The sequence below is a fragment of the Sciurus vulgaris genome, assembly GCF_902686455.1.
Source record: "Sciurus vulgaris genome assembly, chromosome: 2".
NCBI lineage: Eukaryota > Metazoa > Chordata > Mammalia > Rodentia > Sciuridae > Sciurus > Sciurus vulgaris.
Window position 1 is genome coordinate 176,774,667 of NC_136462.1, and position 72,089 is coordinate 176,846,755.

General features: G+C 44.6%; 2 protein-coding genes across 2 annotated transcripts in view; both read left to right on the plus strand.

Annotated features, from left to right (window-relative positions):
* Positions 1-7,630: 7,630 nt before the first annotated feature.
* LOC306654217 (signal-regulatory protein beta-1-like) lies at positions 7,631-21,535 on the plus strand (the record flags this gene model as incomplete). The annotated part of the gene is given in 6 exon segments (XM_079127544.1): positions 7,631-7,718; positions 15,662-16,015; positions 19,847-20,167; positions 20,668-20,771; positions 20,775-21,003; positions 21,423-21,535. Coding segments are annotated over 6 exon segments (1,197 nt in total). The 5' UTR covers positions 7,631-7,642.
* A 25,656-nt stretch (positions 21,536-47,191) lies between these two features.
* LOC306654220 (signal-regulatory protein beta-1-like) overlaps positions 47,192-72,089 on the plus strand; it is a 32,822-nt gene continuing 7,924 nt past the window's right edge. Inside the window, exons 1-5 of the mRNA XM_079127548.1 lie at positions 47,192-47,317; positions 52,803-53,153; positions 56,987-57,307; positions 57,809-58,144; positions 58,564-58,678. Coding sequence (XP_078983674.1) covers positions 47,245-47,317; positions 52,803-53,153; positions 56,987-57,307; positions 57,809-58,144; positions 58,564-58,676 — 1,194 coding nt within the window. The 5' untranslated portion in view covers positions 47,192-47,244 and the 3' untranslated portion in view covers positions 58,677-58,678. The remainder of the gene's footprint in view (positions 47,318-52,802; positions 53,154-56,986; positions 57,308-57,808; positions 58,145-58,563; positions 58,679-72,089) is intronic.

A 72,089-nucleotide genomic window follows, 5' to 3' on the forward strand; every position in this document is an offset into this window, starting at 1 on the left:
CCCCCACGTCTCTGAGATAATGTTCATTTTTCTTCATATTTTTGCTCTCTCTTTCATATTGCAGAATATCTATCAACTTATCTATGTCCAAGTTTTCTAAGAACTTTCAGATTTACAGTTGAAATCTGTTAAGCCTCTCTCATTTCAAGTTATTATACTTTTTGAGTGTGGAATTTCCATTTGATTCTTTTCCAGTATTTTCTACAGCTCTGTAGATGATTCTCTATTTGATGTGACATTTGATTTCCTTGGTTCTTTGAATACATATCTACAATGTCTGTTTTGAAACCTTTGTTAAATATGCCATCTTACTGCTCTCACAGACTATTAGTTGTTTGGTTTTTTCTAATGTAATGTTCATACTTTCCTAGTACTTCACATTGTCTTAGGTTTTGTTGTGTTTGTTTGAGATTAGACATTTTAGACAATGTGTTTTAGAATCTCTTGGTACTGCTGTCTCTGGTCTCTGAGGACTGGTGTCCTTTGCTTGTTTAGAGATTTATTGTCCGACTCAACTGTTTTAGTGAAGTCTATTCTCCCTACCCTAAGACACTTGCATTTTTGTCTTGTAATTTTTGGTAGAAAGCTAGAAAACTTTGTAGTGGAGTAGAGACTGATAAAAACCATAATAAAACCTGGAAACGGTTAGATATTTTTCTTTTGGTAGGCAGGTTAGATATTTTTCTTTTGTGTGAGGTTGAGGTAATGTAGTCACTAGATAAAATAAGTTTTGGTGTTGTTGATGCTATATTTACCCTCAAGGCACCAGGCTTTTAATTCCTCTAATCGCATGTTGAATAGGCTATTTGTAGGGGATTCTGCTCAGTGTCTGTTTTACCCTGTATTTCAGGTGTTTCCTTTGCACATGGGCCAAAGAGTGAGTCTCTGTCTGTGCTCTTGCAGCTCCCCCATTGTGGGCTGACGTTCACCTGGTGATGTGGGATAGGGGTTCTACCCTATCATCGTGGCTTAGGCTTAGGCAGGTACTCTGACCCTAGGTCCCAGAGGTGAAGTCTTCCCTATGATATTGACCTCCCCCTCGTTATCTCAGTAGGGGATCTCTAATGATCTAAGGCCATGACATTTTCTTACCCCTTCCCCAGTGATAGAAGATAACTTTTCTGGTCCATTACAAACGGACAGGTATATTTGCTCCTCTGGTGTTATGGTTTGGATGTGAGGTGTCCCCCAAAAGCTCACGAGTGAGACAAGATAAGAAGGTTCAGAAGAGAGATGATTGGATTTTGAGAGTCTTAACACAATCAGTGAATTAATCCCTGATGAGATTAACTGGGCAATAACTTGAGGCAGGTAGGGTGTGGCTGGAGGAGGTGGGAATTGGAGCATGGCTTTGGGGTACATATATTTGCATCTGGCGAGTGGAGTCTCTCTCTGCTTCCTGATGATGCGAGCTGCTTCCCTCTGCCACGCTCTTCCACCATGACATCCTGTCTTACCTGGAGCCCTGAGGAATGGAGCTGGCCTTCTATGGACTACGACATCTGAAACCATGAACCCTTAAATAAACCTTTCCTCTTCTATAATCGTGCTAGTCAGATCGTTTGGTCACAGCAGTGAAAAAACTGACTAAAACACCTTCCCAGCTGCTTAAGGTTTTGTTCCATATGGGAGATCAGTGTGGTGGATCAGGGTGTGGCTTTGTCCTTTCCCACAGTGGCTGTTACTCCCCTTCCCTAGGCCTGCACCAGGAGGAAAACTTTCTCTGAACTCAAGCATCCAGCAAGGTTTGTGAAGAAGAACCTGCAAGTGAGTGTGAATTCCTTCTGGGTCTGTGGCTCCCAGGGGTTCTATATTTTCATGTAAACTCACATTACACTTCAGGGATTTAGTAAAAGTCCTAGCTGAACTATTCTCACCAGCTTATATGGTTTACGGCATCCACCCCAGTGGGTCCATGCTCATGGCATCTGTTTTTCCTTTGATTTCAGAAAAATTGACTGACAGTAACTTCAGCTCCCTTAGGGATTCAGGAAAAGATTTCACTTTGAAGACTATAAAACTTTAAGGTTTTGTTGTGAGGACAGAAGTGATATTCTGTCAGGCTTCATTCCTCTCAGCAGAGACTAGATTTCCCTGGATATGTTTTGAAAATAGAGCCCATAGGATCTGTTGTTGGGTAGAGTGAAAGAGAGCCAGTGAGAAGTCATGAATGTCTCCAAGATTTCCAGCCTGAGTGATCAGAATAATAAATTGCCATCAGGTGAGTTTGAAAAAGCTGTACCTGGAGCACATTTGGATGGAGGAGATTGTGTTTTAGAACTGTCAAGTTTGAAGTGACTTTCCAACACCTCCCAGAGTGGAGACATTGAGTGGGAACTGAGATATACATCTGGAGGTTGGGGGAAACCTTAACTTGGAGCTGTAAATCTGGGAGGCACTGGCGAGCAGTGATTGCTAATGAAGGAAGTGAAGACCTACAGACAGAAGACGAAGGTCCGAGTCTAGCCTTCCTCAGTATCAATAGTGTAGTGTGTTATTTAGTTGTTGCATTGTAACAAATGACCACAAAATTCCAATGACACGCAATAATAAGCATTTAAGACTCAGTCATGGGTCTGCATCTTGGCTGGAATCCAACTGAATGGTGAATGGGGCAAGGATCGGTTGAGCTAGCCTCTAGGCTCCTGGTGAGTTCTGGTTGATTTCATGTGCCTCTAGTCCCTTAGGGCCATTCCTCTGTGTCATATTCCCCAGGTTCTGCTTAGGCACATCCATTAGCCTTCCTTTGACCACAGCTAGTCACATGGTTGAACCCTACAAAAATGAGGCAGGACACTTTGCCATGGAGTCAGAGAGAGGGAGTGAATATGTACTAAAGATGAAGCTACCTTGCTGTAGCCCATCCTCTGTCCAGAAACAATCACACATCATTCCCATAACAAACATAAGTATTCCACTTGAAAGTTTCAAGTACCAGTTCTGTTTTCCAGATGATCACAGGGGACAGTTTTACCAAATGTCTTGCCACTACAGTCCATCTCGCTGGTTTTCTATAATCGTTTATTTGCTATCTATAAACTAGTCCCAATGTCACTATGGTCCTTTTCAAATTTTTATTTTGACAGTAGCTCAATATGTGTGAACCACCGCATTTGTACATTAACTCTGCATAATGAACGATGAGAAATACCTCAGTGGCATACAATCAGAGGCATTTTCTTGTTACCCACATGTTTAGAGGTTGGTTAGAATTTGGTTGATTAATGTCAGGTCAATTAGCTATGATTTAAAGCTGGGGTTAGGTTTGCTCCGCATGTCTGTCCATGTGACCAGCACATATTCTTCTTATGATAAAAGGCAGAAGCACAGATGGTCAAGGTCAACTCTTGGGCTAAATTTCTAATCCCTCCTGGTGCTACATGTATTGACATTGCATTGGACAACAAAGGCCCAGGGCGAAGCCCAAATGAAGCTTGAGGAACGCTGTCACTGGCCAGGCATTTGTGCAAGTCTGCCTGGCCTTACTTTTATTCTTGCACAGGACCATCCTGTTCAACTAGAAGTGAGTGATTCACTAGAATCACTCCAACTTTTCCTGAGTGTGGATGCAGGCTTGTGCCTGTGCACAGCCTTCCAGGCCACCAGGGAAAACTGAAATCTCATCAAGGTCCACATTGGCCGCCTTATTTCCCTGATTCCTCCATTAAGTTTCTGACCAGTCTGCTGGTTCTTTTCCTCCCACAAAGAGTATTGAAACCTAAGGATATTTGCCACGTTCACCACCTCTCTTCAGTTGCCACTGAGATCACTACTGTTTCAAGATTTTACACTACACTATCCTTCTAAGTAGATAGTGTCAAGCATATTTTTTGATGGTCTTACCCATTCTATATTCAGCTGTATTCATGAAAACCTCCTGCTGGGCATTTGCAAATTGCAATTTGCTAAAATATCCTATAGCTGGATGTTTTGGTTAAATATTTTCAGGTGATATTTATGCAAAATGTGGAGGGCTCATCTTTTTTAACATCTACTGCCATTGTTAGACATTAAGATTAATATCTAGTAGTGTTTCAAAGGCTGAAACATTTCTAAAATTTGGTTGGTAATGGGAAGTAGCAAGAAAACATAGGGAGGGGGGTTTCTTCCTGAAAGATGGAGCAGACAGACTTTTTACTATTCTTCCAATTACAGACAGCTGAAAACCTTGGTCATTATACCAACAACAGACAGAAGACTCTGAGAAGGTGGAGAGAAAGGGCAGACAGTCTAGAACCTCAGAACACAAACAGTGACATGGTGGTGTCCCCATGTTTTCGTTTTGCCCCATGGATTCCACACTAGGTGATGAAGAAACTGACAGCTGGAAGCTGGAAGTTCTGAGGTCCAAGTCCACAAGTTTGACCTTTCCTCTTCTCAAACATGCACTGACCCCAGTTGCCCAGGTGTCCCCAAGCCTTTCCTATTTACCTGCAGCATCGGTCACCAGCAGGAGGGGGAAGATGGTGGCAGAAGAATTTTGAGTCTGGGGACCTTCAGGCTCCTGCTTCTCACACCTTCAGCCTGTCTATGCTGCACCAAGCCAGCCTCAACATGGAACCCTGTTCCTCACCTGGTTTCCACAAACTTTTCATTCAAATCAGCATCTGTGAGTTTAGGTCTTTATGGAAGGATTGGCGTTCGCAGGGAGGAACCTTCCAGACTCTGCTCCCTTCCTTCCTGTTTGATCGACTTGTAAGTCATATATCCCCAATTAAGTTTATTGGATGTCTAAATGTGCATGAGTCACACTTACTAGGTTAATTGTGCCTTTTGTAAAAGGAAATGTTTCTTCTCCACCTCTTTGTGCTTTCTAAAATAAATTTTCTCAGATTTGGTAATGCCAAACTGGTTTGGGGACGTGTTGGATGCTGTATGTTGGTTTTCCCTTACTTTATATCACCTTTTGGTGGGTCTGTGTTGTGCCCTGGGCAATTTCTCCCACATGGCCACTGCTGTCCTTTGAATACGGTTTGAGTATGCCCTCCAAGGTCCGTTTGTTGGGAATTTGATTCCCAAGGTGGCAGTGGGAAAGGTGGTGGCACCGTTAAGAGGAGGGGTCTTGGGGAAGGTCACATGACTGTCCCCTCCACCTCACTTGGTTTCCTGACTTTCCCTGTGATCTCTCCCTCTCGAACATGCTCCTGCAATGTGGTGTCATCCACCACAATGAGATGTTAGCAAGTGGACCAATTGCCAGAGCCAGAGTTATGCTCTTTGAACTTTAAAAAAAATTTACCATTCATCTGCCGAAGGGCATCTAGGTTGGTTCCATAGTTTAGTTATTGTGAATTGAGAAAATGTGATATATACCTATAGGATGGAATATTACTCAGCTTTAAAGAAGAATGAAATTCTGGCATTTGTTGGTAAATGGATGATGGAGTTAGAGAATATCATGGTAAGAGAAATAAGCCAACTCCCCCAAAAAACCAAAGGCCAAATATTTTTCTCTGATATGTGGATGCTAATTCACAATGAGGGGGGGGGGATATGGAAGAATAGAGTTACTTTATATAAGGAGAGGGGAGTGAAGGGAGGAGAAGGGGTGTGGAGGAAGGAAGGATAGTAGAGTGAAACAGACATCACTACCTCATGTGCATGTATGACTGCATGACCAATGTGATTCTGCAATATGTATAAACAGAAAAGTGAGAGATTACACTCCATTTATGTATGATCTATCAAAATGTACAAATGCATTCTACTGTCATGTACGACTCATTAGAACAAATGAAAAAATTTTTAAAAATTTTTACCATATGCCCATCTGCCAAACTGAAATGGGAACATGATAACTTTTACAGTTTCACTGGACAGTTACATGTGACCTATGGTGGGCGTGAACCTCAGCATGGAACAGAGTGTTCCAGTCATACCTGTGTTAGTCACAGATTCCAGAGGAACTATTTCTCCTCACGAGGGGGCATTTCTAAGGCAGGGACTATACTGGAGACATAACAGTGATCTCTGTACATCAAGAATCATTTTGACCAGATTTGTTGGCTCTAATGAATGTTGGGAAAGCTTGTTGTCTGGATTATTTTGTGTCATTGCTATCATAGCCCAACCAGGTTCACGTTGTAATCTCCATTCACATGTCATCAAACAGGCTCAAAAAAGTCAAGTGTCCTATGGAAAGTCATACAGCTGAGACTCGTAGGACGACTAGAACATAGATCTTTCTGATTCTTATTGGATCTAGGAATTAGGGATTCTCTGAAAGCAATTTCCCAGACAGAACTGAGTAGAGCCAGGCAGCAGAAAGATGGGGAATTTTTGAGATGAGTGGGCTCAGGCTTTGGACCCCACTGTGTTTCAGGTCTAGACAAGGGTGCTGCATCTTCTGCCTCTTGCACTCTGCCCCACCCCTGCCTGGATGTCGGCAGATGTGGGTATGTAGAAAAGTGTGCACACCCCAAGAGTCTGTACCTTAACGCTGGAGGGGACTCAAGTGATCCTTCCAAGTGTAAAGCAGGACACAGCAGAGGTGAAGCAGCTGCCACCTCCACAAACCACTAGGGAACCAGGTGGGTGGGCACGGATCTTAGCATGGTGGGGACAGTTCAGGGAGGACACATGAGGTGGAAGCCACTGGTGAGGACCTGGCGCTGTGAGGCAGGGCCCATTCAGAAGCAGTAACTTGAAGTCTCCTTTCTTCTGCTGAGCTAGGAGTATCCACAGTGACCTATTGGGTTTCGGGCATGTTATAGTCATTGTCTCCATTAATATCCCCTAAACACTGCAGAGAAGGATGACTCATCCCCAGCAGAGCAATGGCAAAACTGAACCTCAGGGGCTTGAGTGACTTGCCCAGCTCCGCAGCACACCCTCTTGGTGGGTTGATCATTCAACACTCCTCTGTCCCCAATGCCACTGGTAGAATGGTGCATGGAATAGGTGCTCTGTGCGGACAACAGAGAGCGTGGGGAGCCAGGGGACTGCCCCTCCTCCTGCCCCAGAACCCTGCCCACCACACTCTCTTCTATCATGACCCTATCCGACCCCAGGACCCATAATCCTACCTTGCCCAACAAAGAGGTATTTATTAACCTAAACCTACATGGTTTCCTAAAAGAAGTCTGGAAATGCTTCTTTTGCTGGGTGCAGGTGTGAAATCCTTAAGTGCACATTGCACTGGATTTGGGCGGCATTTGGGCAGGTATATGAAAAAAGGTTTGCCATGGTTGACCCTTGTGGCAAAAGGTCACCTCTTCCCCAACACTGAGCAGGCCTCAGGAGCCCTCTGCTGAGTAGCTCTTAGGCTGCTGGAGAATGAGACCAAAGCCAGCCACACGTGGGTCTCAGGGTCAGGAGTCTGGGGCACATCCTCTTTGTCCTTTGACTCCCAAATAGACAACCACTAAGGACCCAGGAAACCAGCAGGAGCCCAGTGGACCAGCAAAGACCCAGGGGGAAGGAGGCCCGTCCAGTTCCTCCTGAGGAGCAGTGTGAGCAACTCCTCACCTCCGCTGCCTGTGCTCCCTGGTTTCTACTTCATACTCTTGAAGGAAATTGCTCATCACTCCGTCACAGTCACTTCCTCTTGCAACAAGGGAGGCAGGTGTCAGTTCTCTCCACAGAGCAGAGTCTGGCATCTCCCCGGCACAGACACTGGGACAGAGCAGGTCCTTAGAGTTCCATGATGTCTGTTCCTGCCTCCCGGCCCCAGCATCCCTGTCCTGTCCTGCTGCTGACCCTCCTGCTGGGACTCCCAGGTGAGTGGGCACTGTCTGGGAGGACTCCTCTGTTCTGGCCCCCGGGTCAGCTCAATACTTGGATGCCCAGGGACTCAGGACACACACAGGCTCTGCCACCAATGGCAAGGACCAAGCATGATGTGGAGCCCAGACCAAGGGTCCTGAGCACTGTCTCTGGGATGCATCCTCTGCAGCTGGGGCCAGAGGCATCACATCAGCTGATGCTTCAAACAGCAGTGACAAAAAACACTTGCAGATTATAATATTTCAGCTCACACAGAAACATCAGTGTTTATATCCTGATAACTCCTGAGACTCTAAGAGGTGAGGTGACCTTCCCAAGGCAATGGAAGGAGCTCAGAGGCAGCTGTCCTCTGCCTGGTTCTCAGCCCAGTACTGTCTGCTCCCCACCCTGCGAAGTGAGGGTCAGAAGTTGATGTGGAGGCTGCAGAAGCTCAGCCACCATCCTTCATCAGAGGAGTGCCTCACTTGCCCTCTGTCCCCAGATCCTTCCTCCTCTGTGAGCTGAGTCTGCAGACATTTCTCTGCCACCTCTGTCTTTCTCTTTCTCCTTTTTCTTTTCTTTTCTTTTCTTTCTTTCTTTTTTTGTTTTTTTTTTGGTACTGGGACTTGAACCCACAGATACTCTCTACCATTGAGCTATATCCCCCAACTTTTTTACTTTTGTTTTAGTTTTTTCCCCCTTTAAAATTTTTTATTTACTCTTTTTAGTTATACATGACAGTAGAATGTATTTTGACATGTTATACGTACATGGAGTATAACTTCCCAATCTTGTGGTTGTACGTGATGTGGAGCTAATGCTGGTTTTGCATTCATATATGAACAGGGGAAAGTTCTGTCCAATTCATTCTACCGTCTTTCCCACTCTCACCCCCTCCCTTCCCTTCATTCCCATTTGTCTAATCCAGTGAACTTCTCTTCTTCCCTCCCCACCCACCCTTGTTGTGTGTTAGCATCCGCATATCAGAGAGAACATTTGGACTTTGGTTTTTTGGGACTGACTTATTTCACTGAGCATAATAGTTCCGGTTTCATCTATTTACTGGCAAATGCCATGATTTCATTCTTCTTTATGGCTGAGTAACATTCCATTGTGTATATGTACCACATTTTCATTATCTATTCATCTGCTGAAGGGCAGCTAGGCTGGTTCCCTAACTTAGCTATTATGAATTGAGCTACTATAAACATTGATGTGACTGCGTCACTTCAGTATGCTGATTGTAAGTCCTTTGGATATATATCCAGAAGTGGGATAACTGGGTCAAATGGTGGTTCCACTCCACGCTTTCTAAGGAATCTCCACACTGCTTTCCAGAGTGGCTGCTCCAATTTGTAGTCCCACCAGCAATGTATGAATGTAGCTTTTTCCCTTACATCTTCACCAACATTTATTGTTGCTTGTATTCTTGATAATTGCCATTCTGACTGGAGTGAGGTGAAATTTTAGAGTAGTTTTGATGTGCATTTCTCTAATTGTTAGAGATGTTGAATATTTTTCATATATTTGTTGACTGTATTTCTTCTTCTGTGAAATTTCTGTTCAGTTCCTTTGTCAATTTATTAATCGGGTTATTTGTTGTTGTGTTTTTTTTTGGTGTTAAGTGTTTTGAGTCCTTTATATATACTGGAGATTAATGCAGTATTAGGTGCAGGTGGTAAAGACCCTTTTTATTTAAATTTAAATTTTTAATTTTGAGACAGGGTCTTGCTAAGTTGCTGAGACTGACCTCAAACTTTTGATCTTCCTGCCTCAGTCTCCCAAGTTGCTTTACCATAGATGTTTGCGTCCTCTTCCTCTTTAAGAAATTTCACATTTTCTGCTTCATGAGACTTGTGTTCCTTTGCTAAGGCTGTCATAACGAAGTGCCACAGGCTGGGTGGCTAACGCAATCGGTATTTATTTCCTCACAGTTCAGAAGTCTGGAAGTGCAAGATCTAGGCCTTGGTGGTTTATTTACTGAGGCCTCTCAGTGGTGGTACCTGGCATCTCCTGTGTGTGAACTGAGGGTCTTTCCCTATGAGTCTCTGGGCATCTTCTCCTCTTGGAACAGCACCAGTCATGTTGGATGGCAGCCCATCCCAATGACCTCATTAACCTTAGTGACCTCTCAACAGAACCTGTCCCCAAACAGGAGCATCCTGAGGTAAAGTGGGTGCAGCTTCGACACATGGACACAATTCAGCCCTCAGATTTCCCTGGTGCTCTTCCTTCTCCTCGCCTTCTTTATCTTCTCTCTTTGTCCCCACCCACCTCCCTCTTTCAGCATTAGGGACAGAACTCAGGGATGCTCTGTCACTGAAATACTCTCCAACCCTTTTTATTCTTAATGGGAGAGAGCATCTCCCTAAGTTGCTGAGGCTGGCCTTGAACTCGCTGGGTGCGTCATTCTCCCCGCAGATGGGAAACAGGCAGAGACTGGGACTTGCCCACTGTTCCCTTCCCCAGGCAGTGCAGTAGCTGGGATGCAAATCCAGGCCAGCCAGTTCCAAGTGTCTTTGTTCTTTCTTTCTTGTTTTCTGAGATTGGATTGAACCCAGGGCCCTGTGCATGCTAAGCACATGATTTACCAGTGAGCTCTATCCTCTCGCCCCCAGACTGCTTTCTTTTAACAACATTTTTGTTTTTCTTTTAACAACATTGCACTACTGTGCTTCTCAGAGGAGGCTAATTGCAGAAAACAGATTGAAAACACAGTCACCAATAGAGAAAGTATTATCACCTGCTATACCACTCAGATAGCGGGAGTTAGATCTCTGGCTATACTCAGTGTTCACCAATGAAGTGCTGGATGTACTGCACCTGCCAGATATTATCCTGAGCTTCCACATGTATATAACTAAATTCGATCCTCAAAATGACATATGCCAGGTGTGGTGGCGCATGCCTGTAATCCCAGTGACTCAGGAGGCTGAGGCAGGAGGATCTCGAGCTCAAAACCAGTCTCAGCAACAGTGAGGCCCTTAGCAACTCAGTGAGACTCTGTCTCTAAATAAAATACAAACTAGGGATGGGAATGTGGCTCAGTGGTCAGTGCCCCTGAGTTCAATCCCTGGTACTCAAAAGATAAATAAATAAATAACCTTATGTACTATGATGGCAGTATGCTTCTATACATGTTTCAGTGTGCGTGTGTGTGTGTGTGTGTGTGTGTGTGTGTGTACATGCAGAGAAAGGATTTTTTTTAGCAGTTTTTACAAATTGGTGCTTTGTGGGTATACATAAAGCTGAGATTCACTGTGGTATCTTCACATGTGCACAGGACAGTTAGTTCAGATTCATTTTACTGCTCTTCCCTTATTAAGTCCCTCCTCCCTCACCCTCAAGCTCTACTGATCCTTCTATTTTGATGGAATTTTTCCAGAAGAATTCTTTTCTTCTCTTTTGTTTCGGACTAGTTTCCACATATCAGAGGAAACATTTATGACTTTCTGAATCTGGCTTATTTCATCTTGCTTGATGGTCTTCAGTTCCATCCATTTACTGGCAAATGCCATCATTTCATTCTTTTTTTGAGGTCCAGTATTACTCTGATGGATATATATATATATATATACACCATATTTTCTTTATCCGTTCATCTGTTCACGAGCACCTAGGTTGGCTCTATAACTTGGCTATTGTGAACTGTACTTCTATAGACACTGATAAGGCTGCATCCTTATAGAATGCTGATTTTAGATTTTTGAATATATCCAAGGAGTGGGATAGCTGGGTCATATGATGGTTCCATTCCTAGATTTTTTTTAAAAGAAAAATGATTTGTTCTTTTTTAGTTATACATGACGGTAGAAAGTATTTTGATACGTTATGTGTCCATGGAGTATAACCTCCCATTCCTGTGACTGTACATGTTGTGGAGTGACACAGGTAGTGTGTTCATATATGAACATAGGAAAGTTGTGTCCGATTCATTCCACTGTCTTTCCCATTCACACCCCTCCCTTCCCTTCATTCTCCCTTGTTTTGAGGACTCTCCACACTGCTCTCCACAGTGGTCATCCTCATTTGCAGTCCCACCAATAATGTATGAGTGGACCTTTTCCCCACATCTTCGCCAACACTTATTATGATTTGTATGTTTGGTGATTGGCACTCTGACTGAAGTGAGATGAAATCACAGTGTAGTCTCTTTCTAATTTTTAGTTGTAGATGAACACAATATTTTTCTTTTATTTCTTTTATTTATATGCAGTGCTGAGAATCAAACCCAGTGCCTCACATGTTCTAGGCAAGTGCTCCACCACTGAGCCACAGCAGTTTTGATTTGCATTTCCCTGATTGCCAGAGATGTTGAACCCTTTTTTCACATATTTATTGACCAATTTGTAGTTTTCTTTTGAAAGAAGTGTCTGTTGAGTTCTTCTGCTGTTTATTAATTGAGTTATTTGTGGGTTTTTTTTTTTTTTTGGTGTCAAGTGTTTTGAGTCCTTTACATATTCTGGATATTACCTCCCTATCTGAGGAGCAGGTAGCAAAGATCCCCTATTCTGTAGGCTTTTTCTCCATGCAATTGTTTCCTTTGCTGTGCAGAGGCCTTTTAATTTGCATCCCATTTATTGATTTTTGGTTTAATTTCTTGTGCTTTAGGAATCTCTTAAGGAAGTCAATTACTGGGCCAATATATTGGAGTGTTGGGCCTACATTTTCTTCTGGCAGTTTCCCAGCGTCTGGTCTTATTCCCAGGTCATTGATCCACTTTGAGTCAACTTTTGTGCAGGGTGAGAGAGGGACCCCATTCCATTCCTCCACACATGGACGTCCAGGTTTTCCAGCATCAGGTGTTAAGGAGGCCCTGTGCCCACTGTGTGTGGTTTTGGCACCTTCTTGTCCCTCTTTCTGTGGTGTTGTTGGGGATTCTCAGTGGCTCAGTCTCTTCCTGCTGAGGCCCAGCATTCTCCCACATCCTTCGCCTCCAACTATGGTGCCCACCTGTGGGTTGGTTCTACTCTGTGAGGAGTGAGCGCTGGGCCCCTCTGCTTGGCCATACGAACTGCTTTAACTGCAGCTTATAGGGTTTGTTCATCCAGCCGACTTTTATGTACCAAAAGTAATTTTTTGTTTTCATTTATCATTCTTAATGTTAGAGCACCTTGCCTACTATGGAATATTATAAGGCAATGGTGCTACAACTCTATTGGAAATGCAGGCAAAACTCCCAATAGAATGGGGCATGCCCATCTTTCCTGTTTTATATTCAGTTGCCTTCTGAGGACTATAGGGGATGCGGCATTTAAATTTAGTCAGATTTCCAACAATAACTATAACTTAATTCTTCTTACTGCTGAAGTAGACATAATTTCGAGAATTGGCACAGTTATGTGAGTTCTCACTATGTCATAGTCACACAAAACACAATCCACACCCTTTCCATCTTCTCATGTGGTTTGCGATATCAATGATTGCTATAAAAATGTAGTATATGCATTTAGGATTTTCAATCAAGCCAAATTATGAATGCTGGAGTTCACTTAGTTACAAAGTATGCATCCCTGTGTTTATTACATAAATACACTAAAATGTTACCTGTGCTCTTTATTCTGGTTTTTTTTTTCTCCTCTATATCTTATTTTTAACTTGAAAAGTAGCCTAAGGCAGCCATCAGGGTTGCTTGATCTGCCATGAGCCAAGAGCAGATCTAGCAAAGAGGAATAAAGTTCCTGTTTGCTCTTTTGACTTGGTAGGTATCTAAAGTGGCTGCTTTTCCCCTCCCTTTTTCCCCATGTTATGCTTTTAACTACCTGAGCAGCGGTGTTCAGTTCCTGCCGCTGTTTGCTAAGAAGAAAGAGTACTGTTTGGTGTCTCCAGGAAGGGCCTCTCCCTAGGGAGAGCCACCAAAGGATAATCGTTCCCTTCATCCATTATTATTCCTCTTAAGCAAAATCTTGCACATGCCTGGTGGTTAAATTTGCACCTTTCTCTTTGAATGTTTACCTGACAAGTTCCTGGTTGTCTGGAATGGCCGCGTTGTGGGCACGAGCTCCCTCTGTCAGGTGTACCAATCAAACTCGGAGGTGTTGCGGTTTGTATGTGAGGGGTTCCCTGAAAAGCTCGCGTGCTACACAATGCGGCATGGTCAGAGGGAAATGATTAAATTATGGAACCGCAACCTGATCCATACTAATCCATTCATTGGATTTTAATTTGAAGGGACTACTGGCTGGCATCCATAGGCAGGTGGGACTTGCTGGGGAAGTAGGTGACTGGGGACATGTCCTTAGGGATGATATGTTGTCCCTGGATGCTCATGTGTGCTCCTTCCTCCTGGTTCCCCCAGGACTGCTGTGAGCTGAGCAGCTGTCCACCACATGACCACTGGCCCTGCACTGGCTGCCTTGGTGCCAGTTTACAGTGCACTCACCTCTGAAACCGGGAGCCCAAATTAACTTTTCCTCCTCTAAGATGTTCTCATCAGGTGTTTTTGTTGCATCGACACAAAGTTGACTAATAGAGAGGCTGGAGTCATCATTCAGAGGAGCAGTAGTGGTCTCAACTGTGTATTTAAGTCTTTTTATTTTGTGACTATTTAATTGTAAGGGAAGGACTCTTAGCCTGTCAATGGTAACTACTCCAAAGACCAAGCACATTGCCCCGGGGAGATTCATAACCTGAAGTTACTTTTTTTTTTTTTGGTACCAGAGATTGAACTCAGGGTCATTCAACCCCTGAGCCACATTCCCAGACCGATTTTGCATTTTATTTAGAGACAGAGTTTCATTGAGTTGTTCAGTGTCTCATTGTTGCTGAGGCTGGCTTTGAACTCCCGATCCTCCTGCTTCAGCCTCCTGAGCTGCTGGGATTACAGGTGTGCACCACTGTGCCGGGCCTGGGCATCTTAAGGAGAGAGGGCTCACATTGCTCCTTCCCTGTTCTCCTTGCCCAAGGAGCCACCCATCACCAGGGATAGCAGCCATGGATGGGGATGGAGATGGACATCAACAGAAGCGAGGACACAGCAGAGAAGGGGCAGCAGGACATGCAGCATGGACACCTAGAGGGTGTCGTAGAGGAGTGTCTTTGCGGGGGGACCACGTGGTGTCAGGAGGGAATAGAACACATTACCTTCCTCACAAATGCCGCTGCACCACATGCTGGACCCTGTGGACCTTCTCGTCCAGCGAGAGAGTGAGAATTACTTCTCATGGGATGGGGAGGCAGGAGGGTGGAGTAAGAGGGGACGGGTAACAAGGGGAAGCAGCTCAGGAGCCCTGGATGTGCAGAGCCAGGCACAGAGCCTCCTCTTGCAGCAGCTCCCACGACCCCAGGAGGACGCCAGTGACAGCACATTGGGTTTGTGATGTTCACACTATTACGTGATGGATTTCTGATTGGGACTCTGGGTTTGCGGTCATTTGTCACAGCAGCATTAGAAACCAGACACAACATGATCACACAGTGGGGCTACACTAGGGGCTTCAGCATGTTTCATTTCTTAACTGAGCTGCACGCTCACTGTCGTGTGCACCATGACCTCTCCAGGCTGAGGGAGGGAACCCCTCATGAGCTGGGGTCTCGTGGAATAGGGAGGTTGAGCCAGAGACTCAGAGTCCAACATGTGTCCCACTAACTGCACTCACCACTCCCCACAGCTCAGGAGTCTCAGGAGCCAATGACCCTCCCAATGTCATGTTCAGGAAGAGCCAGAGACCCTGTGGTCAGAAAGGGAAGAGGAACAAATAGTTGGAGACACCTGAGAGTCAGGAGAGGCTCCGGCCCTCAGGTCCCTCCCTCCAGCTTGCTCAGGGCTCTGGGCTCAGGAGCAGGTGCTTCGCAGTGGGAGGAGCAGGCCAGGGTGCCGCTCAGTGTGAGGACACACGCCTGTGCTGAGCCCACGGCCACTCTGTGAGCAGTGTCAGTGACAGGCACTGCTGATAACATGTGATAAACCAAGAGGCTCCCACCAGGATGACAGTGACCACCCTGTGTCTCCCTCCAGGAGCAGCTGAACCAGAGCTGCAGGTGATTCAGCCTGAGACGTCAGTGTCTGTCGCTGCTGGAGAGTCGGCCACTCTGCACTGCACTGTGACCTCCCTGTACCCTGTGGGGCCCATCAAGTGGTTTAAGGGGTCAGGACCAGACCGGGAGACAATCAACAAGTTCAAAGAAGGCCACTTCCCCCGAGTCACAAATGTCTCAGATACCACGCTGAGGGACAACAGGGACTTTTCCATCCGCATCAGGAACGTCACCCCAGCAGATGCTGGCACCTACTACTGTGTGAAGTTCCGGAAATCCAGCAATGAAAACAAGGAGGTTCAGTCTGGACCAGGCACCGAGCTGTCTGTGCGAGGTGAGTATAGCTGACTCCTCATCCCTGGAGTGTGACAAGAGGTCAGGGTGACACCCTCCATTCTGGGAGTCACAATAAGAAGCAGCAGCTGCACTGGGTGCTCCTGTCATGATCTGCTGTCATCCTTTCTAGAGGTCAGGGAGGCAGAGACCTGTGGAGGCCATGCTCCTTCATCCAGGCTCCACGGCTGGTAAATGGGGGCCATCTGCACCCCTCACCTGCCTGGTCCGCACCTCTGACCTTTCCAGTCTGGCCCAGCCCTGTGGCTTCTCAGCTGAGGGCTCTGAGGGTTTGAGGGACTTGCCAATCACAGAGTCAGACCTAGTCTGCTGGCTTCAGAGAGCACATCCCCCTGTGGTGAGTGGTCTCTTTTTGCCACAGACCCCAGGGCCTCCTGTGTGCCAAACTGTGCTCTGAATTCTATGGAATCCGTAGGGTAAAGTTCTTCACCCACCCAGCTAATGTTGCTGTCCCTCCCTTGAATTCCAGGCCTCCAGAGCAGGAAGGCGGCAGTGCATGCTCTCCTTACTTCCCATTTTGAAACAGCACCCAATAGTCCTTGAGGCCCTGGTAGAGGAGTTGCCAAGAGGCAGGGCCTTTGCCCTGGGACTGTTTTGAAATCCCTGTGTCTCAGGGACTAGCCCTCACAAGCACTGCAGTTGTAAAAGAGGTGGGTCACTTCACCAGGGACTTTTCCCATGTATGTGACCCACAAATTCCCAGCTCAGGAAGCACAGGTGCTCATGGTGTTTCCTCACGAGGCCTGCATGCTCTACCTAAGGTATGAGTTGAGGTCCTCAGCACACTGTGCATCTTCACACTCCGCCCAGCCCTGTTGACCCTGGGGAGCTGGAGGACCAGACTGGCCTCTTGCACACAGCTCATTAATGCCAGCATGGGGAGTAGGGCCCAGATCCGAGTCCAGCTCAGGCTCCTTGCTGCCCTGGGAATAGACACCGTCTCCACAGAGGAGCCAGGGCACAGAGGGTGCTCAGTAAAGATCCTGGCCTGAACTGCTGAGCAGGAAGCCAGCGTTTCTGCTCCTCATCTCTCTGCCACAGGTTCAGGAAGCCATCACATTCATGCACTGAATCCCATAGTGACTGGAAAACCTTCCCAAATGTCCATGATCTTCTTCCATAGGGAGATAACACAGCAAGACACACAGAGCTGCTCCATTGTTTGAATGAGGGCAAAATCCTTCTTCCTGTAGAAATGTTATGGTTGTTCTTACTGCTGTGCTGGGCGGGTCAGGGACTCCCCACTGGCTGTGTGTAGGAATCACGCGGGAACCTGAAGACTTCAACCTAGAGATGCAGACTCCACCGACGTTTTGTTTAAAATGCAGATTTTAGGAACTTCAGAAGTTTCTAATGCACAGCCAGGGCTGATGACCCCTCAGTCGATGTCCTGAAGTGACAGGAGAAAAGTGGAAGGTTCTTCCTCTGACAAAGCTGGTCCCCGCGGAGGAGACATGCTCGCCCTTCAGGGTGTGGATGCTTCAGAACAGCCTGTGCTGGGCTCAGCTCCCTGAGAACCATGGAGGGCTCTCCCAACAGAGCCTCTCAGATCCAGAATCAACCCAGGACCCCATGTGATGTGTCCCTCTGAACAGGAGCAGGAGCCAGACAGTCCTGGTTCTTCAGCACACAGACTCCCTGCCTCGAAGACACAAAATGTCACTCAGGAATCTGTCCCTTGTCCCTTCACAGAGCCCCATTTTCTAGAATCTGCTTCTCTGGAGGAAACCCCTGGGATGCCTTCATGGTATGAGAAGCTCTTGCCCACCTTGCTTGCAGTGGGGATTATTAAGAAAACAGAGGGAATGTCGGGGTTCAGTTCAGTGACTGCTGCTTGCCCAGCTGCCTCAGGCCCTGGATGAGACTCTCAGTACCTGGTTGGGGAAGGAAAAGGGGCGGAGCCTCATCTGGGAGTTTCTGCTCCTCCTCTCACTGGGGATCTCCTGGCAGCTGCAGGAGCAGGACAGAGGCTGTTCCTGGGGTCCCTGCTGCATTCGTTGCTCCTTATGGCTACTAAAGAACGAATGTGTGGTTTCAGAAGGAGTGAGCATAGCAGGCACAGGAGTCATTTATTAGGCTCCTACTGCATGTCAGCCTGTTCCTTGCCCTCCCCTCATCCTGCAGGGTGGTGATCTCAATCACCTTACAGAAGGGGACACTGAGGCTGAGCAGAGAAGGAGCAGGAGTTAAATAATCCTCCTGTGAGGATGAGAGGACCTGCTCTCCTGCCCTCCCCCAGCCTGTGCCCTTGGCCGGCCATGCCCCTCTCTGAGCCTTATCCCACAAGGGGCGCTCACTAGGACCCCCTCATGGGGCAGGTGGGGACTCAAGAGCTGGAAGGCTCTGTGGCTCACACCCGTGTCAAGATGCTGAGCAGCTCTTGACATGTGGCCACTGATCAAAGACCCTAATCCCTGTAGGGATTTCCAGGCTGCTGGGGTCTGGGTGACTCCACTTCTTCAGTGACACCCTCCATCGTGTGGCCTCTGACTGCTGGACCTGGGTCAGACAGTGAGGTCAGTATTTGTTCACACAAACACTCATGGACTTTGCTGCCTGATGACTCATATGGTAGGTGCTAAGTCATGAGGAGCAATCTAGTGACTTCAAAGGAGCCCTCTCAGGACCTGTCCACAGGTTATCAGCCTCCTGAGCTGTTACCACTGTGCCCTCAGGGCCAGCCCAGGGACCTGGGTCTGCATCTCTTGGAATTAACCATCAGTTAGGAACAAACCTGTGACTTCCTCAGCACTCAGTGACCTGTGACTCCAATGCAAAAGTGATCAGGGAAGCCCAGATTCAGAAAAGTGCCCTTCATCCTGTCCCTTTTACAGTGGGGACATGGCCCAGGTCAGAACCATGGTATATTTTTGGAAAGAAGAAAAATGGAGATGAATTTATAACCACCTGTGGTCGACCATGCACAGAGTCCTCTGGGAGGATGAATCTGGCTTCCCAGGTTTGTTTTGATTAGTTTGTTTTGGGTACTAGGGATTGACCTAGGGCTCTTCACCACTGAGATACATTTCCAGACTTTTTGACTTTTTATTTTGTGGCAGGAGCTCAGGGTATTTTCCCAGGTTGACCTTGAACTTGTGACCCCTCTGCCTTAGCCTCCCCAGTCCCTGGGATGACACATGAAGACCGACATGCCCTACCATCTTGCTGGGTTTCCAGATGCAGCTCTGTAATCGAAAGCCTCCTGTGCTCAGTGTGGCCTGGTAAAGACGCGCCAGGCACCCTACCGCACAGATGTGGTGCTGGGCCGTGTCTCAGCAGGGTGAGCCTGGTTGCCATGTTCATGGTGGTGCCCAGTTGCCATTTGTCCCTGCATTTGCTTCAATAATTGTCTACCCTGGTGTCAAGGTTTCCAGGTTGGCCAGGAGGACACAGTTGATAACAAAGAGTGAGACACGGCCTGAGTTCCTCCATTAGCCCAGGTTGGTAGCAATGCCCTGGGGCAGAGAGGAAGGTGTGGCCTTCAGGCCTGGAGCAGCACCTGGGTTGCAGGTCCTACTGTCTGGCTGGACAGCTGGGCTCACCTAGAGACAGGAGGGTAGGGACACCACACAGGGATAAGCACAGCACACAGAGAGCTTTATTAGGAGGATTGGAGAAATAAAGTCTTGCCATGGATTTGGGTGTGGCCCAGTGACAGAGCAAGTGCTTGGCTTGTACCTGGAGTCGTTCCCCAGGACAACAAATAAAAACGACAACAAGAAGAACGACAACCGCTAGGACGGTTCCTCAGTGTCACTGGCTCATGGTCGGAGGTGGGCTCCATCACCTGATTGTCACTGCTCCTTCACAGCCAGACCTTCTCCTCCCGAGGTATCGGGTCCTGCGACCAGGGCCACACCTGGGCAGACAGTGAGCTTCACCTGCAAGTCCCACGGCTTCTCCCCCGGCATCATCACCCTGAACTGGTTCAAAAACGGGAACGAGCTCTCCCACATCCAGACCAGCATGGACCTCCTGGGAGAAAGTATGTCCTACAGGGTGTCCAGCACAGCCCAGGTGACCCTGGCCCCTGGGGACGTCCACTCTCAGGTCATCTGCGAGGTGGCCCACGTCACCCTGCAGGGGGGGCCTCCTCTTCGTGGGACTGCCAACTTGTCTGACACCATCCAAGGTACAGGACCCTGATCCCCGCCCCAACCCACACCTGACCACCCAGCCTGCTCCCCAGGGGGCTTTGCTCAGGACCTCACTGGCCTGGGCTGTACTTCCCAGCAGGGCTGCCCACCTGCCATGCACATGGGGACTCCTGCCCTGTGGCCCACCATGTGCTGGTGGCTTCACTTCATTGGCCAGCAGCAACTACCACTGCTGAGCTCCTACCAGAGCCGAGCATCAGCATGCCAGGTTAGGGGGGTGGGTCCAGGTACTTTGCTAAACGTTCTGCAGGCCAGGAGTTGGGTTGGTCAGTTCACTCACTTTTACCCCAAGGGGAGCCATTGGTCACTGGGCACCTATGGTGTGGCAGGCTTTGTGATTTTTTTATTCCATTCTTGTATAACCCTCAATGGCCTGCTGCATGCCTGGCCCTGTCCTGAGGGAGGCCCTTGCTGAGCTGGCAGGAGCTCAGCTGTCTGTGCCATAAGGTCACAGCTTCTGCCTGTGCTGTTTCAGTTCCGCCCACTGTGGAGGTCACCCCACTGCCCACAATGGCAGGGAGCCAGGTGATCGTCACCTGCCAGGTGAAGAAGTTCTACCCCCGGAGCCTACAGCTGACCTGAGTGGAGAATGGAAACGTGTCCCGGACAGAAACGGCCTCGACCCTCTCAGAGAACAAGGACGGGACCTACAACCTGACCAGCTGGCTGCTGGTGAACCCGTCTGTGCACAGGGAGGACGTGACCTTCACCTGCCGGGTGGAGCATGATGGGCAGCCGGCCACCACCAGAAACTGCACCCTGCAGGTCTCTGCAGGCTCCAAGGAGCATGGCCTGGACCACGCCCCCTCTGGTGAGGTCCCCATCCCGACTGACCAAGTGCTTTTGAACTTGATCCTGGTTTTGTCTCTGTTGTGATGTTAAGAGCAGTGACCCCTCCTTCTCGTGGGGCAGTCCAGAGGCCTGCAAAACAGCAGCATCCTGAAGTCAGCTGCTCCCAGGGAACCATCATGGTTGGGAGGGCAGTGTGCACGCAGCACACGTTTCACCTTCCCTCGGCGAGGACGTGTTGAGGCTGAGGCTGGGTGACTGAGAATAAGGGATCTCTTGACTCAGGAGTCAGTACTCGACCAGGGCAGCCAGGACAGAGTGTGTGGACTAAAGCTTCATAACTTGATGTGCCCAGGTAGACTCACATGGGGCAAGTGCAGCCTGCTGGAAGTGGACTCTTAGGAGTCCCTCTAATATCTCCTCCTGTCCCTTGATTCCCAGGAACAGTGAAATCTACACCTGCTTTGTATCTCATAGCCCTGTTCCCGGGGCCCAAGATCCTACTGGCAGTCAGTGTCACTGCCATCTACATCCACAGGAAGCAGAATTCCTGACTGTAAGTACTGAGTGGGGAGGGTGGGCAGCAGGCTGCTGCAGAGGGGCAGGGCCAGCAGGAGGCCGGCCCACCAGGGCATAGCAGCAGAGTCAGTGGTGTCTAGAGAACAGGTACATATTCCTCAGCACCCTCAGGATCTCATAAACTTCTGTGGGGTCCCCAGCTGCCATGATTTGTGTGGGGTGTGCAGATGAGCAGGTCAGGGTTGGTAATGGGTGTCCATGTATCCTACGGGCTCCAGAGATGATGGCCCAGGGAGTCATGAAGGACAGCAGATTGGGTGTGTCCCTTGGAGGCCACCTCTACATTAGTCCACTGCTAGGCCTCCATAATCCAGAAAATTCCATGGTGTCCTGCAGTGTTGAGAAGGGCTAGGAGGGCTGCTCTCAGGGCTGCTCCCCTTTGACCTTCAGTGTGGTCAAGCTGAAGGGAGACGGAAGGGGAGTCAGGACACAGGAGAGGCTGAGCTCAGAGTCCTGGCTTTGGGATGTTGGCCCACTCACAACGGGCACAGCACGATGGCCACACCAGTGTCTCATAGCTCTGAGAAGACGTGTTATGAATGCAGAGCAGATAATTGAATGAGGACGTGTTTCCCACAGATCCTTCATCTCTTCCCTGCTACCTGTGACCCTCAGTCTCTGCCACCTTCTTCCTGTTCCATGGTGCTCAGCCTGAGAGTAGAAGTTGTGGACAAGCCTCTATTAACTCTGCTCCAAATGCCTCCCTCCCTGGACACCCACAGCCCACAGGACCCTGTTGCTCCTCTGGCCAGTCCTTGATGCCCCAATACTGAGTCTGTACTCATTTCCTGGGCAGGGGCCCTGGGTCTTGCCTCTGGGCAGCAGCTCATGACCCTCCCTCAGAATGTGATGACCAGCCCCATTGAACACGTCAAGATGGCTCTCCTCCAATGCCTTGGGTGGCCGTCAAGCACCCCAAGTCCTCTCTCTCAAGGGTCATCCTGCCTTCTTTCTCCTGCATACGCCTTCTCCTTAGCTTTCCTCAGGTTCTCAATGAAAACTCACCTTGGTTTAATAAAAGTAATTATTCTTCTTCCTCTTTACCTAAGTGTCTGATGCCTCAAGCCCAGAAAAGAAAAAGAAAAAGAGTAAAAAACCCCCCCCACACACAAAACATTTCTCCTGAACCTAACTGATTTTGTTTCTTAGCACTACTAACATCAGTACTTTCCTGGATAAAGGCAGCCATCCATCTCCATGGAAGAGCAGGATTGAAAACTGAATCCCTGGGACGCCATCTACACAGTGATCGTGAAAAGTAACAAATGTTCCTCCACCTTTACAGTGTCTGTGGAAATATTAAAAATACCAAGAGTTAAATGTAGGTTTAAACATATAAGAAAATGTAAACAATAATAACAGGAGTGCTTAGTGCACAGTGATTTGAACCATTAGAGACACTGAGTATTAGTGTTTTATTGCTTTGGAAAAACTTACCCAGAGAAGTCTGAACCCTGCCGACCTTGTTTGTATTAACTGAAGATGTGGAGCAAGTGTCCTCTCTACCTTGGTGAAGCTCAGCCCCCTTTTACGCCATCACCCTTTGGGCACCAGCATGCCCCTCAGCTATGTGGGTAATGTCACCATCATGAGGTTCCTCTTTCTGCCAGAGGGCAGTCCCCATGTGGGATCCGTGTCCACACACCACATCAGCTTCTTCTCTTCTGACCCACTTGTGTCCAGTTTAATCTCACTTAGAGCATTGTCCCCTATCCTATCCTCACTGAGTTCTCATCTCTGTGACCTATTCTTGAAATACGGAATGGAGTAAGGAGGATTAGAGTAGAAATCAAGAAACTCTTCCAAGCAAATGAGAACACACATACAACATGTGTAAATCTCTGGGACACTGTGAAAGCAGTTCTAAGAGGAACATCCATAGCACTGGATGCCTACCTTTAAAAAATAAAGAGATCTCAAAGAAATAAGTAGTGTAAGAACCCTTGTTCATAGAAAATTAAGAACAAACTAATTCAAGAAATAGTAGAAGATCGGAAATAACTAGATCAGAGGTGAATTTAATGAAATTGAGAATAAAAATGACACAGAGGATCAATGCAAAGAAGGGTTCTTTTAAAAGGTAAATAAGATTGAAAAAACTCAGTCAAATAACCAAAAGAAAGAGAAGACCCATATCAATTAAACTAGTGATGAAAAAGAAATATCACTGCAGACACTTTTGAAATCCAGAGGAGAACTAGAATCTATATTGCAAATTTTGACTAAAAAAGACTGGAAAAGCTAGAAGACACTAGCAAATTCCTGGACAAACATGACCTGCCAGCACTGAATCCAAAATATAAAAACAAAACCTAAAAAGAGGCTACTGAAGACTGGGAGGTTTGAATACTATATGACAGTTATAGTGTAGATTTTCTTTTTTCTCCTTATTGAACATTTTAAACTTTTTATTTCTTTACTTTTCTTGCCCTTTTTTCCTTTTGTTTACCTGTTCCCTCAGAGTCTCTTTCTCCTTTTTGGCATGCTAACATCCAATTTCTTTTGATTATACCCTCGCCCTTGCTATTATCTAGAACTTCTGTATATTCTTTTCTTATCCCATTAACAGCTACATCCTATATATCCCTCTGCATCCTCTTTGTCCTCCATTAGAAACTGCAGACCTTATTGCAAATCTGTTTGTTATACTGAAGATAATATTTGAATTCATTCTGTTTACTATGACAATTTTGTTAATGTTCTCATAGGGGCTATTTGGTCTAGGATTGCATAGTGTCTGAATTGGGCACAGCTAATACTGATCTCCCCTTAAAGAAAGGGTTTTGGAAACCTATAAGTCCACTATAAGGCTATAGCAGGGAATCTGCAATACCCCAGATCTACACTGCTAGACGGGAAAATACATGAACAACATGAAAAAACAAGGGAAGAAAATGATCCAAACAAATCTAGATTCTATATTTATAGAATCCAGTGACAGTATGGTACAAGAAATGTCAGAAAAGGACTTCAGAGCATACATGATTAAGAGGATTCGTGAAGCAAAGGGTGAGATAAGAGAGCAAATGCAGGCAAGGCATGATAATACCAATAAGCTGAAAGCACCTGCAGGAAGCAAAAGAACATTTGAACAAAGAGATAGAGAGTCTCAAAAAAAAAAAATCCTTGAAATGAAGGAAACAATAAACCAAATAAAAAACTCAATGGAAAGCATCACCAAAAGACTAGACCACTTGGAAGACAGACCCTCAGACAATGAAGACAAAATATTGAATCTTGAAAATAAAGTTGCCCAAACAGAAGAAGATGGTAAGAAATCATGAACAGAATCTCCAAGAACTATGGGACATCATGAAAAGACCAAATTTAAGAATTATTGTGATTGAGAAGGCACAGAGAAACAAACCAAAGGAATGAACAACCTATTCAATGAAATAATATGAGAAAATTTCCCAAGCCTGAAGAATGAAACGGAAAACAAACACAAGAGGCTTACAGAAGACCAGATGCACAAAATCACAACAGATCCACACCAAGGCACATCATAATGAAAATGCCTAACATTCAAAATAAAGATAGGATTTTGAAGGCCGCAAGAGAAAAGCATCAGATTACATATAGGGGGAAACCAATACAGATAGCAACCGACTTCTCAACCCAGACTCTAAAAGCTAGAAGGGCCTGGACCAACATATTTCAAGCTCTGAAAGAACAAGGTTGCCAACAAAGAATCCTATTACCAGCAAAACTAACCTTCAGATTTGAAGATGAAATAAAATCTTTCCATGATAAACGAAAGTTAAAGAATTTACAAATAGAAAGCCTGCCCTTCAGAATGTTCTCAACAAAATACTCTATGAGGAGGAAATGAAAAACAACTATGTAGGTCAGCAAAGGGAGGAACTACCTTAGAGAAAAACCACTCAAAGAAGAAACCAAGCTAAGTTAAAAACCAAAAATAAGCCAAATGACTGGGAATACAAATCATTTCTCAATAATAACCCTGAATGTTAATGGCCTCAACTCAGCAACCAAAAGACATAGACTGGCAGAATGGATTAAAAAGAAAGACCCAACAATATGCTGCCTGCAAGAGACTCATCTCATAGAAAAAGTCATCCACAGACCAAAGGGGAAATGATGGGAAAAAACCTACAATGCACATAGACTCAGTAAAAAAGCGGGGGTTTCCATTCTTATATCAGACAAAGTGGACTTTGAGCCAAAGTTAGTCAGAAGTGATAAAGAAGGACATTTCATACTGCTTAAGGGAACCACAAATCAGGAAGAAATAACGATAGTAAATATTTATGCCCCAAACAATGGTGCTTCCCTGTACATCAAAGAAATCCTTCTCAATTTCAGGAATCCAATAGAACACAACACAATAATTCTGGGTGACTTTAACACACTGCTTTCACCACTGGATAGATATTCTAAACAAAAGCCAAGCAAAGAAACCATAGAACTCAAGAACACCATCAATATCATAGACTTAATAGACATATAAAGAATATTCCATCCATCAACAAGTGGATTCACTTTTTTCTCCACAGCACATGGAACCTTCTCGAAAATAGACCATATGTTATGCCACAAAGCAACCCTTAAGAAATGCAAGTAAATAGAGATACTGCCTTGTGTTCTATCAGATCATAATGGACTGAGAGTAGAAATCAATGACAAAATAAAAAACAGAAATTACTCCAACACCTGGAGACTAAATAACAGGCTATTGAATGAAACATGGATAACAGAAAACATCAGGGAGGAGATAAAAACATTCTTAGAGGTCAATGAGAACAATGATACTACAGATCAAAATCTCTGGGACACTATGAAAGTGGTACTAAGAGGAAAATTCACTGCATGGAGCACATTCCAGAAAAGAATGAAAAGTCAAGAACTAAATGACCTAACATTACTAGCTCAAAGCCCTAGAAAAAGAAGAACAGAATAACAGCAAAAGTAGTAGAAGACAGGAAATAATTAAAATCAAAACTGAAATCAATGAAATTGAAAGAAAAGAAACAATTAAAAAATTCACAAAGCAAAAAGTTGGTTCTTCGAAAAAGTAAACAAAATAGACAAACCCTTAGCCACACTAACGAAGAGACAGAGAGAGAAAACTCAAATTACTAAAATTCATGATGAAAAAGGAAATATCACGACAGGCACCACTGAGATAAATAACATAATGAGATGCTACTTTGAAAATCTGTATTCCAACAAAATAGAAACTACCAAAGACATTGACAAATTTCTAGAGACATTTGCTCTTCCCAAACTGAACCAGGAGGACATACACAATTTAAACAGATCAATATCAAGGAATGGAATAGAAGAAGTCATTAAAAACCTACCATCCAAGAAAAGCCCAGGGCCAGAAGGATTCTCAGCCCAGTTCTACAAGTCCTTCAAAGAAGAACTCATTCCAATACTTCTCAAAGTATTCGAGTTAATAGAGAAGGAGGGTACCCTACCAAACTCATTCTATGAAGCTAATATCACCCTCATACCCAAACCAGGCAAAGACGCATCATGGAAGGATTTTATTTCATCTTCAGATCTGAAGGTTAGTTTTGCTGGTAATAGGATTCTTTGTTGGCAACCTTGTTCTTTCAGAGCTTGAAATATGTTGGTCCAGGCCCTTCTAGCTTTTAGAGTCTGGGTTGAGAAGTCGGTTGCTATCTGTATTGGTTTCCCCCTATATGTAATCTGATGCTTTTCTCTTGCGGCCTTCAAAATTCTATCTTTATTTTGAATGTTAGGCATTTTCATTATGATGTGCCTTGGTGTGGATCTGTTGTGATTTTGTGCATCTGGTCTTCTGTAAGCCTCTTGTGTTTGTTTTCCATTTCATTCTTCAGGCTTGGGAAATTTTCTCATATTATTTCATTGAATAGGTTGTTCATTCCTTTGGTTTGTTTCTCTGTGCCTTCTCAATCACAATAATTCTTAAATTTGGTCTTTTCATGATGTCCCATAGTTCTTGGAGATTCTGTTCATGATTTCTTACCATCTTCTCTGTTTGGGCAACTTTATTTTCAAGATTCAATATTTTGTCTTCATTGTCTGAGGTTCTGTCTTCCAAGTGGTCTAGTCTTTTGGTGATGCTTTCCATTGAGTTTTTTATTTGGTTTATTGTTTCCTTCATTTCAAGGATTTTTTTTTTTTTGAGAATCTCTATCTCTTTGTTGATATGGTCTTTTGCTTCCTGCAGATTCTGTTTCAACTGCTTTTTGGTATTATCATTCATTGCCTGTATTTGCTCTCTTATCTCATCCTTTGCTTCACAAATCATCTTAATCATGTATAATCTGAAGTCCTCTTCCTACATTTCTTCTACCATACTGTCATTGGATTCTATAAATATAGAATCTAGATTTGTTTGGATCATCATCTTTCCTTGTTTTTTCATGTTGTTCATGTATCTTCCCCTTAGCAGTGTAGATCTGGGGTATTACAGATTTCCCCCTATAGCCTTATAGTGGCCCTATAGCATTTCAAAATCCTTTCTTTAAGGGGAGATCAATATTAGCAGTGCCCAAATCAGACACTATGCAATTCTAGACCAAATAGCCCCTATGGGGACAATATCAAAATTGTCATAGTAAACAGAATGAGTTCAAATATTATCTTCGGTAAAACAAACTTGTTTGCAATAAGGTCTGCTGTTTCAAATGGAGGACAAAGAGGATGCAGAGGGATGTAGAATGTAGCTGTTAATGGGATAAGAAAAGAATATACAGAAGTTCTAGAAAATAGAAAGGGTGAGAGTGTAATCATAAGAAATCGGATGTTAGTATGCAAAAAAGGGAGAAAGAGACTCTGAGGGAACAGGTAAACAAAAGGAAAAGAGAGCAAGAAAAGTAAAGAAATAAAAACTTAAATTTTTTCAAAAGGAGAAAAAAGAAAATCTACAGTATAACAGTCAGATACTAATGAAACCTCGCTGTGTTCTGTAGCCTGATGCATGAGAGGTACCTGACAATGAGCTTCAAACCTCCAGCAGGTGTCTCAGGATGGGATTTGCCCCACCTAAAGATCGGAGGTACGGATCCAGGATTATCGAAGGTGGTCGCTCAGGCTTCGAAATGTGTTGGCAAATGGGAATTGCAGCTCAGGGGTGGACTTGATCAGCTTGAGGTCCTGGAGATGGGATGCAGTTGGCCCGGCAGGGTGCAGAAGGTCCGGTGTGTTTGGTGTGCTTGTGGAATCTGGAGGCTAGGTGCCATCAGTAGGTCTGGGGTCTCGGTGATAGGGCGCAGTCAGTTGGTCTGGGGGTCCTGGCACCAGGGAGCAGTCGGACGATGTGAGGGTCCCAAGGCAGGGAGTGATCGGTTGGGCTGAGGTATCCTGGAGACGGGGCTCAGTCAGTCCAGCCAGGGGTCCTACAGGGCCTGGCTGTTGTCTCAAAATGGCGGCAGCCACGTGTAATCAAAAGTGCAGGTACTGTAACAGTGAACTTCCAGGCAACAGCAGGCAGCTGGTGCTCCACTGGCGGTCAGCGATCAGTTTGCTGACTGTTGTCGGACGATCGGGAGGTGAACCTCGTGCATTGGGTGATGGATAGGTGTAAGGCAGGCAATGGACAGGCGAGAGGCAGGTAAATGGTGGATGATAGATGCCTGATAGTGAGCAATCTGTACTCAAAAAAGCCGTCGATATGCTGGCAGATTGCAGGTGATCACAGCAGACAAAAGGGGTAAACACCAGGGGATGGATAAGCAGCAAAAACTGCCTCACCGAGAAACAGACATCCTCTGCTTGAAACTGGACTTAGGGAGCTACAAGGAACACAGCCTCCCTCTAGTCTGCAATCTTGGATCAAGATGCATCGAGGAAAGAAAATTTTAGACCAATATCCTTGATGAATATAGTTGCAAAGATCCTTAACAAAATATTGGCAAATCGTATCCAAAAACATATTAAGAAAATTGTGCACCACGATCAAGGGGGTTCATCCCTTGAATGCAAGGATGGTTTAACATCCGTAAATCAATAAACATAATCCATCATGTCAATAGACTTAAAGAGAAGAATCATATGGTTATTTCAATTGACACAGAAAAAGCATTTGACAAAAAACAACACCCCTTCATCCTCAGAAAACTAGAAAAATTAGGGATAGTAGGAACATACCTGAACATTGTAAAGGCTATTTATGCTAAGCCCATGGCCAACATCATTCTGAATGGAGAAAAACTGAAACAATTCCCTTCAAAAATGGGAACAAGACAGGCATCTCCTCTTTCACCACTTCTATTCAACATTGTCCTCGAAACTCTAGCCAGAGCAATTAGGCAGACTAAAGAAATTAAAGGGATATGAATAGGAAAAGAGGAACTTAAGCTGTCACTATTTGCTGATGACATGATTCTCTATTTAGAGAATCCAAAAACTCCTTTAGAAAACTTCTAGACCTCATCAATGAATTCAGCAAAATAGCAGGCTATAAAATTAGCATGCACAAATCTAAAGCATTTTTATACATAAGCATTGAAATATCTGAAAGGGAAATGAGGAAAACAACTCCATTTGCAATAGCCTCAAAAAAAAAAAAACTTGGGAATCAATCTAACCAAAGAGATAAAAGACCTCTACAATGAAAACTACAAAACATTGAAGAAGGAAATTGAGGCAGACCTTAGAAGATGGAAAGATCTCCCATGTTCTTGGATAGGCAGAATTAATATTGTCAAAATGGCCATACTAACAAAAGTGCTATACAGAGTCAATGCAATTCCAATTAAAACCCCAATGATGTACCTCACAGAAATAGAGCAAGCAATCATGAAATTCGTCTGGAAGAATAAGAAACCCAGAATAGCCAAAGGAATCCTTAGCAGGAAGAATGAATCAGGGGGTATTGCAATACCAAAACTTCAAATATACTAAAAGCAATAGTAACAAAAATGGCATGGTATTGGTACAAAAATAGACAGGTAGATCAATGGTACAGAATAGAGGACACAGACACAAACCCAAAGAAATACAATTTTCTCCTACTAGACAAAGGTGCGAAAAATATGCAATGGAGAAAAGATAGCCTCTTTAACAAATGGTGCTGGGAAAATTGGAATCCATATGCAACAGAATGAAACTAAATCCCTATCTCTCACCCTGCACAAAAATCAACTCAAAATGGATCAAGGACCTCGAAATCAGACCAGAGACCCTGCATCTTATAGAAGAAAAAGTAGGTCCAAATCTTCAACATGTAGGCTTAGGATCAGACTTCCTTAACAGGACTCCCATAGCACAAGAAATAAAAGCAAGAATCAACAACTGGGATAGATTGAAACTAAAAAGATTTCTCTCAGCAAAGGAAACTATCAGCAATGTGAAGAGAGAACCTACAGAGTAGGAGAAAATCTTTCCCATGCATACTTCAGATAAAGCATTAATTTCCAGAATATATAAAGAACTGAAAAAACTCTACACCAGGAATACAAATAATCCAATCAATAAATGGGCTAATGCAATGAACAGATACTTCACTGAAGAAGATCTACAAACAATCAGCAGATATATGAAAAAAATTCAACATCTCTAGAAAAAAGAGAAATACAAATCAAAACTACACTAAGATTCCATCTCACCCCAATTAGAATGGTGATTATCAAGAATGCAAGCAACAATAGGTGTTGGCGAGGATGTGGGGGAAAAGGTACACTCATACATTGCTGGTGGGGTTGCAAATTAGTGCAGCCACTGTTGAAAGCAGTGTGGAGATTCCTCAGAATGCTTGGAATGGAACCACCATTTGACCCAGCTATCCCACTCCTTGGCCTATACCCAAAGGACTTAAAATCAGCATACTACAGAGATATAGTCACATCAATGTTCATAGCTGCTCAATTCACAATAGCCAGATTGTGGAACCAACTTAGGTGTCCTTCAATTGATGAATGGTTAAAGAAACTGTGGTGTGTGTATGTATATATATATATACATACATACAATGGAATATTACTCAGCCATAAAGAAGAATAAAATCATGGCATTTGCAGGCAAATGGATGAAATTGGAGAATATCATGCTAAGTGAGATAAGCCAATCTGAAAAAACCAAAGGATGAATGATCTTGCTGATAAACGGATGATGACACATAACGAGGGGTTAGAGGGAGGCAATAATGGAGGAAGGAGGGACTGTACAGAGGGAATCGAGGGGTGGGAGGGTGGGGGGGAGGAGAAAATAACAGAATGAATCAGACACCATTACCCTTTGTAAATGTGTGATTACACAAATGGTATGCCTTTGCTTCATGTACAAACAGAAACAACATGTATCCCATTTGTTTATAATAAAAATAAATTAAAAAAAAAAAAAAAAACCAAAGAGACCAATATCATGGAATGGAATTCAAACAGCAATTAAGTCGTTCAACAAAGAAAACCCAGGACCACATGGATTCTCAGCCGAGTTGTACCACACCTTTACAGAACTATCACCAGTCTTCCTCTAATTCTGCCATGAAATTGAAAGGGAGGGAACATCCCCTAATACATTCTGTGAAACCAGTATAATCCTTATGCCCAAACCAGACAAAAATACATAAAGTAATGAAACTTCAGGCCAATAGCCCTGATGGACTTAGATACAAAAATACTTAATGAAATATCACCAAACTGCATGAAAAACACCTCAAGGTGATAATACAACATGATCAGGTGGGTTTTATCCCAAGGATGCTAGGTTCAGCATTCAAAAAGCATTTAGACACCATTTAGACAGAATTCTAAATGGTATTCACCATTTAGACAGAATTAAGGACAGGAATCACTGTACCATCTCAATAGGTACAGAAAAGGCCTTTCATAAATTCCACCATCCATTCACATTAAATATAATGGAGAAACTTCACATGGAAGAACGTGACTTCAGGATTATAAAGACTGTGAATGACAAAGCCACGGGTAACATCATACGGAGTGGAGGAAAATCAAATGCACTTTCTCTCAGAGTACAAACAAGTTTGTCCACGTTCACCACTCCTATGCAATAGTTCTTGAAACACTAGACAGAACAATCAGGCAAGACATGGAAATCAAGGGATTCAAACAGGAACAGAAGAAATCATCTGCTTGTAAATGATGTGATCCTATAACTAGAAGACCCAAAAAATCACCAACAGAAGATTTCTAGCAATTATAAATTATTTCAGCAAAGGAGCAGGACACAAGGTCTACACCCATAAATCAATTGCTTTCCTATACTGCAACAGGGAATCAGCCAAGGGAGAAATCAGCAAACCATCCCACTCATAAAAACCTCAAAAAAATAAAGATTGTAGGAAGTAATCTAACCAAGGAGGTGAAATTTATAGAATGCTGAAGAAAGAAATTGAAGAAATTTGTAGGAGATGGAACGACATCCCCTGTTCTTGCGTAGGCAGAATCAATATCACAAAAGGACATACTACAAAAGCAATATGCACATTCAAAGCAATCCCCATCATAATGCCAATAACACTCTCAACAACATTGGAATAAAGCAATTCTTAAATGCATTTAACAAAATAAGAAACACAGAATAAGCAAAGCAAAACTGAGCAAGAAAAGTGGTGCAGGGGCATCACTATACCTGACCTGAGCTATAGGAGCAAAAGCAGCGTGTTGCTGGCAACAAAATAGACATGAAGCCCAACGGAAAGGAACAGAAGGAGCAGAGACAAACCCACACACTCACAGCTACTGGATATCCATCAAGGGCGCCAAAAAGATACTTGGGGCAAAATACAGCCTCTTTAACAAATGGCACTGGGAAAACTGGAGAGCCACACACAGAAAACTGAAACTAGATCAATATCTCTCACCTGCACAATATCCAAAACAAAATGGATGAAATACGTAGGAATTACTCCAAAACCCTGCAATCACAAGAAGTAAACAGAGGGACAACACTCTATCATGTGGGTGCTGGCAACAACTTCCTTAACGAAACCCCCGAAGGGCAAGAAAGAAAACCAAGAATCCGTAAGTGGAATGCCATCATTTAAAATCTTGTACATGGCAAAGACAATGAAGCAAGAGCCTACAGAATGGGAGAGCATTGCCAGTCACTCCTTCAAAAGGGAATAAATATTCAGAATATGTAAAGGATTCAAATACCTTAAAACCAGTCATAAGAATTAACCAATCAACAAAAGAGCAAAAAAAAAAAAAAATTCTCCAAAGAAGAAACACAAAGGCCAATAAGTATACTTAAAAATTTTCCACATTCCTCATAATCATGGAAAGACCAATCAAAACTACACTAAGGTTTCATCAAAGTCCAGTCAGACAACAAATGCCCAGATAATAAATAATAATAAGTGTTGCTGAGGATGAGGGGAAAATGTGCACTCACATGTTGTTGGTGGGATTGCAAATGAGGTCAACCACTCTGGAAAGCACCATGGAGAATCCTCAAAGGACCAGGAAAGGAACCACCACCTAACGCAGCTATCCCACTCCTTGGTATTTTGCCAAAAGTTTTAAGATCAGCGTAAGTACAGTGACACAGCCACCTAAATGCTTATAGCAGCAAAATTCACAATAGCTGGAAAAAATACTTGCATATTATATTTCAGCTCACAAAATGCCTTTCCAGAAGGATCAGTGTTTATATCCTGATAATTCCTGCATCCAAAGAGGCAACTCCACCTGATCAAGTCAATGTAGGGAGTGAGTTCCATTCTCTCTCTCTCTCCCTCCCTCTCTTTCTCTCATACTCTGTCCTTGAGGTACATGGCTTGGTTCCATCTTGCCTTCCCCAACATGATTTCCTGCCTCCCACAGGCCCAGTGAGGCCAACCAATGCTGGACTGAAACCTCTAAAACTCTGAGCTGTCAGCATCCTTTTCTCTTCAGAAGTGGATTTGTCTCAGGTATTTCTTACAGTAATGAAAAGCTGATTGACACAAGCTTTGATGATGACCACACCCTCATCTCCATCACAGATGCCAGTGGAAGGCTTCAGGCCTCAGGAAATATACTGAGTAAAACTTAGAATTTCTTCAACATTCACCATGGGCCAGACATTCTTGAAAGACTGTACAGCTTTCATGTCATGTGACCTTGAAGCCCAAAGCAGACACTCTGGTCACCCCACCTTACAGATGAGGAAACAGAAGCAGCAGGAGCACCAGGGTCGTTTAATGGCAGTGCTAGTTCTATGGTTTGAATACAGGTGGTCAGATGGGAGCTCCTGGTTCAACCACTCCTCTTCTCAAACACTGTGGCCCTGACACTATGAGTGGCCAGTCATCTGTTTTATTGGTGTGTAGTACAAACCATGGGGCAGGTGGCAGATTTTTGCTTCCGAAGCCCTGGGGCATCTTCCGGTCATCATGAGTGGTCTAGGTACACCAGGAGGAAATTTATTTTGTCTCCTTCTTGGTGTTTTGTTTTTTTTTTTTAATTAGTTAGAGGGATGCATTTTGGTTTTAAGAGGTATGTGAAATTAGTAAATGAGGAATGTGTTGCCTGATTTATGAGCTTTCTGCAGCTTCTGCCAATGGGTGGAGGAATGGTGGAGGAAGGGGAAGAGGGTGTGTGGTGTTCATCTCCAGGGTGCTTCTGCTTCCTGGCTGTATTTGGCAAATAGCTCTTGTTCAGTCAAGTACTCTCTGTGGGAAATCAACTCGTGGCAATTTTTGCCAAATTTCTCCACTTCAAATACACTTCTGCAATACAACGGGTTTTGCACTGAGCAATTCACACATTAGGCACACATTAGTGGACACCTACTGTGTGCCAGGAACTGTGACAAGAACTTGCCGTGCTTTGGGCATAAAAGAGGCAAAGAAGTGACCCTGATTAACTAAGATCATTCTAGGGACAAGGATGGTGGTCAATGCACAACCAAGAGTTGAATCACATCACATATTGACCAGTGACCAGTATGAAGTGGAAACCATCTGCTGGATAAGGGAGCTGGAGAACCTGAGAAGGGAGGTTCTGATAATGGGGTGACTGTGTGGGCCTCCCTGAGAAGGGATCTGAGCACAGAGGAAGGGGAGGTGCAGGAGTAGCTGTGAGGTCCTCTGGCAGCAGGGCTTCAGGACAGGGACTCTGCATGTGCAAAGGTGTGACAGTGGCTGTCTCTGCTATGTTAAGGGTGTTCCTCTCACTCTGATGGTAATGGAGCACTTCCAGGTTTGGAACAGAGAGGTGACCTGCCCTGAGCTCAGGAGACTGCCTGGGCGTTGGCAAGGGGTGTTTTCCTTGGTTTCCATGGTTCAAAGGGAGATTCAGGTGAAGGGGTGGGAGGCAGGCAGGTCCCATGGAGTCCAGGGTGCCTGATGGGAGGCTGTGCCTTTCCTACTGTCCCCAGACTCCATTACTGCTCACTAGGTTAATCCTGAGCATTCCAGCAAGCCAAGGGGCCAGGAGGCAAGGGACTCCTCAGATACCCAAGCTTCGTCTACGGGGTGAAGCATGGGGAAGCCATGCCATCTTGCAGGTGGGATACTCCAGGGGGCTGTGTGTGCTCTGTCCTGTCCTGATGATGCTGTGGTAGCTGGGAGAGCCATTGAGGTGATCAATGTTCATGGAGCATCTTAGTCCTAGAGAGCCAAGGGGTCACCAGGCATCTGCTGCTTTCATTACATGTAGACAGGCCATGAGGGGCAGATGTTGGCCTCAACCCATAGGGCAGTTTATGGTTTTTGTGAGTAGTCGAGACACTCCATGAGGAATTTGATTTTAATTGGTAGAAGGAAATATCAGCGGTGTCTCTTTTGAATTTTTCAATTTTTAAAAATTTGTTCTTTTTAGATACACATGACGGTAGAGTGTATTTTGACATGTTATACATACATGGAGGATAACTTCCCATTCATGTGTTTGTACATCTACGGGGTTACCCTGGTTGTGTATTCACATATCAACATGGGGAAGTTATGTCTGATTCATTCTGTCTTTCCTATTCTCATCCCTCTCCCCTCCCTTCATTCCCCTTTGTCTATTCCAATGAATTTCTATTCATCCCTCTGTACCGTCCCTTATTGTGCGTTAGCATCCACATATCAGAGAGAACATTCAGCCCTTGGGTTTTGTGATTGGCCCATTTGATTTAGCATGATAGTCTCCAGTTCCATCCTTTTACTGGCAAATGCCATAATGTCATTCCTCTTCATGGCTTAGTAACAGTCCTTTGTATATGTATACCACCTTTTCTTTATCCATTCATGTGTTGAAGGGCACTGAAGTTGGTTCATCTTGTGAATGGAGCTACTGTAAACATTGGTGTGTTCACATCACTGTGCTGTGCTGATTTTAAGCCCCTTAGGTATATGCTAAAGAGTGGAAGAGATGAGTCAAAGGCTGGTTGCATTCCAAGTTTTCTGAGGAATCTCCATAGTGCTTTCCAGAGTGGTCGCACCAATTTGCAGTCCCACCAGCAATCTATGGATGATCCTATTTCCCCAAATCCTTGCCAACATTTTATTGCTACTTCTATTCTTGATAATTGCTATTCTGACTGGAGTGAGAGGAAATTTGAGTACAGCATTAATTTGCACTTCTCCAATTGCTAGAGATGTTGGACATTTCTTCCTATATTTGATGACCATTCATATATTTTCTTCTGTGATGTGCCTGTTCAGTTTCTTTGATCACTTTTTTTAGGTTATTTGGGGGGTTTTATGGGAGGGTGTTAATATTTCTAGAATTATTTCTATACCCTGAGATTATTGCTCTATCTGAGATTAAGGGGGCAAATATTTTCTCCCTTCCTGTAGGCTCTCTCTGTTCACATTGTTGATCCTTTCCTTGCTGTGCAGAAGTTTGTTAGTTTGATACCATCCCATTTGTTGATTCTTCATTTTACTTCTTGAGTTTTAGAAGTGTCATTAAGGAAGTTGGTTCCTAAGCTGACATGAAGGAGAGTTGGGCCTACGTGTTCTTCTAGTAGGCAGAAGGCCCCAGTGTAAAGCTAGGTTCTTGGTCCACTTTGAGTTGTGGTTTGGGCAGTGTGAGAAATAGGTGCTTAATTTCATTTTCTTGCATGTAGATTTCCAGTTTTCCCAGCAGCACGTGCTGAAGAGGCTATATTTTCTCGAATGTATGTTCAGGGTGCCGTCGTCTAGTATGAGATAACTATATTTATGTGGGTTGTCTCTGTGTCTTCTATTCTGTCCCATTGGTCTGCATGTCTCCTTTGGTGCCAACACCATGCTCTATTTGTAACGATTGCTCTGTAGTATAATATACTTTCTGGTATTGTGATGCCTCCTGCTTCACTTTTCATGCTTGGATTATTTTGGCTATCCTGGACCTCTTATTCTTCCAAATGTATTCCATGACTGCTTTTTCTATTTCTGTGAAGAACATCATTGGAATTGTTTCATAATTTTATTAAATCTGCATAGTGCTTTTGGTAATATGGTTATTTTGACAATATTAATTCTGCCTATCCAAGAACATGAGAGATCTTTCCATTTTCTGGGGTCTTGTTGAATTTATTTCTTTAGTGTTCGGTAGTTTTTGTTGTACAGGTCTTCCACCTCTTCTTTAGATCGATTCCCAATTTTCTTTTTTGAGGCTGTCATGAATGGGATAGTTTTCCTAATTTCTCTTTCAGTTGATTCATCACTGATGTATAGGAAAGCAATTGGTTTTGGGGTGTCAATTTTATATCTTTATTCTTTGCTGAATTCATTTTTGAGTTCTAGATGTTTTCTGGGGGAGTTTTGGCATCTTCTGAATGTAGAATCATGTCATCAACAAATCGGAATAGTTTGAGTTATTCTATTCTTATTCATATCCCTTAAATTTCTTTCTTTTGTCTAATTGCCATGGCAAGCATTTCCTGGACTATGTTGAATAGAAGTGGTGAAACAGGACATTCCTGTCTTGACCCCATTTTTAGAGGGAAAGCTCTCCATTTTTCTCTAGATAGAATGATGTTACCCTGGGATTTAACATCTATAGCTTTTGCAATGTTGAGGTATGTTCTTACTATCCCTAGTTTTCCTAGTGTTTTGAGCATCGATGGATGCTAAAATTTGCCAAAGGCTTTTTCTGCATGTATTGAGATCATTCTGTGTTTTTTCTTTAAGTCTATTGATGTGATGAATGACATGTATTGATTTCCATATATTGAATCAACTTGCAATGCTGAGATGAACCCCACTTGACTGTGGTTCACTATGTTTTTCATATGTCTTTGCATGTGATTTACCAGAATTTTATAAAGTATTTTGCACCTGTGTTGCTGAGGGATATGGGCTGACATTTTCTTTCCTTAATGTGCCTTTGTCTGGTTTTGGTGTCAGGGTGCTAGTAGCTTCATGGAATGAGTTTGGAAGGGTTCCTTCTTTTTCTATTTCATGGAATAATTTTGGGAGGGTTGGTGTTAGTTTTTCTTTGAAGATCTGGTAGATCTTGGCTGAGAATCCATCTGGTTCTGGACTTTCCTTTCTTGGTAGGCTTTTGATGACATCCTCAATTTCCTTGCTTCACTACATATTTTTAAATATTCTATGTCCTCATGATTAACTTGAGTAGGTCATATGTCTCTAGAAATTTGCCATTGTCTTCAAGATTTTCTATTTGAGTATAAATTTTCAAACTAGTTTCTGAATATCTTTGGTATTTTGATCATGTCCATGGTGATGTTTTTCTTTCATCACAATTTTTAGTTATTCGAGTGTTCTCTCTCTTTGTCTTTGTTAGCTTGGATAGTGGTTTATCCATTTCATTTCTATTTTTTTCAAAGAACCAACTTTGTGCTTCACTTTTTTGTGTGTTTGTTTCAATTTTATTGAACTCAGTTCTGATATTAAATATTTGCTATCTCTTACTGCTTTTGATGTCGATTTGTTCTTCTTTTTCTAGGGCTTTGAGAGTAATCATAGGTTATTTTTTGTGACTTTCCTTTCTTTTAAACATTACAACCTCATGTACATGTATGACTGCAGGACTGATGTGATCCTGCAATATGTATAACCACACAAGTCAGAGATTACACTCTATTTATATAGGATCTATCAAATTGTATAATGCATTCTACTGTCACATACAACTAATTAAAACAAATGAAATAAAAAATTAAAAAAACAATGAACTCAATGCAATGAAGTTCCTCTTTGAATTGGCTTTGTATTGTCCCAGAGATTTTGATATGTTGTAGCACTATTCTCATTTACCCCTCTGTATTTTTTTTATTTCATTCCTGATTTCTTCTACAAATACACAACGGAATATTATTCAGCCATAAAAGAGAATAATATTATGGCATTTGCAGATAATTGGATTTAATCAGAGAATATCATGCTAAGTGAAATATCCAATCCCAAAACACCAAAGGCCAAATGTTTCCCCTGATAAGTGGATGGTGATATATAACGGGGGTGTGAGGGGGAAGAGAAGAATGGAGGAACTTTGCATTATGTAGACAGAAATGAGAGGGAGGAAGGGACAGGGGTATAAAAGATAGTGGACTGACACTGATATCATTACCCTAAGTACATGTATGATTATATAAATGGTGTGAATCTACATCGTGCACAATAGAAATGAACAGTTGTACCCCATTTGTGAACAATGAATCAAAATGCAGTCTGTAAAAATAATTTTTAAAATATAATTTGTCATTCAATAATGTATTATTTATTCTCCAGGTGTTAGTGAAGCTTCTATATTTTATTTTACATTGATTTCCAGTTATATTCCAGTATTACTTTGTCAGCTGTGGAGTACCAGAGTGGGGACAGACAGTGGGTTTTGATCCCTTGAGCAGTACAAACTCAGAAAGTACCTCGCTCCTTAAGATGGCACCAGCTACAGTGGCCTGGGCTCTGGGGTGGGTGGGGAGGTGACCTGAGACCCTCTTCCAAGGCACAGCTACTCCGGGCTGCTCCCCTAACTGGCTGCCAGTCTGTGTGGACTGTGAGGCTTTCCAGGGGCCATAGTGCTGACCTAGCTTGTGAATAAAATTCTTCCCTCACCACTGCTCTGCAAAGGGGAGTCCCACCTCCCCTACCTGGAGGCAGCCCGGACGAGGCCAGGGGGCTTTCCTCCTCTTTCTCCTTTACTGTTTTATTTTCATGGTGGTGGGAGGACACAGGAATTTCACAATACTGGGTTTCTTTGTGGCCTAGTTGCACATGCACAGAGCACAATATGACCAAATTCCCCTCATGGTCCCCTCATGCCTCTCTGCCCCTCCTTCCCTCCTCCCTGGTTCCCCTCCCTCCCTTCTGCTTTCATGATACTCTGGTTTTCCTCTTCTATCTTCCACAGACAGAAGAAAACTGTGCTTGTCTCTCTGGGTTGGTCCTATTTTGCTTGATATGATGATATGCCTGAAAATGTTGTCATTTCCTTCTTCTTTATGGTGGTGTAAAATTCCATTGTGTACACAGACACATTTTCTTTATTCGTTCATCTGTTGGGGGACACTTAGGTGATTCCACAGCTTGATTATTGTGAGTAGTGCCGTTATAAACATGGGTGTTTTAGTTTTCTTTTTTCTGCTGTGACCCAAAATCATGACAAAAGTAATTAGAGTAGGAAAAGATTAATCAGGAGGGCTGACAGTGTCAGAGGAATCAGTCCATAGAGTCCATTGTGCATACCAGAAATGTGGGGCAGAAGAAGCAGCTCAGAAAATGGCCACCAGGAAGCAGAGAGAAAGTGAGGGGGGGGAGAGAAAGCTCCCTTCTCTGAACAAACATAGACCCCAAAGGCATGCCTCCATGGGCCAAGCTCTTCCATCCACACCAGACCTGTCTAGGATCACCACTGAGTTAATCCTTATTACCTTAAGGCTCTCACAACCCAATCATTGTACCAAGAAACTTCTTTGCATGAGCTTGTGAGGGACACCTCCTGTCTGAACCATAACCACAGGTATGCAGGTACCTCTGCAGTTCTCTACTGCACACTGACTTTAATTCTTTAAGATAAACGCCAAGCAGTGGTAGAGTCGATCACACAGCAGTTCTATTTTTGGTTTCCTGAGGACCCTCCACCCTGATTTCCATAGTGGGTTTACTAAGGGACATTTTCTCTAACAGTGAGTGAGAGTTCCCTTTCCCACATCCTCACCACCATCTAGATCGAGTCTGCATTCTTGACGACTGCCTTTCTGATGGAAGTGAGATGGAATCAGAATTAGGTGGAAACTGTAGGCAGGAGGGAAGCAGGTCACTGAGGCCTGTCCCTGAGGATGGCATTGTGTCCCTGGATCCTTTTGTGCCCTCGCTCTTCCGAACAACTGCCTGTCTTCCATTCTCTCTTTCTCTCTCCCTCTCCTTCTCCCTGTCTCCCCTTCCTTCCCTCTTTCTCTCTCTCCCTCTTTTCCTCTCTCTCTGGTTCCTGGTGCTGATTGTGATGGACTGAGCAGCTGTCCACCACAAGCCCTCCTTGGTGCCAGCTGACAGTGGACTGACCTCTGAAACTGTGAGCCCAGAATAACCAGAACAACACGAGGCCAAGAGCAGTCTATTGCATTGACACCTGTTGACTGAATGGTGTGTTCACCTAAGCTGTGGGGATTGAGGCATCAGGGAGTTTGCAGCACTTGTGACACAACAGATCTTTTTTGCCTGGTACAATTTGGCTTTATTATCTAACATCGTCCTTTTATTTCAACCTCATGGCCTCCTTTAGACTTTCATGGAGAACATTTCTAGAGGTAGTGACCTGCTTGGTTTTTTGTTTTTCTGGGAAAATCTTCATTTCTCATTCATGTAAGAAGGACAGATGTGCCAGGAATAGAATTCTTGGATCATTGTCTTGGTCCAAATCCATGGTCTCAGGAATCACCATATAGGACTCCAGGAAGGAACTTGTCTGAGTTAGGATTCCACTAAGTTGTGGCCCCCCGAAATTCTTCAGATCGGTTTCCTTAGCAGGACATGATTATAATGTCGCCACATGGGATGGTGAGGATCAAGTAGGGACCCGCGTGACTGGCTGGACAATATGCATGGACACACATTTTCAAGTTCCCCAGTGAGGACACCCTGGGACATGAAGCTGGCTCAGTGGGAATAAGGAATCTCTTGACCCTGGCTTCAACCTCAGACTTGACCAGGGCAGCCAGGACAAGGTGTGTATCCCAGGAGCCCTTCTGATGGCTCCTCCTGTCCCTTGATCTTCAGGAGCAGTGAAGTCCACACCTGTGTTGTGTCTCAGCCCTGTTCCTTGACCCCAAGATTTTACTGGGAATCGGTGTCTCTGCCATCCTCATTCACAGGAAGCAGAAGTCCTGACTGTATGGCCTGAGGAGGGAGGGTGGGCAGCAGGCTGCTGCAGAGGGGCAGGGTCAGTGGGAGGCCAGCCCACCTGGGCACAGCAGCAGAGTCTGTGGTGTCTAGAGAACAGACGCACAGTCCTCGGCACCCTCAGGTTCTCATGCAAATTCTGTGGTGTCCCCAGTTCTTAGGAAGTGTGTGGGGTGTGCAGGAGATGAGTAGGTCAAGAGTTTGCGATGGGTGTCCACTGAGACTTAGGGGCTCCAGAGATGACAGACCCAGGGGGTGTGATGAAGGGCAGTAGATTGTGTGTGTCTCCAGGTTAGTCCACTGCTAGGCCTCCATAGTCCACAAGATTCCATGGTATCAAGCAATGTCGAGAAGTTCTAGGTTAGTTCTTCTCAGGGCTGCTCCCCTCTGACACTCAGTGTGGCCAATCTGAAGGGAGAGGGAGGGGGGTCAGGACACAGGAGAGGCCGAGCTCAGAGCTCTGTCTTGGGCTTGTCGGTCTACTCATGACGGGCACACCAGGATGGCCACACCAGGACATCATAGCTCTCAGAAAACATGTCATGAATGGAGAGCAGATGATTGAATGGGGACAAGTTTCCCACAGATCCTTCATCTCTCCCTGCTACCTGTGACCCTCAATCTTTGCCACCTTCTTCCTGCTCCATGGTGCTCAGCCTGAGAGAAGGAGCTGTAGAGAAACCTCTGTAGAATCTGCTCCTAATGCCTCCCTTCCTGGACACCCACAGCCCACAGGCCCCTGTTGCTCCTCTGCTCAGTCCTTGATGCCCCTTGGCTGAGTCTACTCATGGTCCTGAGCAGGGACCCTGGATTTGCCTCTGGGCAGCAGCTCATGACACCTCCTCAGAAAGTGATGAAGTCCAACTGAACTCTTCAGGATGGCGCTCCTCCACTGCCTTGGGAGCATGTCCTCACTCTCAAGGGTCATCCTGCCTTCTTTCTCCTGCCTACCTCTCCTGCCCAGCCATCTTGAAGTTCTGAAATCAAACTCAGTCTGGTTTAATAAGAATAATTATTCTCATTTCTCTTTACATAAGTGTTCTATGACTCAAATGCAGACAAACAAAAGGAGCGATTTTCTTCCTTGGCACTTACTAACATCAGTCCTGCCCTGGATATAGGTAGCCATTCATCTCCAGGGAAGAGCAGGACTGTAAAAATGACCCTCCAAACTGAAACCCTGAAATGCCATCTCCTCAGTGATCATGAAAAGCAATGATCGTTCTTCCACCTTTACAGTGTATTTCAAAATATTAAAAACACTCAATGTACCAGTTAAATGTCATTTTGAACATTTAAAGAAATGTAAACAATAATAAAATGTGTACTTTGTGCGTAGCGATTTGAAAACAAGTGTGTCTGTGTTTTATTCCTTTGTGAAAACTTACCCAGAGGTGTCTGAATCTTGTTGAACTTCTTCATATTAACTGAAGATGCAGAACAACAGTCCTTTCTGCCTTGGTGAAGCTCAGCCCCCTTTGACACCATCACCCAACGGGGCACCACCAGGCTCCTTGGGTATGTGGGTAACTTCTCTTTCACCAGGTTCCTCTGTCTTCCAGACAAAAGACCCCACATGGGATCCATGTTGACACACCATCGGTAGTTTCTTCTGTTCTGACCCACTTGTGTCCCGTCTGATCTCACTTCCAGCATTGTCCCCTCTCCTGTCCTGACAGCTCTCATCCCTGTGGCCTATTCTTAAAATACGGAATAGATCAAAGAGGATTAGAGTAGAAATCAAGAAACTCTTCCAAGCAAATGAGAACACACAGACAACATATCTAAATCTCTGGGACACTATGAAAGCAGTTCTAAGGAACTTCTATAGCATCGAGTGCCTATCTTCAAAAACTGAAGAGCTCTCAAAGGAATAAGTTTATGCTGCACCTCAAGGACTTAGAAAATTAAGAAAATCTAATTCCAGAAACAGTAGGATATAGGGAATAACTAAGATCAGAGTACAAAATCAATGAAATTGAGAATGAAAATGATATAGGGGATCAATGCAAGGAAGAGGTAATTCTTTTAAATGATAAATAATATTGAAAAACACTCAGTCACATAACCGAAAGAAAGGAAACAAGACCAAGTCAATGAAATGAGCAATGAAAAGGAAATACCACTGCAGACTCTTCCAAAATCCAGAGGAACATTGGAATCTATCTTGCAAATTTTAATTAAAAAATACTGGAAAATCTAGAAGACACTGGAGAATGGAAGAAAACTGTAGAAGATGGAATGACATCCATGTTCTTGCATAGGCAGAATTAGCATTATCCAAAAGGCCATACTACCAAAAGCAATACGCACATTCAATGCAAGCACCATGCAAATGACAATAGCATTCTTCACAGAATTAACAAGCAATTCTCAAATTCATTTGGAAGAATAAAATCCCAGTATAGCTAAATCATTACTGAAAGAGAAGATGATGCAGGGGACATCCATGTGATCTGAAATTATACGAGAGATCTATAGTAAGCAAAACAACATGGTATTGACAACAAAAGACATGAAGACCCATGGAAAAGGACAGAAGACACAGGACAAACCCACATACTCACAGCAACCTGATATTTGATAAGAGTGCTGAAAATACACTTTGGAAAAAAGACAGCCTCTTCACCAAATGGTGCTGGGAAAACTGGGCAGCTAGCTATGTGTAGGAAAATGAAACCCGATCCATATCTGTCATCTTGCACAAAATTCAAATCAAAATGGATCAAAGACACAAGTATTAATTCAAAAAGATTACAACCACTAGAAGAAAACAGAGGGCCAACACTCTATCACATAGATGCTGGTGACAACTTCCCTAATAAAACCTCCAAAGGGCAAGAGAGGAAACGAAGAATAAATAAGTTGGATGCCATCAGCTAAAATCTTGTGCACAGGAAGGAAATGATTACAGGAATGAAGATAGATCTTAAAAAAAGGAGCCAAGATCATTGCCAGTCACTCCTCCTACAGGGGATTAGTACTTAGTATATGCAAAGAAGTTAAATAAACTCAAACAAAAAATAACCATAATAATAACCCAACCAACAAATGGGCAAGAAAAAGAAACAGAAACTTCTCAAAAGAGGAAACACAGATGGTCAATATGTCTATGAAAAAAATTGTCATCACTCCTCAAACTCAGGGAAATGCAAATCGAAACCACCCCAAGGTTTCATCTCATTCCAATCAGAGGAAAAGTGGCAAGATCACAAATAATAATAAGTGTTGGTAGGCATGTGGGGAAATGTACACTCATATATTTTTGCTGGGACTACAAATGAGGTCAGCCACTCTGGAAAACAGCATGGAGAATCTGCAAAGAACCAAGAATGGAACCACAGCATGACCCAGCTATCCCACTCCTTGATATTTTTCCAAAAGATCTAAGATCAGTATACTACAGAGATGCAGCCACCTAAGTGTTTATAGAAGAACAATGCACAATATCTGGATTATGGAATCAAATCAGGAGCCTGACAATAGATGAATGGATTAAGAAACTGTTTTCTACAAACAAAGGAGTCCTCCTCACGCACGAAGAAGGATGACGTTATGGCAACTGCTGGTAAATGAATGGAAATGGAGCATATCATGTTAAGTGAAATAAGCCAGACTCAGAAAATGAAAATTGGAATGTTTTCTCTCACCTGTGGAGGCTAGAGTTAAATACAGGAAAGAAGGTGAGGAGGGCTATGTATAATGGAGATACAGGAAAGGTCGGTGGAATAGAAGGAGACTAATAGTCAGAGAGTCAGAGAGGAAGGAAGGATAGAGGAGGGAATGCAGAAGGAATTCTTAGAAAATCTTGTTATGTGCAGAGGGAATGTATGAATCAAAACAATCAATCAAAAATCAATACAGAGATGAGCAAAAGGAAATCTAGTTGAGAGGCAGAAGAAGGAGGTACGGGGTGAGGAAAGGGAGATCCAGAACTGAAACCAAATTCCTTGCATGTCTGGTATTGTCAGGATGAACCAACTATTGTCACTAACTATAATCCTCTGAAGGAAAAAATGATTTGTAATGTGTGCCGCTTGCAGGAAATGACCAGCTCCCCCCCAACACTGAGCAAGCCTCAGAAGCCCTCTCCTCCCTCTGCTGAGTGGCTCTTCGTGAGGCTGTTGAAGAGTGAGGCCAAAGCCAGCCACACCCTGGATCTCAGGGTCACGAGACTCAGGAACATCCTCCTTGTCCTGGGACTCCCAGATACACAGTCATTGAGTCCCAGGAAGCCACCAGGGGCCCAGTGGACCACCACAGACCGAGGGGAAGGAGGCCTGTCCAGTTCCTCCTGAGGAGCAGCGTGAGCAACTCCTCACCATCGCTGCCTGTGCTTCCTGGTTTCTACTTCACACTCTTGAAGGAAATTGCTCGTCACTCCGTCACAGTCACTTCCTCTTGCAACAAGGGAGGCAAGTGTCAGTTCTCTCCACAGAGCAGAGTCTGGCATCTCCGCGGCACAGACACGGGGACAGAGCAGGTCCTTTGGGCTCCATGATGTCTGTTTCTGCCTCCTGGCCCCAGCATCCTTGTGTCCTGCTGCTGACCCTCCTGCTGGGACTCACAGGTGAGTGAGCACTGTCTGGGGAGAATCCTTGTCCTGGGCCCTGGGTCAACTCTGCCCTTGGATGCCCAGAGACTGACGACACACACAGGCTCAGCCAGCAGTGCCAGGACAGGGCATTATATGGAGCCCAAGGGTCCTGAGCACTGTCTTTGGGATGCATCCCCTGCAGCTGAGGTCAGAGGCATCACATCTGAGACTTGAAACATTAGGAAGAATTAGTTGCATTTTATACGTTTTAGTGCACAAACAATCTTTTAAAAGTGTCAGTGTTCATATCCTGGTAAATGCTGGGAACTCAAGAAGTGAGGCATTCTCCTCAGGGCCATGGAGGGAGCTCTTCTCTCTCTGTCCACTCCCCCTTCTCTTTCTTTCTCTCATACTCTGGCCTTGAGTATGAGAGATGGCTTTGTTCCATCTTGCCTTTCCCACCATGATTTCCTGCCTTCCACAGACCCAACAACCATGGGGCCAATCAATGCTGGACTGAAACCTCTAAAACTCTGAGCTGTCAGCATCCTTTTCTCTTCAGAAGTGGATTTGTCTCAGGTATTTCTTACAGTAATGAAAAGCTAACTGACACAAGCTTTGATGATGAACACACCCTCATCTCTATCACAGATGCCAGTGGAAGGTTCCAGGCTTCAGGAAATATACTGAGTAAAACTTGGAATTTCTTGAACACTCACCATGGGCTCGACTCGCTTGAAAGACTGTAGAGCTCTCATGTTATGTGATCATGATGCCCAAGGCACTCTGGCCATCCCACGTTACAGATGAGAAAATAGAAGTATCAAGAGCCCCAGGGTCGACCCATGGCAGTGCCAGGACTCTGGAGAAATGCAGAGGGTGTGATGGGAGCTTCAGGCTCAGGGTCAGCCACTCTCCTCATGAAATTGTGGCCCTGATTCTATATTGAAGAGACGTCTGTTTTCATAGTGTGTAGCACAAGACCATGGGGGGCAGGCTTTTCCCTCAAAGTCCTGGGGGATCATATGATTCTCATGAGGGTCTAGAGACCACAAAAGGATTTCAATTTTCATCTCTTTTTTTCATTTCTATGGGAAGGTAATAAAAGTGCGCCTGGTCCTCATCTGTATGTGAAATTAGTAAATGAAGAATGTGTTGCGTGATTTATGATCTTTCTGCAGCTTCTGCCAATGGGTGTAGAGAATGGTGGAGGAAGGGGAAGAGGGTATGTGGTGTTCGTCTCCAGGGTGCTTCTGCTTCCTGGCTTATTTGGCAAGTAGCTCTTGTTCAGTCAAGTGCTCTCTGTGGGAAATCAACACATGGTAATTTTTTACCGAATTTCTCCACTTCAAATACACTTCTGCAGTACAACGGGTTTTGCACTGAGCAATTCACATGTTAGGCACACATTGACTGGACACCTTCTGTGTGCCAGGAACAGTCACAGGAACTTACAGTGCTTTGGGCATAAAAGAGGAAAAGTAGTGGCCCTGTTTTAACTAAGATCACTCTAGGGACATGGACAGTGGTCAACACACAACCAAGAAGTGCATCACAGCACTTATTGAACAGTGACCAGTGTGAAGAGGATACCATCAGCTGGATAAGGGAGCTGGAGAACCTGAGGAGGGAGGTTCTGATAATGGGGTGTCTGGGTGGGTCTCCCTGAGAAGGGGATCTGAGCACAGATGAAGAGGAGGTGCAGGAGTAGCCGTGAGGTCCTCTGGCAACAGGGCTTCAGGACAGGGACTCTGCATGTGCAAAGGCTATGACAGTGGGTGTCTCTGCTGTGTTAAGGGCTGTTTCTCTCACTCTGATGGTAATGGAGCCACTTCCAGGCTTGGAACAGAGAGGTGACCAGCCCTGGGCTCAGGAGACTGCCTGGGCTTTGGCAAGGGGTGTTTTCCTTGGTTCCCAAGATTCAAAGGGAGATTCAGGTTAAGGGGTGGGAGGCAGGCAGGTCCCATGGAGTCCAGGGTGCCTGATGTGTGACCGTGCCTTTCCTACAGTCCCCAGACTCCATTACTGCTCACTAGGTTAATCCTGAGCATTCCAGCAAGCCAAGGGGCCAGGAGGGAGGTGACCCCTCAGATAACCAGGGTTTGTCTAAGGGAGGATGCATGGGGAAGCCATGGCATCCTGCAGGAGACTCCAGGTGTCTGGGTGTGCTCTGTCCTGTCCTGGTGATGCTGTGGTAGCTTGGAGAGCCATTGAGGTGCTTAGCATTCATGGAGAATCTAAGTCTAGAGAGCCAAGAGGTCAGCAGGCATCTGCTACTCTCATTACATGTAGACAGGCCATGAGGGGCAGATGTTGGCCTCAACCCATGCGGCAGTTTATGGTTTTTGTGAGTGGTCTGGACACTCCTTGAGGAATTTGGTTTTTATTGGTAGAAGGAAATATCAGTGGTGTCTGTTTTGAATTTTTCAATTTTTTAAAATTTGTTCTTTTTAGATATATGACAGTAGAGTGTATTTTGACATGTTATACATACATGGAGGATAACTTCCCATTCGTGTGGTTGTACATGCTTGTGGAGTTACTCTGGTCATGTATTCTTATATGAACATTGGAGGGTTATATCCGATTCATTCTGTCAGTCTCCCTTCCCCTTTGTCAAATCCCAGGAACGTCTATTCCAATTCTATTCAGATGGGAATGAGATGGGTTCAAATGTGTTGGTCACTATAGGCAGGTGTGCCCTGGCTGAAGGAAGCAGGTCACTGGGGCCTGTCCCTGAGGACAGCATTGTGTCCCTGGATCTTCATGTGCACTTGCTCTTCCCACCAACCCCACCTCTCTTCCATCCTCTCTCTCTCCCTCTCTCTCTCTCTCTCTCTCCCTAGCCCTCCATCCACTCCTCCCTCTTTTTCTCTCTCCCTCTTACCCTATCTCTCTGGTTCCTTGTGCTGATTGCCATGGACTGAGCAGCTGTCCAACGCAAGCCCTCCTTGGTGTCAGCTGACAGTGGACTGACCTCTGAAATGGAGAGCCCAAAATAAGCTTTCCTCCTCTAAGTTGTTCTTGTCAGGTGTTTGATCACAGCAATGCAAACTTGACTAATGGAGAGGGGCTGAGGTCATCATCCAGTGGAGCAATAGTTGTCTTAATTGTGTCTTTTAAATTCTTTATTTGTGAACATTTAAGTGTAAAGAAGAGATGCTTAGCCTGTTGAAGATAGCAGCACTTCAAAGTCCAACCACGTGCCCAGTGGACATTTATAAACTCAAATTACTTCTTTGGGCATCTTAAGGAGAGAGAGTTAACATGGCTCCTTTCTCTGTTCTCCTTGTGCAAGAAGTCACCCATCACTTGGAATGGCAGCCATGCTTGGAGGTGGAGCCTTTGGGACAGCCAGGTAGCCAGGCACGTGCAGTCATGGGCCATGCCTCAGGGACTTTGCCCTGACTTGAGAACCTCCCTTCCACATGGCCACTGTGTTGTCAATGTGAGAGTTAATCCCACGGATGAGCCACCTAAGGACCACGACAACACAGCTGTGGGAATTGCACCTGCAGATGCACAAGGAATTCAGGATTGATCAGGAACACAGTTCCTAGAGAGAACCCCTGGTCACTTGCCTTGTTGGGGTCCCTGCAGATCACACAGGCTGACATTGTGAGGGAGTTCACAGGTGTGTCTGAATGTCACCAGATCATAATCCAGGGTCAGCAACAAGGGAACTCGAGACCAAGAGGAGCTTATTGCATTGATACCTGTTGACTGAATGGTATGTTCACATCTGCTGTGGGGATATTGAGGCATTAGGAAGATTGGAACATCCCTGTTACAACAGGTCTTTATTTTGTGGTACAACTTGGCCTTATTATCTGACATCCTTTGTTTTCAACCTCATGGCCTCCCTTAGACTTTCATGGAGGACCTGTCTAGAGGTTGGGACCTGCTTGGTTTTTGATTATCTTGGAAAATCTTCATTTTCCACTCAGGTTGGAAGGACAGATGTGCCAGGAATAGAATTCTTGGATTTTATTTTTCTCCTTTCATCAATTTAGAGAAATCATCATTTGGCCTCTGGTTTCCATCATTAAGAACTTGATAAAACCTGTAGGACAATCTGCTGAATGTGCTGAACATACCTCTCTTTCGGCTTCAGCTTTGTCTCTCTTACTTCAGCTTTGGCAGGTTGGTTACAAGGCGGTTCAGTGTGGCTCTGCTCCAGTAAATGATACCAGGAGTGTGTTGAGCATCTTGAATTCACACATTCATACAGGTATCACATTCAGGATTGTGGAGCCCATTTCTTGTTTAAATAAACTTTAGCCCTTCTTCTTCTTTCTCCTCTACTGGGGTTCTCATATATGTGTCAATGAACTTGCTGGTATTCTGAAGGGTCTTTAGGTTCTTTTTAGATCCTTTTTTTTTTTTGTTGTTGTTGTTGTTCTGAACTGTAGACTCAGCTATGTTGCTGGTTCCTGCTCTCATTTTTTATATTTTTAGATGTCTGTTCAAACCATTCGTGGAATCCTCAGTGGATATCTGTATTAATACACTCTCCAGTCTCTCTCTGTTTCTCTCTCTCTCTCTCTCTCTCTCTCTCTGTTGATGTTTTCAATTTGATGACCACATTCCAGATTTCCTTTGCTACTTTGACCATATTATCCTAGAGTGTGGTTGAGGCAACTGCTTCACAGTGCTGGTCTCTTGTGAGTTTGGACCCAGTAGATCATTAGGGTCCTGGAGAGAAGGAGGCAGGAGGGTAAGAGCCAGGGAAGGATGTGGGATGGGGACGCAAGAGGTTGGAGTAAGAGGGGACGGGAAAAAAGGGGAAGCAGCTCAGGAACCCCTGGATGTGCAGAGCCAGGCACAGAGCCTCCTCATGCAGCAGCTCCCATGACCCCAGGAGGACGCCAGTGACGGCACATTGGGCTTCTGAGATTCACAATTTAACATGATAGATCTGGTGTTTTGGACATTGGGCTTGCAGTCATTTGTCACAGCAACCTCAGAAACCTGACACAATGTCATCACACTGTGAGGATACGCTGGGGCCTTAGTACACTACATTTCTTAACTGAGCTACATGTTCACGGTCACGTACACCATGACCTCTCCAGGATGAGGGAGGGAAACTATCATGAGCTGGGGTCTCGTGGAACAGGGAGGCTGAGCCAGAGTCAAATGCGTGTCCCCCTAACTGCACCCACCACTCCCCACAGCTCAGGAGTCTCAGGAGCCACATGACCCTCCCAATGTCATGTCCATGAAGTGCCAGAGACCTTGTGGTCAGAAAGGGAAGAGGAACAATTAGTTAGAGACACCTCAGAGTCAGGAGAGGCTCCGGCCCTCAGGTCCCTCCCTCCAGCTCGCTCAGGGCTCTGGGCTCAGAATCAGGTGCTTCGCAGTGGGAGGAGCAGGCCAGGGTGCTGCTCAGTGTGAGGACACACACCTGTGCTGAGCCTACGGCCGCTCTGTGAGAACTGTCATTGACAGGGATAATACGTGATAAACCAAGAGGCTCCCACCAGGATGACAGTGACCACCTTGTGTCTCCCTCCAGGAGCAGCTGAACCAGAGCTGCAGGTGCTTCAGCCTGAGATGTCAGTGTCTGTCGCTGCTGGAGAGTCGGCCACTCTGCACTGCACTGTGACCTCCCTGCTCGTGGGGCCCATCGAGTGGTTTAAGGGGTCAGGACCAGACCGGGAGACAATCTACAACTTCAAAGAAGCCCACTTCCCCCGAGTCACAAATGTCTCAGATACCACACGGAGGGACAACAGGGACTTTTCCATCCGCATCAGGAACGTCACCCCAGCAGATGCTGGCACCTACTACTGTGTGAAGTTCCGGAAATCCAGCAATGAAAACAAGGAGATTCAGTCTGGACCAGGCACCGAGCTGACTGTGCGAGGTGAGTACAGCTGACTCCTCGTCCCTGGAGTGTGACAAGAGGTCAGGGTGACACCCTCCATTCTGAGAGTCACAATAAGAAGCAGCAGCTGCACTGGGTGCTCCTGTCATGATCTGCTGTCATCCTTTCTAGAGGTCAGGGAGGCAGAGACCTGTGGAGGCCATGCTCCTTCATCCAGGCTCCACGGCTGGTAAATGGGGGCCATCTGCACCCCTCACCTGCCTGGTCCACAGCTCTTACCTTTTCAGGTCTGGCCCAGCCCTGTGGCTACTCACCTGAGGGCTCTGAGGGTTTGAGGGACTTGCCAATCACAGAGCCAGACCTAGTCTGCTGGCTTCAGAGAGCATGTCCCCCTGTGGTGATTCGTCTCTTTTTGCCACAGACCCCAGTGCCTCCTGTGTGCCAAACTGTGCTCTGAATTCTATGGAATCAGTAGGGTAAAGTTCTTCTCCCACCCAGCTAATGTTGCTGTCCCTTCCTTGAAGTCCAGGCCTCCAGAGCAGGAAGGCAGCAGTACATGCTCTCCTTACTTCCCATTTTGAAACAGCACCCAATAGTCCTTGAGGCCCTGATAGAGGAGTTGCCAACAGGCAGGGCCTTCGCCCTGGAATTGTTTTGAAATCCCTGTGTCTCAGGGACTAGCCCTCACAAGCGCTGCAGTTTCGAAAGAGCTGGGTCAGTTCACCAGGGACATTTCCCATGTATGTGACCCACAAATTCCCAGCTCAGGAAGCACAGGTGCTCATGGTGTTTCCTCACGAGGCCTGCATGCTCTGCCTAAGGCATGAGTTGAGGTCCTCAGCACACTGTGCACCTTCACACCCCTCCCAGCCCTGTTGACAGCTGGGGAGCTGGAGGACCAGGCTGCCCTCTTGCACACAGCTCATTAATGCCACCATGGGGAACAGGGCCCAGATCCGAGTCCAGCCCAGGCTCCTTGCTGCCCTGGGAATAGACACCATCTCCACAGAGGTGCCAGGGCACAGTAGGTGCTCAGTAAAGATCCTGGCCTGAACTGTTGAGCAGGAAGCTAGCATTTCTGCTCCTCATCTCTCTCCCACAGCTCAGGAAGTCATCACATTCATACACTGAATCCCATAGTGAATGGAAAACCTTCCCAAATGTCCATGATCTCCTTCCATAGGGACATAACACAGTAAGACACACAGAGCTGCTCTATTGTTTGAATGAGGGCAAAATCCTTCTTCCTGTAGAAATGTTATGGTTGTTCTTACTGCTGTGCTGGGCGGGTCAGTGGCTCCCCACTGGCTGTGCGTAGGAATCACGCGGGAACCTGAAGACTTCAACTTACAGATGCAGACTCCACAGACGTTTTGTTTAAAATGCAGATTTTAGGAACTCCAGAAGTTTCTAATGCACAGCCAGGGCTGATGACCCCTCAGTTGATGTACTGAAGTGACAGGAGAAAAGTGGAAGGTTCTTCCTCTGACAAAGCTGGTCCCCGTGGAGGAGACATGCGCACCCTTCAGGGTGTGGATGCTTCAGAACAGCCTGTGCTGGGCTCAGCTCTCTGGTCTCACGGCAGGGCTCTGCTGATGGAGCTGCTCAGATTCAGCATCAGCCCCATGCCCCCATATGATGTGTCCCTCTGAACAGGAGCAGGAGCCAGCCAGTCCTGGTTCTTCAGCACACAGACTCCCTGCCTCGAAGACACAAAATGTCACTCAGGAATCTGTCCCTTGTCCCTTCACAGAGCCCCATTTTCTAGAACCTGCTTCTCTGGAGGAACCCCTCTGATGCTTTCATGGTGTGAGAAGCTCTTGCCCACCTCGCTTGCAGTGGGGATTATTAAGAAAACAGAGGGAAGGTCGGGGTTCAGTTCAGTGACTGCTGCTTGCCCAGCTGCCTCAGGCCCTGGGTGAGACTCTCAAGACCTGGTTGGGGTAGGAAAAGGGGCAGAGCCTCATCTGGGGGTTTCTGCTCCTCCTCTCACTGGGGATCTCCTGGCAGCTGCAGGAGGAGGACGGAGGCTGTTCCTGGGGTCCCCGCTGCATTTGTTGCTCCTTCTGGCTACTAAAGAACGAATGTGTGGTTTCAGAAGGAGTGAGCATAGCAGGCACAGGAGTCATTTATTAGGCTCCTACTGCATGACAGCCTGTGCCTTGCCCTCCCCTCATCCTGCAGGGTGGTGATCTCAATCACCTTACAGAAGGGGACACTGAGGCTCAGCAGAGAAGGAGCAGGAGTTAAATAATCCTCCTGTGACGATGAGAGGACCTGCTCTCCTCCCCTCCCCCAGCCTGTGCCCTTGGCCGTCCATGCCCCTCTCTGAGCCTTATCTCACAAGGGGCGCTCATAGGACCCCCTCACAGGGCAGGTGGGGACTCAAGAGCTGGAAGGCTCTGTGGCTCACACCCGTGTCAAGATGCTGAGCAGCTCTTGACATGTGGCCACTGATCAAAGACCCTAATCCCTGTAGGGACTTCCACGTTGCTGGGGTCTGGGTGACTCCACTTCTTCAGTGACACCCTCCATCGTGTGGCCTCTGAGTGCTGGACCTGGGTCAGGCAGTGAGGTCAGTATTTGCTCATACAAACACTCATGGACTTTGCTGCCTGATGACTCATATGGTCGGTGCTAAGTCATGAGGAGCAATCTAGTGACTTCAAAGGAGCCCTCTGAGGACCTGTCCACAGGTTATCAGTCTCCTGAGCTGTTACCTCTGTGCCCTCAGGGCCAGCCCAGGGACATGGGTCTGCATCTCTTGGAATTAACCATCAGTTATGAACAAACCTGTGACTTCCTCAGCACTCAGTGACCTGTGACTCCAATGCAAATTGATCAGGGAAGCCCAGATTCAGAAAAGTGCCCTTCATCCTGTCCCTTTTACAGTGGGGACATGAGCCAGGTCAGAACCATAGCATATTTTTGGAAAGAAGAAAAATGGAGATGAATTTATAACCACCTGTGGTCGACCATGCACAGAGTCCTCTGGGAGGATGAATCTGGCTTCCCAGGTTTGTTTTGATTAGTTTGTTTTGGGTTCTAGGGATTGACCTAGGGCTCTTTACCACTGAGATACATTCCCAGACTTTTTGACTTTTTATTTTGTGGCAGTAGCTCAGGGTATTTTCCCAGGTTGACCTTGAACTTGTGACCCCTCTGCCTTAGCCTCCCCAGTCCCTGGGATGACACATGAAGACCGACATGCCCTACCATCTTGCTGGGTTTCCAGATGCAGCTCTGCAATCGAAAGCCTCCTGTGCTCGGTGTGGCCTGGTAAAGATGCGCCAGGCACCCTACCGCACAGATGTGGTACTGGGCCGAGTCTCTGCAGGATGAGGCTGGTTGCCATGTTCATGGTGGTGCCCAGTTGCCATTGTCCCTGCATTTGCTTCAATAATTTTCCACCCTGATGTCAAGGATTCCAGCTTGGCCAGGAGGACACAATTGATAACAAAGAGTGAGACACGGCCTGAGTTCCTCCATTAGCCCAAGTTGGTAGCAATGCCCTGGGGCAGAGAGGAAGGTGTGGCCTTCAGGCCTGGAGCAGCACCTGGGCTGCAGGTCCTACTGTCTGGCTGGACAGCTGGGCTCACCTAGAGACAGGAGGGTAGGGACATCACACAGGGATATGCACAGCACACAGAGAGCTTTATTAGGAGGATTGAAGAAATAAAGTCTTGCCATGGATTTGGGTGTGGCCCAGTGACACAGCAACTGTTTGGCTTGTACCTCGAGTGGTTCCCCATAACAACAAAAAAAAAGGACAACAAGAAGAACGACAACCGCTAGGATGGTTCTTCAGTGTCACTGGCTCCTGGTCGGAGGTGGGCTCCATCACCTGATTGTCTGTCACTGCTCCTTCACAGCCAGACCTTCTCCCCCTGAGGTATCGGGTCCTATGACCAGGGCCACACCTGGGCAGACAGTGAGCTTCACCTGCGAGTCCCACGGCTTCTCCCCCCGCATCATCACCCTGACCTGGTTCAAAAATGGAAACAAGCTCTCCCACATCCAGACCAGCGTGGAACTCTTGGGAGAAAGTATGTTCTACAGGGTGTCCAGCACAGCCCAGGTGACCCTGGCCCCCGGGGACGTCCACTCTCAGGTCATCTGCGAGGTGGCCCATGTCACCCTTCACGGGGGGCCTCCTCTTCGTGGGACTGCCAACTTGTCTGAGACCATCCGAGGTATAGGACCTTGATCCCTGCCCCAGCCCACACCTGACCACCCAGCCTGCTCCCCAGGGGACTTTGCTTAGGACCTCACTGGCCTGGGCTCTACTTCCCAGCAGGGCTGCCCACCTGCCATGCACATGGGGACTCCTGCCCTGTGGTCATGTGCTGGTGGCTTCACTTCATTGGCCAGTAGCAACTACCCCTGCTGAGCTCCTACCAGAACTGAGCATCACCATGCCAGGGTAGGGGGTGGGTTCAGGTACTGTGCTAAACTTTCTGCAGGCCAGGAGTTGGGCTGGTCAGTTCACTCACGTTTACCCCAAGGGGAGACACTGGGCACTGGGCACCTATGGTGTGGCAGGCTTTGTGATTTTTTATTCTATTCCTGTACAACCCTCAATGTTTGAGCACCTACTGCGTGCCTGGCCCTGTCCTGAGGGAGGCCCTTGCTGAGCTGGCAGGAGCTCAGCTGTCTGTGCCATAAGGTCACAGCTCCTGCCTGTGCTGTTTCAGTTCCGCCCACTGTGGAGGTCACCCCACTGCCCACAATGGCAGGGAGCCAGGTGATCATCACCTGCCAGGTGAAGAAGTTCTACCCCCGGAGCCTACAGCTGACCTGGGTGGAGAATGGAAACATGTCCCGGACAGAAACGACTTCGACCCTATCAGAGAACAAGGACAGGACCTACAACCTGATCAGCTGGCTGCTGGTGAACCCGTCTGTGCACAGGGAGGACGTGACCTTCACCTGCCGGGTGGAGCATGATGGGCAGCCGGCCACCACCAGAAACTGCACCCTGCAGGTTTCTGCAGGCTCCAGCTTGCATTGCCTGGACCACGACCTGGCTGGTGAGTCCTCCACCCCGACTGACCAAGTGTTTCTCAACTTGATCTTGGTTTTGTCTCTGTTGTGATGTTAAGAGCAGTGACCCCTCCTTCTCCTGGGGCAGTCCAGAGGCCTGCAGCACAGCAAAATCCTGAAGTCAGCTGCTCCCAGGGAACCACCATGGTTGGGAGGGCAGTGTGCACGCAGCACACGTTTCACCTTCCCTCGGCGAGGACGTGTTGGGGCTGAGGCTGGGTGACTGGGAATAAGGGACCTCTTGACTCAGGAGTCAGCACTCGACCAGGGCAGCCAGGACAGAGTGTGTGGACTAAGGCATAATAACTTGGTGGGCCCAGGTAGCCTCGGATGGGGCAAGTGCAGCCTGCTGGAAGTGGACTCTTAGGAGTCCCTCTAATATCTCCTCCTCTCCCTTGATTCTCAGGAACAGTGAAATCTACACCTGCTTTGTATCTCATAGCCCTGTTCCTGGGCCCCAAGATCCTACTGGCAGTCGGTGTCTCTGCCATCTACATCCACAGGAAGCAGAAGTCCTGAGTGTAAGTACTGAGGGGGTGGGTGGGCAGCAGGCTGCTGCAGAGGGGCAGGGCCAACGGGAGGCCAGCCACCTGGGCATAGCAGCAGAGTCAGTGGGGTCTAGACAGCAGGCACACATCCCTGAGCACCCTCAGGATCTCATGCAACTTCTGTGGGGTCCCCAGCTGCCATGAATTGTGCGGGGTGTGCAGGAGATGAGCTGGTCAGGGTTGGTAATGGGTGTCCATGAGTCCTAGGGGCTCCAGAGATGATGGCCCAGGAAGTCATGAGGATCAGCAGATTGGGTGTGTCCCTTGAAGGCCACTTCTACATTAGTCCACTGCTAGGCCTCCATAGTCCAGAAGATTCCATGGTGTCCAGCAATGTTAGAAGGGCTAGGTGGCCTGCTCTCAGGGCTGCTCCCCTCTGACCCTCAGTGTGGCCAAGCTGACGGGAGATGGAAGGGGAGTCAGGACACAGGAGAGGCTGAGTTCAGAGCCCTGGCTTGGGGATGTTGGTCCACTCATGACGGGCACCCCAGGATAGCCACACCAGTGTCTCATAGCTCTGACAAGACGTGGCATGAATGCAGAGCAGATAATTGAATGAGGACGTGTTTCCCACAAATCCTTCATCTCTCCCTGCTACCTGTGACCCTCAGTCTCTGCCACCTTCCTGCTCCATGGTGCTCACCCTACGAGAAGAAGTTGTGGACACACCTCTATAAACTCTGCTCCAAATGGCTTCCTCCCTGGACACCCACAGCCCACAGGCCCCTGTTGCTCCTCTGGCCAGTCCTTGATGACCCAAGACTGAGTCTGTACTCATTTCCTGGGCAGGGGCCCTGGGTCTTGCCTCTGGGCAGCAGCTCATGACCCTCCCTCAGAATGTGATGACCAGCCCCATTGAACACAAGATGGCTCTCCTCTACTGCCTTGGGGTGGCCATCAAGCACCCCAAGTCCTCTCTCTCAAGGGTCATCCTGCCTTCTTTCTCCTGCATACCCCTTCTCCCTAGCCTTCCTCAGATTCTCAGTGAAAACTCACCTTGGTTTAATAAAAATAATATTCTTCTTCCTCTTTACCTAAGTGTCTGATGCCTCAAGCCCAGAAAAGAAAAAGAAATCCCCCCCCCCCCACACACACAAAACGTTTCTCCTGAACCTGACTGATTTTGTTCCTTAGCATCTACTAACATCAGTACTTTCCTGGATAAAGGCAGCCATTCATCTCCAAGGAAGAGCAGGATTGAAAACTGAATCCCTGGGACGCCATCTACACAGTGATCATGAAAAGTAACGACCGTTCCTCCACCTTTACAGTGTCTGTGGAAGTATTAAAAATCCCAAGAGTTAAATGTAGGTTTAAACATATAAGAAAATGTAAACAATAACAGGAGTGCTTAGTGCACAGTGATTTGAACCATTAGAGACAATGAATGTTAGTGTTTTATTTCTTTGGAAAAATTTACCCAAAGAAGTCTGAACCCTGCCAACCTTGTTTGTATTAACTGAAGATGTGGAGCAAGTGTCCTCTCTACCTTGGTGAAGCTCAGCCCCCTTTTACGCCATCACCCTTTGGGCACCACCACGCCCCTCAGCTATGTGGGTAATGTCACCATCATGAGGTTCCTCTTTCTGCCAGAGGGCAGTCCCCATGTGGGATCCGTGTCCACACACCAGACCAGCTTCTTCTCTTCTGACCCACTTGAATCCAGTTTAATCTCACTTCCAGCACTGTCCCCTATCCTATCCTCCCTGAGTTCTCATCTCTGTGACCTATTCTTGAAATACGGAATGGAGTAAGGAGGATTAGAGTAGAAATCAAGAAACTCCTCCAAGCAAATGAGAACACACATACAACATATCCAAATCTCTGGGACACTGTGAAAGCAGTTCTAAGAGGAACATCCATAGCATTGGATGCCTACCTTTAAAAAATAAAGAGATCTCAAAGAAATAAGTAGTGTAAGAACCGTTGTTCATAGAAAACTAAGAATAAACTAATTCAAGAAATAGTAGAAGATAGGAAATAACTAAGATCAGAGCCGAATTTAATGAAATTGAGAATAAAAATGACACAGAGGATCAATGCAAAGAAGGGTTCTTTTAAAAGGTAAATAAGATTGAAAAAACTCAGTCAAATAACCAAAAGAAAGAAAAGACCCATATCAATTAAACTAGTGATGAAAAAGAAATATCGCTACAGACACTTTTGAAATCCAGAGGAACACTAGAATCTATATTGCAAATTTTGACTAAAAAAGACTGGAAAAGCTAGAAGACACTGGCAAATTCCTGGACAAACATGACCTGCCAGCATTGAATCCAAAAGATAAAAACAAAACCTAAAAAGAGGCTACTGAAGACTGGAAGGTTTGAATACTATATGACAGTTATAGTGTAGATTTTCCTTTTTCTCCTAATTGAACATTTTCAATTTTTTATTTCTTTACTTTTCATGCTCTCTTTTCCTTTTGTTTACCTGTTCCCTCAGAGTCGCTTTCTCCCTTTTTGCATGCTAACATCCAATTTCTTTTGATTATACCCTTGCCCTTTCTATTATCTAGAACTTCTGTATATTCTATTCTTATCCCATTAACAGCTACATCCTATATCCCTCTGCATCCTCTTTGTCCTCCATTAGAAACTGCAGACCTTATTGCAAATGTGTTTGTTATACTGAAGATAATATTTGAATTCATTCTGTTTACTATGACAATTTTGTTAATGTTCTCATAGGGGCTATTTGGTCTAGAATTGCATAGTGTCTGAATTGGGCACAGCTAATACTGATCTCCCATAAAGAAAAGATTTTGGAAACCTATAGGTCCACTATAAGGCTATAGTAGGGAATCTGCAATACCCCAGATCTACACTGCTAGACGGGAAAATACATGAACAACATGAAAAAAAGAAAAAAGGGAAGAAAATGATCCAAACAAATCTAGATTCTATATTTATAGAATCCAGTGACAGTATGGTACAAGAAATGTCAGAAAAGGACTTCAGAGTTTACATGATTAAGAGGATTCATGAAGCAAAGGGTGAGATAAGAGAGCAAATGCAGGCAATGCATGATAATACCAATAAGCTGAAAGTACCTGCAGGAAGCAAAAGAACATTTGAACAAAGAGATAGAGAGTCTCAAAAAAAAAAAAAAATCCTTGAAATGAAGGAAACAATAAACCAAATAAAAAACTCAATGGAAAGCATCACCAAAAGACTAGACCACTTGGAAGACAGAACCTCAGACAATGAAGACAAAATATTGAATCTTGAAAATAAAGTTGCCCAAACAGAGAAGATGGTAAGAAATCATGAACAGAATCTCCAAGAACTATGGGACATCATGAAAAGTCCAAATTTAAGAATTATTGGGATTGAGGAAGGCACAGAGAAACAAACCAAAGAATGACCAACCTATTCAATGAAATAATATGAGAAAATTTTAAAAGCCTGAAGAATGAAAGGGAAAATCAAACACAAGAGGCTTACAGAAGATCAGATGCACAAAATCACAACAGATCCACACCAAGGCACATTATAATGAAATCCCTAACATTCAAAATAAAGATAGGATTTTGAAGGCCCCAAGAGAAAAGCATCAGATTACATATATGGGGGAACCAATATGGATAGCACCAGACTTCTCAACCAGACTCTAAAAGCTAGAAGGGTCTGGACCTACATATTTCAAGCTCTGAAAGAATATGGTTGCCAACAAAGAATCCTATACCCAACAAAACTAACCTTCAGATTTGAAGATGAAATAAAATCTTTCCATGATAAACGAAAGTTAAAGAATTTACAAATAGAAAGCCTGCCCTTCAGAATGTTCTCAACAAAATACTCTATGAGGAGGAAATGAAAAACAACTATGTAGGTCAGCAAAGGGAGAAACTACCTTAGAGAAAAACCAATCAAAGAAGAAACCAAGCTAAGTTGAAAACCAAAAATAAGCCAAATGACTGGGAATACAAATCATTTCTCAATAATAACCCTGAATGTTAATGGCCTCAACTCAGCAACCAAAAGACATAGACTGGCAGAATGGATTAAAAAGAAAGACCCAACAATATGCTGCCTGCAAGAGACTCATCTCATAGAAAAAGACATCCACAGACCAAAGGGGAAAGGATGGGAAAAAAACCTACAACGCACATAGGCTCAGTAAAAAAGCGGGGGTTTCCATTCTTACATCAGACAAAGTGGACTTTGAGCCAAAGTTAGTCAGAAGTGATAAAGAAGGACATTTCATACTGCTTAAGGGAACCACAAATCAGGAAGAAATAACGATAGTAAATATTTATGCCCCAAACAATGGTGCTTCCCTCTACATCAAAGAAATCCTTCTCAATTTCAGGAATCCAATAGAACACAACACAATAATTCTGGGTGGCTTTAACACACCGCTTTCACCACTGGATAGATATTTCAAACAAAAACCAAACAAAGAAACCATAGAACTCAAGAACACCATCAGTATCATAGACTTAATAGACATATATAGAATATTCCATCATTAACAAGTGGATTCACTTTTTTCTCCACAGCACATGGAACCTTCTCGAAAATAGACCATATGTTATGCCACAAAGCAACCCTTAAGAAATGCAAATAAATAGAGATACTGCCTTGTGTTCTATCAGATCATAATGGACTGAGAGTAGAAATCAATGACAAAATAAAAAACAGAAATTACTCCAACACCTGGAGACTCAATAACAGGCTATTGAATGAAACATGGATAACAGAAAACATCAGGGAGGAGATAAAAACATTCTTAGAGGTCAATGAGAACAATGATACTACAGATCAAAATCTCTGGAACACTATGAAAGTGGTACTAAGAGGAAAATTCACTGCATGGAGCACATTCCAGAAAAGAATGAAAAGTCAAGAACTAAATGACCTAACATTACTAGCTCAAAGCCCTAGAAAAAGAAGAACAGAATAACAGCAAAAGTAGTAGAAGACAGGAAATAATTAAAATCAGAGTTGAAATCAATGAAATTGAAACAAAAGAAACAATTAAAAAATTCACAAAGCAAAAAGTTGGTTTTTCGGAAAAGTAAACAAAATAGACAAACCCTTAGCCACACTAACGAAGAGACAGAGAGAGAAAACTCAAATTACTAAAATTCATGATGAAAAAGGAAATATCACGACAGGCACCACTGAGATACATAACATGAGATGCTACTTTGAAAATCTGTATTCCAACAAAATAGAAACTACCAAAGACATTGACAAATTTCTAGAGACATTTGCTCCTACCAAACTGAACCAGGAGGACATACACAATTTAAACAGATCAATATCAAGGAATGGAATAGAAGAAGTCATTAAAAACCTACCATCCAAGAAAAGCCCAGGGCCAGACGGATTCTCAGCCCAGTTCTACAAGTCCTTCAAAGAAGAACTCATTCCAATACTTCTCAAAGTATTCGAGTTAATAGAGAAGGAGGGTACCCTACCAAACTCATTCTATGAAGCTAATATCACCCTCATACCCAAACCAGGCAAAGACACATCAAGGAAGGATTTTATTTCATCTTCAAATCTGAAGGTTAGTTTTGCTGGGTATAGGATTCTTTGTTGGCAACCTTGTTCTTTCAGAGCTTGAAATATGTTGGTCCAGGCCCTTCTAGCTTTTAGAGTCTGGGTTGAGAAGTCGGTTGCTATCTGTATTGGTTTCCCCCTATATGTAATCTGATGCTTTTCTCTTGCGGCCTTCAAAATCCTATCTTTATTTTGAATGTTAGGCATTTTCATTATGATGTGCCTTGGTGTGGATCTGTTGTGATTTTGTGCATCTGGTCTTCTGTAAGCCTCTTGTGTTTGTTTTCCCTTTCATTCTTCAGGCTTGGGAAATTTTCTCATATTATTTCATTGAATAGGTTGTTCATTCCTTTGGTTTGTTTCTCTGTGCCTTCTCAATCACAATAATTCTTAAATTTGGTCTTTTCATGATGTCCCATAGTTCTTGGAGATTCTGTTCATGATTTCTTACCATCTTCTCTGTTTGGGCGACTTTATTTTCAAGATTCAATATTTTGTCTTCATTGTCTGCGGTTCTGTCTTCCAAGTGGTCTAGTCTTTTGGTGATGCTTTCCATTGAGTTTTTTATTTGGTTTATTGTTTCCTTCATTTCAAGGATTGTTTTTTTTTTTTTTTTGAGAATCTCTATCTCTTTGTTGATATGGTCTTTTGCTTCCTGCAGATTCTGTTTCAACTGCTTTTTGGTATTATCATTCATTGCCTGTATTTGCTCTCTAATCTCATCCTTTGCTTCACAAATCATCTTAATCATGTTTAATCTGAAGTCCTCTTCCTACATTTTTTCTACCATACTGTCATTGGATTCTATTAATATAGAATCTAGATTTGTTTGGATCATCATCTTTCCTTGTTTTTTCATGTTGTTCATGTATCTTCCCCTTAGCAGTGTAGATCTGGGGTATTACAGATTTCCCCCTATAGCCTTATAGTGGCCCTATAGATTTTCAAAATCCTTTCTTTAAGGGGAGATCAGTATTAGCAGTACCCAAATCAGACACTATGCAATTCTAGACCAAATAGCCCCTATGGGGACAATAACAAAATTGTCATAGTAAACAGAATGAGTTCAAATATTATCTTCAGTAAAACAAACAGGTTTGCAATAAGGTCTGCTGTTTCAAATGGAGGACAAAGAGGATGCAGAGGGATGTAGAATGTAGCTGTTAATGGGATAAGAAAAGAATATACAGAAGTTCTAGAAAATAGAAAGGGTGAGAGTGTAATCATAAGAAATCGGATGTTAGTATGCAAAAAAGGGAGAAAGAGACTCTGAGGGAACAGGTAAACAAAAGGAAAAGAGATCAAGAAAAGTAAAGAAATAAAAACTTAAATTTTTTAAAAAGGAGAAAAAAGAAAATCTACAGTATAACAGTGAGATACGAATGAAACCTCCCTGTGTTCTGTAGCCTGATGCATGAGAGGTACCTGACAATGCACTTCAAACCTCCAGCAGGTGTCTCAGGATGGGATTTGCCCCACCTAAAGATCGGAGGTACGGATCCAGGATTATCGAAGATGGTCGCTCAGGCTTCGAAATGTGTTGGCAAATGGGAATTGCAGCTCAGGGGTGGACATGGTCAGCTTGAGGTCCTGGAGATGGGATGCAGATGGCCCGGCAGGGTGCTGGATGTCCGGTGTGTTTGGTGTGCTTGTGGGATCCTGGAGGCTAGGTGCCATCAGTAGGTCTGGGGTCCCGGTGATAGGGCGCAGTCAGTTGGTCTGGGGATCCTGGCACCAGGGAGCAGTCTGTCGATGTGAGGGTCCCAAGGCAGGGAGTCATCGGTTGGGCTGAGGTGTCCTGGAGACGGGGCTCAGTCATTTCAGCCAGGGGTCCTACAGGGCCTGGCTGTTGTCTCAAAATGGCGGCAGCCACATGTAATCAAAAGTGCAGGTACTGTAACAGTGAAATTCCAGGCAACAGCAGGCAGCTGGGGTTCCACTGGCGGTCGGCGATCAGTTTGCTGACTGTTGTCGGACGATCGAGAGGTGAATCTCATGGGGTGGGTGATGGATAGGTGGAAGGCAGGCGATGGACAGGCGAGTGGCAGGTAAATGGTGGATGATAGATGCCTGACAGTGAGCAATCTGTACTCAAAAAAGCCGTCGATATGCTGGCAGACTGCAGGTGATCACAGCAGACAAAAGGGGTAAACACCAGGGGATGGATAAGCAGCAAAAACTGCCTCACCGAGAAACAGACATCCTCTGCTTGAAACTGGACGTAGGGAGCTACAAGGAACACAGCCTCCCTCTAGTCTGCAATCTTGGATCAAGACGCTTCGAGGAAAGAAAATTTTACACCAATATCCTTGATGAATATAGTTGCAAAGATACTTAACAAAATATTGGCAAATCGTATCCAAAAACATATTAAGAAAACTGTGCACCACGATCAAAGGGATTCATCCCTTGAATGCAAGGAAGGTTTAACATCCGTAAATCAATAAACATAATCCATCATGTCAATAGACTTAAGGAGAAGAATCATATGGTTATTTCAATTGACACAGAAAAAGCGTTTGACAAAATACAACACCCCTTCATCCTCAGAAAACTAGAAAAATTAGGGATAGTAGGAACATACCTGAACATTGTAAAGGCTATTTAAGCTAAGCCCATGGCCAACATCATTCTGAATGGAGAATAATTGAAACCATTCCCTTCAAAAATGGGAACAAGACACGCATCTCCTCTTTCACCACTTCTATTCAACATTGTCCTCGAAACTCTAGCCAGAGCAATTAGGCAGACTAAAGAAATTAAAGGGATATGAATAGGAAAAGAGGAACTTAAGCTGTCACTATTTACTGATGACATGATTCTCTATTTAGAGAATCCAAAAACTCCTCCAGAAAACTTCTAGACCTCATCAATGAATTCAGCAAAATAGCATGCTATAAAATCAACATGCATAAATCTAAAGCATTTTTATACATAAGCAATGAAACATCTGAAAGGGAAATGAGGAAAACAACTCCATTTGCAATAGCCTCAAAAAAAAAAAAAAAAAAAAAAAACTTGGGAATCAATCTAACCAAAGAGGTAAAAGACCTCTACAATGGAAACTACAAAACATTGAAGAAGGAAATTGAGGAAGACCTTAGAAGATGGAAAGATCTCCCATGTTCTTGGATAGGGAGAATTAATATTGTCAAAATGGCCATACTAACAAAAGTGCTATACAGAGTCAATGCAATTCCAATTAAAACCCCAATGATGTACCTCACAGAAATAGAGCAAGCAATCATGAAATTCGTCTGAAAGAATAAGAAACCCAGAATAGCCAAAGGAATCCTTAGCAGGAAGAATGAAACAGGAAGTATTGCAATACCAAAACTTCAAATATACTAGAAAGCAATAGTACCAAAAAATAAAAAAATGGTATCAAAATTTCATTCCAGAAATGTGGGGCAGAATAAGCAGCTCAGAAAATGGCCACCAAGAAGCAGAGAGAAAGTAAGGGAAAAGAGAAAGTAAGAGAAAGCTCCCTTCTCTGAACAAATATAGACCCCAAAGGCATGCCTCCATGGGCCCATCTCTTCCATCCACACCAATTTTCTATACTAGAAAGCAATAGTAACAAAAATGGCATGGTATTGGTACAAAAATAGACAGGTAGATCAATGGTGCAGAATAGAGGACACGGACACAAACCCAAATAAATACAATTTTCTCATACTAGACAAAGGTGCCAAAAATATGCAATGGAGAAAAGATAGCCTCTTTAACAAATGGTGCTGGGAAAACTGGAATCCATATGCAACAGAATGAAACTAAATCCCTATCTCTCATCCTGCACAAAAATCATCTCAAAATGGATCAAGGACCTCGAAATCAGACCAGAGACCCTGCATCTTATAGAAGAAAAAGTAGGTCCAAATCTTCAACATGTAGGCTTAGGATCAGACTTCCTTAACAGGACTCCCATAGCACAAGAAATAAAAGCAAGAATCAACAACTGGGATAGATTGAAACTAAAAAGATTTCTCTCAGCAAAGGAAACTATCAGCAATGTGAAGAGAGAACCTACAGAGTAGGAGAAAATCTTTGCCATGCATACTTCAGATAAAGCATTAATTTCCAGAATATATAAAGAACTGAAAAAACTCTACACCAGGAATGCAAATAATCCAAACAATAAATGGGCTAAGGCAATGAACAGATACTTCACTGAAGAAGATCTACAAACAATCAACAGATATATGAAAAAAATTCAACATCTCTAGAAAAAAGAGAAATACAAATCAAAACTACACTAAGATTCCATCTCACCCCAATTAGAATGGTGATTATCAAGAATGCAAGCAACAATACGTATTGGCGAGGATGTGGGGGGAAATGTACACTCATACATTGCTGATGGGGTTGCAAATTAGTGCAGCCACTGTTGAAAGCAGTGTGGAGATTCCTCAGAATGCTTGGAATGGAACCACCATTTGACCCAGCTATCCCACTCCTTGGCCTATACCCAAAGGACTTAAAATCAGCATACTACAGAGATATAGTCACATCAATGTTCATAGCTGCTCAATTCACAATAGCCAGATTGTGGAACCAACTTAGGTGTCCTTCAATTGATGAATGGCTAAAGAAACTGTCGGTGTGTGTGTGTATATATATATATATATATATATAATGGAATATTACTCAGCCATAAAGAAGAATAAATTCGTGGCATTTGCAGGCAAATGGATGAAATTGGAGAATATCATGCTAAGTGAGATAAGCCAATCTGAAAAAACCAAAGGATGAATGATCTTGCTGATAAACGGATGATGACACATAATGAGGGGTTAGAGGGGGGCAATAATGGAGGAAGGACGGACTGTACAGAGGGAAACGAGGGGTGGGAGGGTGAGGGGGAGGAGAAAATAACAGAATGAATCAGACACCATTACCCTTGTAAATGTGTGATTACACAAATGGTATGTCTTTACTTCATGTACAAACAGAAACAACATGTATCCCATTTGTTTATAATAAAAATAAATTAAAAAAAAACTAAAGAGACCAATATCAAGGAATGGAATTCAAACAGCAATTAAGTCTTTCAACAAAGAAAACCCAGGACCACATGGATTCTCAGCCGAGTTGTACCACACCTTTACAGAACTATCACCAGTCTTTCTCTAATTATGCCATGAAATTGAAAGGGAGGGAACATCCCCTAATACATTCTGTGAAACTAGTATAATCCTTATGCCCAAACCAGACAAAAATACATAAAGTAATGAAACTTCAGGCCAATAGCCCTGATGGACTTAGATACAAAAATACTTAATGAAATATCACCAAACTGCATGAAAAACACCTCAAGGTGATAATACAACATGATCAGGTGGGTTTTATCCCAAGGATGCTAGGTTCAGCATTCAAAAAGCATTTAGACAACATTTAGACAGAATTCTAAATGGTATTCACCATTTAGACAGAATTACGGACAGGAATACCTGTACCATCTCAATAGGTACAGAAAAGGCCTTTCATAAATTCCACCATCCATTCACATTAAATATAATGGAGAAACTTCACATGGAAGAACGTGACTTCAGGATTATAAAGACTGTGAATGACAAAGCCACGGGTAACATCATACGGAGTGGAGGAAAATCAAATGCACTTTCTCTCAGAGTACAAACAAGGTTGTCCACATTCACCACTCCTATGCAATAGTTCTTGAAACACTAGACTGGACAATCAGGCAAGACATGGAAATCAAGGGATTCAAACAGGAACAGAAGAAATCATCTGCTTGTAAATGATGTGATCCTATAACTAGAAGACCCAAAAAATCACCAACAGAAGATTTCTAGCAATTATAAATTATTTCAGCAAAGGAGCAGGACACAAGGTCTACACCCATAAATCAATTGCTTTCCTATACTCCAACAGGGAATCAGCCAAGGGAGAAATCAGCAAACCATCCCACTCACAAAAACCTCCAAAAAATAAAGATTGTAGGAAGTAATCTAACCAAGGAGGTGAAATTTATAGAATGCTGAAGAAAGAAATTGAAGAAAACTGTTGGAGATGGAACGATATCCCCTGTTCTTGCGTAGGGAGAATCAATATCACAAAAGGACATACTACCAAAGCAACATGCACATTCAAAGCAATCCCCATCATATGCCAATAACACTCTCAACAACATTGGAATAAAGCAATTCTTAAATGCATTTAACAAAATAAGAAACACAGAATAAGCAAAGCAAAACTGAGCAAGAAAAGTGGTGCAGGGGCATCACTATACCTGACCTGAGCTATAGGAGCAAAAGCAGCGTGTTGCTGGCAACAAAATAGACATGAAGCCCAACGGAAAGGAACAGAAGGAGCAGAGACAAACCCATACACTCACAGCTACCGGATATCCATCAAGGGAGCCAAAAAGATACTTGGGGCAAAATACAGCCTCTTTAACAAATGGCACTGGGAAAACTGGAGAGCCACACACAGAAAACTGAAACTAGATCAATATCTCTCACCTGCACAAAAGCCAAAAGAAAATGGATGAAATACGTAGGAATTACTCCAAAACCCTGCAATCACAAGAAGGAAACAGAGGGACAACACTCTATCATGTGGGTGCTGGCAACAACTTCCTTAATGAAACCCCCGAAGGGCAAGAAAGAAAACCAAGAATCCGTAAGTGGAATGCCATCATTTAAAATCTTGTGCATGGCAAAGGCAATGAAGCAAGAGCCTACAGAACGGGAGAGCATTGCCAGCCACTCCTTCAAAAGGGAATAAATATTCAGAATATGTAAAGGATTCAAATACCTTAAAACCACTCATAAGAATTAACCAATCAACAAAAGAGCAAAAAAAAAAAAAATTCTCCAAAGAAGAAACACAAAGGCCAATAAGTATACTTAAAAATTTTCCACATTCCTCATAATCATGGAAAGACCAATCAAAACTACACTAAGGTTTCATCAAACTCCAGTCAGACAACAAATGCCAAGATAATAAATAATAATAAGTGTTGGCGAGGATGAGGGGAAAATGTGCACTCACATGTTGTTGGTGGGATTGCAAATGAGGTCAACCACTCTGGAAAGCACCATGGAGAATCCTCAAAGGACCAGGAAAGGAACCACCACCTAACGCAGCTATCCCACTCCTTGGTATTTTGCCAAAAGTTTTAAGATCAGCGTAAGTACAGTGACACAGCCACCTAAATGCTTATAGCAGCACAATTCACAATAGCTGGAAAAAATACTTGCATATTATATTTCAGCTCACAAAATGCCTTTCCAGAAGGATCAATGTTTATATCCTGATAATTCCTGCATCCAAAGAGGCAACTCCACCTGATCAAGTCTATGTAGGGAGTGAGTTCCATTCTCTCTCTCTCTCCCTCCCTCTCTTTCTCTCATACTCTGTCCTTGAGGTACATGGCTTGGTTCCATCTTGCCTTCCCCACCATGATTTCCTGCCTCCCACAGGCCCAGTGAGGCCAACCAATGCTGGACTGAAACCTCTAAAACTCTGAGTGTCAGCATCCTTTTCTCTTCAGAAGTGGATTTGTCTCAGGTATTTCTTACAGTAATGAAAAGCTGATTGACACAAGCTTTATGATAACCACACCCTCATCTCCATCACAGATGCCAGTGGAAGGCTTCAGGCCTCAGGAAATATACTGAGGAAAACTTAGAATTTCTTCAACATTCACCATGGGCCAGACATTCTTGAAAGACTGTACAGCTCTCATGTCATGTGACCATGAAGCCCAAAGCAGACACTCTGGTCACCCCACCTTACAGATGAGGAAACAGAAGCAGCAGGAGCACCAGGGTCGTTTAATGGCAGTGCTACTTCTATGGTTTGAATGCAGGTGGTCAGATGGGAGCTCCTGGTTCAACCACTCCTCT